The 65,566-nt window shown below is 53.1% G+C and overlaps 4 protein-coding genes and 1 long non-coding RNA gene across 6 annotated transcripts in view; 2 read left to right on the top strand and 3 right to left on the bottom strand.

Moving 5' to 3' along the window:
- The first annotated feature begins 20,128 nt into the window (after positions 1-20,128).
- On the top strand, positions 20,129-29,512 carry CALM3 (calmodulin 3). 2 transcript variants are annotated; one of them, XM_077847746.1, is made up of 6 exons: positions 20,129-20,286; positions 24,676-24,706; positions 26,923-27,066; positions 27,235-27,341; positions 27,560-27,695; positions 27,812-29,512. In XM_077847746.1, the coding sequence occupies exons 1-6, from the start codon at positions 20,284-20,286 to the stop codon at positions 27,838-27,840; spliced, it is 450 nt and encodes a 149-aa protein (XP_077703872.1). In that variant the 5' UTR covers positions 20,129-20,283; the 3' UTR covers positions 27,841-29,512. The 2 variants fall into 2 exon arrangements, with proteins under 2 accessions (XP_077703872.1, XP_077703880.1); XM_077847754.1 differs by lacking the exon at positions 20,129-20,286 and adding an exon at positions 20,431-20,511.
- A 5,316-nt stretch (positions 29,513-34,828) lies between these two features.
- PTGIR (prostaglandin I2 receptor) lies at positions 34,829-39,124 on the bottom strand. Its single transcript, XM_077847733.1, has 2 exons — positions 38,081-39,124; positions 34,829-37,080 (listed from the first exon to the last, which is right to left on the bottom strand). The coding sequence occupies exons 1-2, from the start codon at positions 38,846-38,848 to the stop codon at positions 36,694-36,696; spliced, it is 1,155 nt and encodes a 384-aa protein (XP_077703859.1). The 5' UTR covers positions 38,849-39,124; the 3' UTR covers positions 34,829-36,693.
- Positions 39,125-41,344: 2,220 nt separating this feature from the next.
- LOC144292510 (uncharacterized) lies at positions 41,345-44,768 on the top strand. The gene is made up of 3 exons (XR_013359897.1): positions 41,345-41,741; positions 43,516-44,087; positions 44,326-44,768. It is a non-coding gene; the product is annotated as an uncharacterized LOC144292510 (long non-coding RNA).
- Positions 44,769-45,829: 1,061 nt separating this feature from the next.
- Positions 45,830-47,489, bottom strand: GNG8 (G protein subunit gamma 8). Its single transcript, XM_077862818.1, has 3 exons — positions 47,406-47,489; positions 46,206-46,308; positions 45,830-46,020 (listed from the first exon to the last, which is right to left on the bottom strand). The coding sequence occupies exons 2-3, from the start codon at positions 46,287-46,289 to the stop codon at positions 45,892-45,894; spliced, it is 213 nt and encodes a 70-aa protein (XP_077718944.1). The 5' UTR covers positions 46,290-46,308; positions 47,406-47,489; the 3' UTR covers positions 45,830-45,891.
- An 8,541-nt stretch (positions 47,490-56,030) lies between these two features.
- The window catches only part of DACT3 (dishevelled binding antagonist of beta catenin 3), a 10,819-nt gene continuing 1,283 nt past the window's right edge, over positions 56,031-65,566 (bottom strand). Inside the window, exons 1-4 of the mRNA XM_077847651.1 lie at positions 65,249-65,566; positions 59,772-59,868; positions 59,469-59,621; positions 56,031-58,306 (exon numbers count right to left, since the gene is read on the bottom strand). The exon at positions 65,249-65,566 is cut by the window's right edge and continues 1,283 nt beyond it. Coding sequence (XP_077703777.1) covers positions 56,910-58,306; positions 59,469-59,621; positions 59,772-59,868; positions 65,249-65,566 — 1,965 coding nt within the window. The 3' untranslated portion in view covers positions 56,031-56,909. The remainder of the gene's footprint in view (positions 58,307-59,468; positions 59,622-59,771; positions 59,869-65,248) is intronic.

Here is a 65,566-nt window from a genome sequence, read left to right as displayed (position 1 = left end):
CCTGGCTTACAGACGGCTGCCTTCTCACCATGTGCTCATGGGGGCGGGGGGATGAACCGTGGTGTCTCTTTCTCCTCTTATAAGGACACCAATCCCATCTGGGGATCCCTGCCCTCGTGACCTTATCTATACCAAATTACCTCCCAAAGGCCTCACCTCCAAATACCATCATGTTGGGAGTTGGGGCTTCAACCTATGAATTTGGGTGGAGTGGGAGGTGGGACACAAAACTTCAATCCATAACATTCAGGCAAATAGAAAGCAGTAATAATGATAATTATTGTTCAGTATGCCCAGACAGTTCATGTATATGATCTCACTGATCACAGTCCTGAGTTGTATGTCAGCGATCTCTTGCTATGTTACAAATCAGCCCGAGACTTGGCGCTTCAGAGTAACAGCAGCAAGCATTTATTATATTTCTCAGAGTCTGTAGGCAGGAATTCAGAAGCAGCTCATTAAGGCAGATCCAGCTCAAGAGCTCTCACGAGGCTGCAGTCAGGTGGTGGCTCAGGCTAGGACTGTCTTGAAGCTTTCTTAATCCACCTGTCTGGTGCCAGAGGCTCCCTGGCGTCTCTCCTCTGTTCCCCATGAGGTGTCTCCAGTATAACAGGGCTCCCAAGGCATAAGTCCTGAGAGACAGAGAGAGAGAGAGAGAGACCCAGGTGTGACTGTGTCACCTTCTCTAACCTAGCCTCAGAAATAGAAGTCAGTTAGCAATCCTTTCCACTACATTCTTTTTTTTTTTTTTAGGATTTTATTTAAATGAGAGGGCGGGAGGGAGAGAGAGAGAGAAAATGAGGGGGGCAGGGGCAGAGGGAGAAGCAGAGTCCCCACTGAGCAGAGAGCCCAACACAGGGTTCGATCCCAGGAGCCCAGGATCACAACTTGAGCTGAAGGCAGCTGCTTAACTGACTGAACCACCCAGGCATGCTCCCCAACACTGCATTCTATTCATGACAAACAAGTGAGTAAGGCCACCCCATATTCAAGAGCATGGGGATCTTAGAGTCTGCCTTCTTATGAGAGGACTGTAAAGAATCTGTGAGCATGTTCTAAAATCCTCACAAAGGGGTACTATTTTATGTCCACTTTATAGATGAGCAAACTGAGGCCTAGAGAAGTTAAGTAACTTGCCCGACATCACACAGCCCAGGATTCACATCATGAATCACACTGTGGCTCCAGATCCCACATTCTGTGGCATCTCACGTTATCTGGCACCTCTGCCTGTGGCCACGCTGAGCAGAGCTCTTCTAAGGAACAGTGAAGACAGTGAGGAATGACTGCATGGATATCTATAAACTGTTCAAAGAAAATGCTCAAAGGTCTGCCAGTAAAAGTGAGCTCCCCAGGCCTGCCTTTTTGCCTGTGATGCTAACAAGGAAATTCAGAAGGAGCTCTTTAAAATGCAAGACTCCAACTGCTACTAAAGGGAGAGCTACAAAGTGACTAAAAGGGTTCTTTTTAACAAAAATAATTTTTTAAATGTACAAAAGAGAGGGCACTGGGTGGCTCAGTGGTTGAGCGTCTGCCTTCAGCTCAGGTCGAGATCCCAGGGCCCTGGGATCTAGTCCCGCATCCGGCTTCCCGAAGGGAGCCTGCTTCTCCCTCTGCCTGTGTCTCTGCCTCTCTCTGTGTGTCTCTCATGAATAAATAAATAAAATCTTTAAAAAAAAATAAAATAAAATGTAAAAGAGAAGTGAAGGTGTTCTGTGTTCCCTGCAGCTACACACGACATACTATTGTGCATAATCAAGCTCTTCAAAAAAAAAAAAAAAATCTGCCTCCTAAAGTAACAAACTGAGGACTTTCCCAGCAACACCCATCTTGTGTTCCCGTGCAGTCCTCGGGGCTCGCGTTCCTGGCACCAGCCTGGTCTGTTCATCTAAGACTGTCCTTTGAAAGGCCCATTTGAACAAGAGAGTCTGGGAGAGTCTCCTAGAAATTGTTGCTATCTCTTGAGAAAAATAACTCCCGGAGAAGCCCGCAATTCTGATTGGTTGTCTTCTTTGATCATTTGTTGCCATGGTGATAACATCATCTTTCTATTATTAAAAGGCATAGATGCTTGTCGGGCCTCCCCCCCAACCCCCTTTCTTTCTCTCTCTCAGTCGGAAGAGGATCGTTGCACGTTTCTCCCACAAACACAATGGAAATAAGAGCCTGCGATTCTGCTCGATTTCTTATTTTTAACAAAGAGGCTGAGAGCCCTGTGTCGTTTAAAGCAACCGAAGCCCTCAGTCCTGAGCAGTCAGATCCGCACAAAAGGTGCGAGGAGCTGCGATCTTACCGTCGCCAGAGCGCCCACTGGTGGGAGATGAGAGAACAACAGGGCTGGTCTCCCAGGACTGCGCATCCCTCCCTTCCTCTCTGGGCGACTCGCCGCCGCCACCCACCTGGCCCGGCTTGGGGTGGAAGGAAGCCGCCGGGGACAGAGATGCCTGGGAATTCTGCAGACCGTGGGGGAATATTCACTCCCTCTCCCAGCACACATTATGGACACGGACTGTATGGCGGGCACTGTGCTTTGCCCTCTACGCTGTTTGCATCCTCCAGAAACAGAGAGGTTAAGTCTCTTCTTGCCCAGGATCACACAGCCAGAAACTGGAGTTATTTAAACCCAGGTGTCTCTTGGGACGCCTTGGGTGGCTCAGCAGTTAAGCGTCTGCCTTCAGCTCAGAGTGTGATCCTGGAATCCCGGGATCGAATCCCACATCTGGCTCCCTGCTTCGCCCTCTGCCTATGTCTCTGCCTCTCTCTCTCTCTCTCTCTGTCTCTCATGAATAAATAAAATCTTTAAAAATAAAAAAATAAAAATAAATAAACCCAGGTGTCTCTAGGCAGAGAAATTTAGCATAAGCCAAGTGTGGGGGGACCCAGAAGTCTTCTAATCTTCTTTCAAGAGGGGACTATCCAGTACTGATTGGGTTTATCAGCAAGAGACTCTCAACATCCAGCTATATAACAGTCAGGGTAAATCACGGTGAATAGTTACCGAGCTCTTTCCCCGTGTTCGTGGCCAAGCACTTTAGATGTATATCTCACTAAATCCTCTGGACAAGTTTAGGGAGAAAAATATTATAAATGTGTCAGTTTCACAGAGGAGGAGACAGAGGGTCAGAGAGGCCCTTTACATTGCCGAAGGTCTCACCACCAGAAAGTGCTGGAACCAGGATTGTGAACTCCTGTCTTCCTGGCTGTAAAGTCTCTGCTTTTCTGCAAAATACTATTTAGGAAGAGAGGCAGGATATGAGGTTGGCCCTGACTCAGTGCAGAAAGTGTTTTCTGGGCCGAGGCAAGAGCTGTGCCATTTTCTGATGAAGCTACTTTGAGGGCTTTCTTCCCATCTGTTGCTGCATCACAAATCACCCCCAAAACCTGGTGGCTTATAACACCATTATTTATTTGACTCACAAATCTGCAATTTGGAGAAGTCAGTGATAGTTCTCTGCTCTGTGTGGTGTCAGCTGGAGAGCATCAGAATCCACTTCCCAGGTGTGCCTGGGTGGCTCAGTGGGTTAAGTGCCCTCAGCTCAGATCATGACCTCAGAGTCCTAGGATGGAGCCCTACAGTGAGCGCTCGGCTCAGCAGGGAGCCTCCTTCTCCCTCTGCCCCTCCCCCGCTTGTGCTTACTTTCTCGTGCTCACTCTCTCTCAAATAAATAAAATATTTTTTAAAAAATTTTAAAAATAGGGGATCCCTGGGTGGCGTAGCGGTTTGGCGCCTGCCTTTGTCCCAGGGCGCGATCCTGGAGACCCGGGATCGAGTCCCACGTCGGGCTCCCGGTGCATGGAGCCTGCTTCTCCCTCTGCCTGTGTCTCTGCCTCTCTCTCTCTCTCTCTCTCTCTCTCTCTCTGTGACTATCATAAATAAATAAAAATTTTTTAAAAATTAAAAATTTTAAAAATAGAGACACCTGGGTGGCTCAGCGGTTGAGCATCTGCCTTCCTCTCAGGGTGTGATCCCGAGTCCGGGGATCGAGTCCCACATCCGGCTCCCAGCAAGGAACCTGCTTCTCCCTCTGCCTGTGTCTCTGCCTCTCTCTGTGTGTCTCTCATGAATAAATAAATAAAATCTTTTTTTTAGGCTTTTAAAAAATAAAATCTTAGGGGTATCCCTGGGTGGCGCAGTGGTTTAGCGCCTGCCTTTGGCCCAGGGTGCAATCCTGGAGACCCGGGATCGAATCCCACATCGGGCTCCCGGTGCATGGAGCCTGCTTCTCCCTCTGCCTATGTCTCTACCTCTCTCTCTGTGCGTGTGACTATCATAAATAAATAAAAATTAAAAATAAATAAATAAATAAAATAAAATCTTAAAAATTAAAAATCAATAAAATATTTTAAAAAATAAATAAATGCAGCACTAGTTAGAAACTGACCACTCAGTTTCTCCTTACCCATTTTCTGGGAGGAGGATAGGAGGCTGAATCCCCTGCATAGCCTTGGCCTCAGAGCTCTAGGAATACAAAAATCTAAGAATTGTTTTGGGAACAAAAAGTGTCATTTGGGGAGAGAGTATCTCTTTGGGGGAGGTATTTAAGGATCCATAGGCTGGACCTGCCTTTTATTGGGTGACTTACCAAAGACCTTGTTAACTCAGTGGGTAATTCTGGAGGCAGAATGACACAAACCCAAGCTCTCAGCCTTTGGGGCCAAACAGTCCAGTATCCAAATCCCAGCTTTGTCACTATCTGTGTATCCTTGGTCCATTGCAATTGCAGATTCCTCATCTGTAAAGTGAGAATCAAAATAATATCCAGTGGGAGTCAGGTGATGCCTGTAGAGCCAGATGTATGGACCAGAGCAGGATCCGGAACAGGACACAGAATCAGTGTTGCTGGCAGGTGCTTCAGGCCCACTGTGGCTGGCATCTATTTCCACTGGTGCCAGAGCCGCTACCTGCCCCTGTGGGCACACGAGCTACTACAACTGGGTCACCCAGGCTCACAGTCCCTGTCCCCATCAGAACTGTCCACAAGCTGGGACTGACACACTGTGAATGGTATAAACTACATTAGTGTAACCCAGAACAGCACACGCCCCAAGGTGGAACACACACAGTGAGCTCACAGAATACAAAGCCGATCTCTCCAGAGAGCTGGCATCCGTGACACCCTTTCTAGAAAGGAATAGGCAGGTAGCGGAAATCTGCACCACAGCCTCCTGGTCACAGTCACCCATGGGGAGCCCTGGAGGCATCTTTGCTGACCACAGTCCCTGCCACCTGTGTACGGGGAGAGGGTCATAAGGGGGTTGAGATGAGGTCGTCCTACATTTCTGGATGAAAAAAGATATGATTGAGGGTTACAATTTATATAAAGTCAGAAAGGCACTAATGAGAGTCCTGACTTTGAAGAGCTCTGTATATTGGAGAACCCTGTGGTTTATTTTTTATTTATTTTTTTTAATTTTTTTTTATTTATTTATGATAGTTACAGAGAGACAGAGAGAGGCAGAGACACAGGCAGAGGGAGAAGCAGACTCCATGCACCGGGAGCCCGATGTGGGATTCGATCCCGGGTCTCCAGGATCGCGCCCTGGGCCAAAGGCGGGCGCCAAACCGCTGCGCCACCCAGGGATCCCAACCCTGTGGTTTAGACTGGCTGCTTCTGGAGTAGCAATCTGTACAAGAATGAAGTCATCTGAAGTTAGCAGATGAAGGTTTGGTGAGAACTGATATTTGCACAGGGTTGGAGCAACCTCACAGATGACTTATTAAGTACAAAAGGATAAAGAATAACTTTAAGCAGAGAAGCTCACCGTCATCAGTAACAGGACAAAGTGACGTCAACTGCCTGCTGATAAGATACAGTGAGGACTGAGTTATTTCTAGGATATTTCTTTTTTTAAAAATGTATCAGCTGAATCTGGTCCTGAGAAAACATCAGACAAACCCAAATTGATGGACATGCTACAAAGTAACTGGTATAAGATTTTCAAAACTGTCAATTTCATAAAACACAACAAAAGACTGAAGAACTGCTCCAAACTAAGGCAATATGACAGTTAAATGGAACAAGTGATCCTGACTGGAGAAGAAGAAGAGGAGGAAGAAGAAGAAGAAGAAGAAGAAGAAGAAGAAGAAGAAGAAGAAGAAGAAGAAAAGAAGGAGGAGGAGGAGGAAGAGGAAGAGGAGGGGAGGGGGAGGAGGAGGGGGGAGGAGAGGAAGAAGGAGAAGAAGAAGAAAGAAGAAGAAGAAGAAGAAGAAGGAGAAAGAAGAAGAAATAGAAGGAGGAGAAGGGGAAGGAGAAGGAGAAGGAGGAGTGCCTGAGTAGCTCAGTGGTTGAGCATCTGCCTTTAGCTCAGGTCGTATCCCAGGGTCCTGGGATCAAGTCTCGCATCAGGCTCCCTGCAGGGAACCTGCTTCTCCCTCTGCCTATGTCTCTGCCTCTCTCTGTGTGTCTCTCATGAATAAATAAACTAAATCTATGAAAGAAAGAAAGAGGGGCACCTGGATGGCTCAGCGGTTTGGTGCCTGCCTTCACCCCAGGTCGTGATCCTGGAGTCCCAGAATCGAGTCCCATATTGGGCTCCCTGCATGGAGCCTGCTTCTCCCTCTGCCTGTGTCTCTGCCTCTGTGTGTGTGTCTTTCATGAATAAATAAATTAATTTTTTTTTTAAAAAAAAGGAAGATAGAAAGAATTCCTTTTCCTGTAAAGGACAGGGTTGGCACAGCTAGCAGACTTTGAATAGGCCTGTATGTTAGATTGTTATATCAGTGTTAAATTTTATGATTGTGATTATTGTACTGCCATTTGATAGGTGAATGTATGTGTTCTCAAGAAATTCATGTATAAGTACCTAGAGGTAACGTGGCCATGAGGTCTGCAACTTATTCTCAAATGATTCAGAAAACCTGATACGTCATCATATATATGGTTGATAATGCCATATGTACTCAGTTCTCAGCTACTAGTTTTAGCATACCTGCTGGGGCAGAGATTATCCAACACTCATCAAATCTCACTCCCCCCCCCTTCTTTTTTTCTAAGATTTTATTTTTTTATTTGTCAGAGAGAGAGAGAGAGAGAGAGAGAGAGAGAACAAGCAGGGGGAGGGGCAGAAGGAAAGGGGAAAGTAGGCTCCCGGCTGAGCAAGTAGCCCCATGTGGGACTCTATCCCAGCACCCTGGGATCACAACCAGAGCCAAAGGCAGACACTTAACTGACTGAGCCACCCAAGTGTCCCTCATTTCCTCTTCTTGGACAAACAGCTAGTTACATTCCCCAGCCTCTCTCACAGTTATAACTGGCCATGGAGCTGGGTTCTGGCTTACAATCTGCAATTAAAATGCATGCTCAAAAAAAACAAAAAAAAAACAAAACAAAAAAAAAAACGCACGCTCTACATCCAGACAATTTACCCACATGGTCCTTGGATGTTCTTTCTTCCCCCAGGTTCTCACTAGACCATGGATCCAGAAGAGAATTCTGAGTATGCGGGGGACCTCAGAACCACAAGAGAAAAGGAAACTGGATCCCCGAAGGCCATCTGCATAAGAGGAACCACCAATAGACATTGTGTGAGTGAGATATGCACACTTTTTCGCTGTGGTAAGCCACTGAGATTGGGGAGCTTATTTGTTACAACAGCTCACATCACTTCTGTAAGTAGTGACAACAGTAAGTGTCCTTCTTCCATATTTTCTCTTTTTTTTTTTTCTTTTTTAAAGATTTTTCTTAGGATGCCTGGGTGGCTCAGCGGTTGAGCGTCTGCCTTCAGTTCGGGTTGTGATCCTGGAGTTCTGGGATTGAGTCCTACGTTGGGCTCCCTGCATGGAGCTTCTCCCTCTGCCTATGTCTGCCACTCTCTCTCTGTCTCTCATGAATAAATAAATAAAATATTTTTTTATTTTTTTAAGATTTTTATTTATTTATTCATGAGAGACACAGATTGGGAGAGAGAGAGGCAGAGACAGAGCCAGAGGGAGAAGCAGGCTCCATGCAGGAACCCGATGTGGGACTCGATCCTGGGTCTCCAGGATCAGGCCCTGGGCTGAAGGCAGCGCTAAACCACTGAGCCACCCGGGCGGCCCTAAAATATTTTTTTTTAAAGATTTTTCTTATTTATTTGAGAGAAAGCATGAGTGGGAGGGGTAAAAGGGGAGGGAGAGGGAGAAGCAGACTCTACACGGAGTGTGTAGCCTGACTTAAGACAATCCCAGGACCCTAACATAATGACTTGGACCCTGGGATCATGACCTGAGCAGAAACCAAGAGTCAAAAGCTCAACTATCTGAGCCACCCAGACACCCCTCGTGTTCGATCTGCCAGTGGGAAGTGGCAACAGCTGTAGCAGCTGCTTGGATCCGGACATGGAAGCCACATGTGGAAGATGGCAGGGCCAAGCCACCAGCCCCAGATGACCTCCCTGAGCAATGCTGGTGCAAGATCTGCTGCAGGAAACGACTAGAAATCATTATAGGAGAAAGGTGAGGTTTGAGGAAACTGCTTTTCAAGAAAAACTTGGGAGAAAGAATAGAAATGTATAAAGAGAAGGGGATTAAGAATGGTTTTCCAGGGATGCCTGGGTGGCTCAGCAGTTGAGCGTCTTCCTTTGGCTCAGATCATGATCCCGGGGTCCTGGGATCAAGTCCCACATCTGGCTCCCTGTGGGGAGCCTGCTTCTCCCTCTACCTATGTCTCTATCTCTCTCAGTGCTCTCATGAATAAATAAATAAATAAAATCTTGTTTAAAAAATAAATAAATATAAATGATCTAAACACTGATTAAAATACAGAGATTGTCAGACTGGATAAAAGAGCAAGACCCAACTACATGCTGTCCATAAGAAACACACTCTAAATATAGAGTCACATCAAAAATAAAAGGGTATGGGCAGCCCAGGTGGCTCAGCAGTTTAGTGCCACCTTCAGTCCAGGGCCTGATCCTGAAGACCTGGGATTGAGTCCCACGTCAGGCTCCCTTCATGGAACCTCCTTCTCCCTCTGCCTCTGTCTCTGCCTCTCTCTCTCTCTCTCTGTGTGTGTGTGTCTCTCATGAATGAATAAATAAAATCTTTTAAAAAAATAAAATAAAATGGTAAGGATGCCTGGGCACCCAATAAAAGCGGTTGAGCACCTGCCTTCGGCTCAGGTTGTGATCTCAGGATCTGGGATCAAGTCCCACATCGGGCTCCCTGCGAGGGGCCTGCTTCTCCCTCTGCTTGTGTCTCTGCTTCTCTCTCTCTCAGTCTGTGTCTCTCATGAATAAATAAATAAATCTTAAAAAAATAATAAAAATAAAAAAATAAAAGGGTAGAAAAAAATATACCATGCAAAGAGAAAATAAGAACCTGGGGTGTTTATATTGAGTCAGACCAAGCAGACTTCAGAACAAGGAATATTCCTCAAAATAAAGAGGGTCATTTCAATACTTATGAAATCATTTGTCAGGAAGACATAACAATCATAAATGTAGATGTACCAAATAACAGAATTTCAAAATACATGCAGCAAAATTTGACAAGTCTAGATAGGAAAATAGACAAACTCACTATTACAATTGGAAATGTTAACACTGCTCTCTCAGTAGTTGTTAGAATAAGTAGGCAAGAAAACAGTAAAGACATAGAAGACTTGAGCAACATTGTCACCCAATTTTACCTAATTGACATTTATAGACTACTCCACACAACCACATTCTTTTCAAGTGCTCATAGAATATTAACCAATATATGCCATATATTGGTGACCCATAAAACAAGCCTCAATAAAGTTCAAAGATTGAAGAGTATATTCTCTAATCATCATGGATTTTTTTTTTTAAGATTTTATTTATTTATTTGAGACAAGAGAGAGACAGAGAGCACAAGTAGTGGAAGGGGCAGAGAGAGAGGGAGAAACAGACTCCCCTGCTGAGCAGGGAGCCTGATGAAGGGCTTAATCCCAGGACCCTGGGATCACGATCTGAGCTGAAGGCAGACACTTAACCCACTGAGCCCCCAGGCGCCCGTCATCGTGGAATTAAATTAGAAATCAATAAAAGATGCATGGGAAAACCCCAAATATCTGAAAATTACATACAATAATAAATAATCTAGATATCAAAGAAGAAATCACAAGGGAAATTAGGAAGTGTCTTGGATTTGATAATACAACATGTATTAACATTTAAAATACAACATGCCAAAATTTGGAGGATGCAGCTAAAACAATGCTTAGAGGGAAATTTTATTTTATTTTATTTTATTTTATTTTATTTTATTTTATTTTATTTTATTTTATTTTTTAATTTTTATTTATTTACTCATGAGAGACACAGAGAGAGAGGCAGAGGGAGAAGCAGGCTCCATGCAGGGATCCTGATGCGGGACTCGATCCTGGGACTCCAGGATTATGCCCTGGGTGGAAGGCAGGCGCTAAACTGCTGAGCCATCCAGGGATCCTGAAATCTAATTTTAAATGCTTATCTTAAACAAAAACCTACCATGACTGGAAGTATAATGTAGTATTTATGAGCATGGAATCTGAAACCAAGCTCTCTGGTTCAAATGCTGTTTCTATTACTACCTAGCTATTTACCTTAGGCAAATAACTCCTCTGTGCCTCAGTTCCTTCTTCTTTGGAATGGAGATTATAATAGTACCTACCTCATAGGGTGAATATGTAGATTTAATTCATTTATATCTTCAGAGCAGTGCTAACAATGGAAATATAATGCAGCCACACATGTTGTATTAAGTTTTCTAGGAGTCACATTAAAAAAGTAAAACAAGAGCACCTGAGTGGCTCAGTGGTTGAGTCTGCCTTTGGTTCGGGTCATGATCCCAGGGTCCTGGGATCAAGTCTCATATCAGGCTCCCCATAGGGAAACTACTTCTCCCTCTGCCCCTCTCTCTGTGTCTCTCATGAATAAATAAAATCTTAAAAAAAAACAGTAAAACAAAATACATGAAAGTAAATATAACAATATATCTTATTTAACCTAATATGTACAAAATAATATATTTTCATTATGTAGCACTAGCGCCATTTCAAGAGATCAGTGACAAGGTGTGGTTAGTGGCTACCATATTGGACCCAGAGCTCTAAAGTACTTGAATAATCCTGGGCACATTGGAAATGCTTTGTGTTTGTTAAATAAATATCAAGAAAGATGGGGGCACCTGCCTGACTCAGTTGGAGAAGCATGGGACTCTTGTTCTTGGCGTTGTGAGTTCAAGCCCCATGTTGAGTGTTAGAGATTACTTAAAAATAAGACCTTTAAGGATGCCTGGGTGACTCAGTGGTTGAGCGTCTGCCTTTGGCTCAGGGCGTGATCCCAGGATCTGGGATCGGGTCCCGCATCGGGCTCCCTGCATGGAGTCTGCATCTCCCTCTGCCTGTGTCTCTGCTCTCTCTCTGTCTCTCATGAATGAATAAATAAAAAATCATTTAAAAAAATAAATAAGACCTTTAAAAAATAAATAAAAACTTGAGACGCCTGGTTGGCTCAGTGGTTGAGCATCTGCCTTCAGCTCACGTCATGATCCTGCGGTCTCAGGATTGAGTCCCATATCAGGTTCCCTGCAAGGAGTCTGCTTCTCCCTCTGCTTCTCTCTCTCTGTGTCTCTCATGAATAAATAAATAAAACCTTAAAAATAAGTAAATAAATAAATAAATACAAAAGTTCTCCTTCCTCTACATCTTAAAAAAAATTAAAAACAAAGAATGGGACACCTGGGTGGCTCAGCAGTTGAGCACCTTCGGCTCAGGGCATGATCCCAGGATCCAGGATTGAGTCCCACATGGGGCTCCCTGCAAGGGGCCTGTTCTCCCTCTGCCTGTTTCTCTGCTTCTCTCTCTCTCTCTCTCTCACATGAATAAATAAATAGATCTTTAAAAAAAAAAAGTGTAAGTTCTGCTTCTGAAATCTTTGTTTCACTATTTATATTTGTATGTAAAATGCATATATTAAGTATACATACATACATATTAATTATATGGTGGGTTATTATGCCAATGTAGTTCTTATTGTGAACCTCATTCAAAAAAAGCCTGAAAATGGGGATCCCTGGGTGGCTCAGCGGTTTAGCATCTGCCTTCGGCCCAGGGTGTGGTCCTGGAGTCCTGGGATCGAGTCCCACATCAGGCTCCCTGCATGGAGTCTGCATCTCCCTCTGCCTGTGTCTCTGCCTCTCTCTCTCTCTGTGTCTCTCATGAATAAATAAATAAAATCTTAAAAAAAAAAAGCCTGAAAGTGACTGATCAAGATACATTTAAGAGTAGAATTACTAGGTTTTAGCAAATGTACATGTTTGGCTTCCCTGGAGAAATTGCCAAATGGTTCTGTGACCAAGACCATGGTATGGTCATCAAATTCTATTTCCTGTGCCTTCTTCTGGGGCACATGAGAAAATATACTTTCCTATCCCCCAACAGTGACATAGGAACATGTAGCTGGTTCTGGACAATGACATGTGAGCTGAAATGAGAGGTGTCACTTCCAGACCAAATGCATGAAAACTCCCTGGGAAATTCTTTGATCCCTTTCTTCCCCAACTGTGGCAACCTCAGAAACCTTGGGATGAGACAAAAGAGCCCATTCTACTGAGTCACCACATGGAGGACCCACAGTAGAGTGGGTGAGTGAAAAAGAAACTTTAATTGTGTTAACTGAGATTTTTGCAGTTCTTGCTGCACTGTAACCTGGTTACACTGTAACCTAGTCTAACCTATAGGTTAGAATCACTAAAGTGATTCTATCAACCTATACTCCCACCAACAGTGTAGGAGAGTTTCCATCTCCTCCTTTTTTATTTATTCAAAACATATTTCTTGAGCATCTAATACTTCCTGGCTTTAGTTTGGACACTGCAGATAACAAGAGTGAACACAAAAGACAGCAAGAGGGCAGACTGGGTGGCTCCGTGGTTTAGCGCCACCTTCAGCCCAGGGCGTGATCCCAGGTCTCTGGGATCCAGTCCCATGTCGGGCTCCCTGCAGGGAGCCTGCTTCTCCCTCTGCCTGTGTCTCTACCTCTCTTTGTGTGTCTCTCAAGAATAAATAAATAAAATCTTAAAAAAAAAAAAAGACAGGAAGATCTAACCTCATGGAGCTTATATTCCAGTGGAAGATTCAAACTATAAAAATAATAACATTATATCATATTTGAGAAGGTGGTCCCTCCTGTGTGAAGGCCATAAAGCCAGGTAAAAGGGATTGGGAGCATTGGGTTACAGTATTAAATGGGACTACCAGGAACATGTCATTTGGAACACCTAGGTGGCTCAGTGGTTGAGTGTCTGCCTTGGCCTCGGGTCATGATCTCGGGGTCCTGGGATCTTGTCCCGCATTAGGCTTCCTGCACGGAGCCTGCTTCTCCCTCTGCCTATGTCTCTGCCTCTCTGTGTCATAAATAAATAAATAAATAAATAAATAAATAAATAAATAAATAAATAATAAATAAATAAATAAAATCTTTTTTAAAAAAGAACATGTCATTTACTAGAAAAAAAAAAATTTAAATAGTCTCCATGCCCGGGGCGTGGGGTTTGGACTCAAGATCCTGAGATTAAGTGTCACATGCTCTACTGATGGAGCCAGCCAGGAGCCCTGAGAATGTGTCAAAGACTTGAACAAAGGAAGACTTTGAACAAAGACTTGAAGCTAAGGAAGAGTTAATACCCTGTGGCTATTGTGAGATGAACAGCTGAAGAAGAGGAAATAATACAAAAGCCCTGAGGGAGAAGCCAGACACAAGTGTTCAAAGAACAGCAAAGAGGCTAGTGTGGCTAGAACTGAGAGAGTGAGGGGGAGAGCCCAGGGAGGTGAAGTCAAAGAAATCACAATCGCCAGCTTGTGGCGTGGGTCCACTGGACTCAGCGTGAAAATCATTTTTTTTTAAAGATTTTATTTATCCATTCATGGGAGACACAGAGAGAGATACAGAGAGAGAGAGAGAGAGGCAGAGACACAGGCAGAGGGAGAAGCAGGCTCCATGCAGGGATCCCGACGTGGGACTCCATCCCAGGTTTCCAGGATCAGGCCCCGGGCGGAAGGTGGCGCTAAATGGCTGAGCCACCCGGGCTGCCCCTCAGTGTGAAAATCATTAAAAGGAAACCACACTTGATAGGATGAGCACTGGGTGTAATGCTATATGTTGGCAAATTGAATTTAAATAAAATATTAAATAAATTAAAAATGAAATGAAATGAAATAAAAAATAAAATAAAATAAAATAATAAAATAAAATAAAATAAAATAAAATAAAATAAAATAAAATAAAATAAAATAAAATAAAATAAAATGAGGTCCAGAGGCCAGAAGGGGGGAGATCCTACTCCCTACCACTCGAATTGGGGACCTCATCAGGAAGTGAGTACTTTGCATTCCCAGCAGCCAGAAGCTTGTCTCACAACAGCAACCAGGAGAGGAAGAAAGATTCTCTCCTGCCCAGCAACAGCCCAGCCAATGAGAGTGCTCACACTCAGCTCATGAATAGCCTCTACACTTCAAACTCCCAGATTACTCCAATGGACTTTGAGGTTATAACAACCCCCCTCCCTCTGTAAAAGAGTAGTCCTCTCTTTTGTTCACAGGATGTGCCAAACCATTTTGCTGAAGCTCCTACCTGGTAGCAATGCTGTGTTATTCCCAAAGAAACCCATTTTTGCTGTTAAAATAGCTGACAGTTTTAAGGTTAACATGGCATTTGCCTAGATGATGGATGTGAACTGGTGTGTTTTGATTTTAATTTGACTTCCCCTGATAATAATGAGGTTGACCCTTGGTTTACTGATCATTACTTTTTTTTTTTTATCATTACTTTTTTAAAAGATTTTATCTGTTTGTTTATATGAGAGAGTGAGAGGTGAGAGAGCACAAGCAGGGGGAGGGGCAGAGGGAGACTGAGAGGCAGGCTCTTCGCAGAGCAGGGAGCCCAATGCAGGCTTGATCCCAGGACTCCAGGACCATGACCTAAGCCAAAGGCAGATGCTTAACCACCTGAGCCACCAGGCACCCCTACTGATCATTCCTAAAGCTCAGAAGATTTGAAGCCATGACCCAGACAGTGTCTAGCCTGGCTGTAGCATAAGACAACCTGAGGCCTGGAAGCCAGGAAAATTCACTAAGATCATTTACCAAGCCTGGAAAGGAGATGCTTTGAGACTAGGACCACCAAACTTATCAAACAGAAATACAGGATCCTTGGATGGATTTGAATTTCAAGTAAATAATAAAAAATATGCATTTTAGCCTAAGTATCTCTCATGCAACTTTTTTTTTAAAGATTTTGTTTATTTATTCATGAGAGACACACATGGAGAGAGACAGAGACACAGGCAGAGGGAGAAGCAGGCTCCATGCAGGGAGCCTGAAATGGGACTCCATTCCAGGTCTCCAGGATCACACCCTGGGCTGAAGGTGGTGCTAAACCGCTGAGCCACCCGGGCTGCCCTCCCATGCAACTTTTGCTCGAAAACATTGCATTGAGCAAAAGAAGCCCAAGATTAAATTTTTTTTTAAATTTTTATTTATTTGTGATAGTCACAGAGAGAGAGAGAATGAGGCAGAGACACAGGCAGAGGAGAAGCAGGCTCCATGCACCGGGAGCCCGACGTGGGATTCGATCCCGGGTCTCCAGGATCGTGCCCTGGGCCAAAGGCAGGCGCCAGACCGCTGCGCCACCCAGGGATCCCGAAGCCCAAGATTAAAAAAAAAAAAAATTACATGCTATATGATTCCATTTCTATAAAACTCTAGAAAAGGCAAAATTAATCTGTAATGACAGGAGCCAGAACAGTGGTTGCTTGAAGGGGACAGGGATTGACTGGGAAGGTCCACAAGGGAGCTAACTTCTGGGGTGATGGAAATGTTCTATAGTTTGTCTTGAGTAGTGGTTACTCATGTGTATGCAATTGTCAGAACTCATTGAACTAGTTCTTAAGATCTGTGGCATTTTATTGAACATAAATTATGCCATATATGAAAAAAAAAAGGTCACACAATCAGAGCTATCTGATTGGTTCAGAGGCAGGACAGTAGGACCCCCTGAGTGGCTTATGCCTGAATCACACTGTGGGCATAAGAGTCAGCTTCCACCAAAGCAAGGACAGTCACCTGGTGGGGGCGGAGGGGGCGCTGTAAGCAAGAGAGCATGGAGATGTGAGGCAACTGTGTGTTTGGCTGCTGTAACAAAGTGACCCAAAATAACAGTGGTTTAAGTGACACAGAAGCTTATTTCTGGGTTTTTTTTTTTAAGATTTATTTATTTATCTATTTTATGATAGACACAGAGAGAGAGAAAGAGGCAGAGACATAGGAGGAGGGAGAAGCAGGTTCCATGTCGGGACTCAGGATCGCGCCCTGGGCGGAAGGCAGGTGCCAAACTGCTGAGCCACCCAGGGATCCCCTTATTTCTGTTTTAAATAAAAGTCTGGCAGTGGGAAAGGAAGGATGAGCTCTGCTCCAGGAAATTATCAAGATCCCAGCTCACCATTGGTCTTGAGTTAAGGACAAAAGGGCTAGGTAGGGAGAGATAGGTAGGGGGCCAGGAAATCAGGCTCACAAAGATCCCAGAAATGCTGAGGTGTAAGGAAACCAGAGATAAGGGGTCAAGCCAGACCACCCTGCCCTAGGTGTGGGCGGGGAGGGTGTCTTTTTTATGATAGTCGTCTGTGACCAACAAAGAATAACCAGAATCCCAAAGAAGAAGTAAGCCATTGAAGGTGTTATCACTAGTCCTTACTCAATGGTGATATCAATAGATAATGTTAAAAGGATTTTGGTTCTCTGGCTAGCTTTCAATAAAAGACCAACCCTACAAGCCCCTAGTGGCAACCCTGTTCGGACCCCTCTACTCCTGAGAGCTTTCTCCGTATCTTTGCTTAATAAACTTCCATCACTTTACTCACTCTCCTTTGTCCCCGAGATTTTTTTTTTTAATTTTTTTTTATTATTCATTTATGATAGGCACACAGTGAGAGAGAGAGGCAGAGACACAGGCAGAGGGAGAAGCAGGCTCCATGCACCGGGAGCCCGACGTGGGACTCGATCCTGGGTCCCCAGGATCGCGCCCTGGGCCAAAGGCAGGCGCCAAACCACTGCGGCACCCAGGGATCCCTGTCCCCAAGATTCATTCTTCGACTCTGTGAGACAAGAACCAAGCTGTCCCTTATCAGTATCTCATCTAACACCCACAATGGCTGCTCCACCAGAAGGCAAGAGAGAAGGAGGGCATGTGCCCTCCCTTTAAGAGTATACTCCAAAGTTGCATGCCTCATTTCTGCTCACAATCCTTTTTGGTCTTAATTCAATCAGATGACCGCCCCTAAACGCAAGGAAGATTGGGAAATGCAGTTTTTATTTGGGGTGACAATGTGCCCAGCTAAGCTTCTATTACTCTGAAAGAGAGGAAGCATGGATAATCGAAGACAAATACAATCTCTCCCACTGGTAGTGTAATAGTGTTTAAGAGTGTGGGCTTTTCAGCCAAATTGCTTGGGTTCAAATCCTGATTCTACATCCTCCTATGTGGCCACGGGCAAGCTACTTTAGTTCTGTTCTTGGTCAAGCCTTCATATTTCTCTGGCTTCTCATTTAATTTCTGTGGTAATAAAACAGTTTCATCAAGTCAAAAAATGGAAGTAACAAATCCATAGAGAGGCTGAGAATTAAATGAGCTAATGCACACAAAGTGCTTGGAATGGTGCGTGGAACAGAGTTAAGTGCTCAAGGTGTTAGTAGTGGTTACTATATCATAACCCCAGGCAATTCAGGAGCTAAGATCTACCTGGTAGAAATCCAGCATCAAGAGAAAGAGAGTCAGAGAAAAGGAGGAGAGAGCATGAACCTGCTTTCATTTTGCTTATTTGTTCAGTAAATGTGGACTGAGGTCCTTGGCCTTCTGTTTCAGGGCCAGTGCTGATGACCAAGACAGAGTTTAGCCCAGCTCATATCCATCTGGAATTCTTTGGATGCGAGTGATAAAAATTGAATTCAAACTCATTTGGGATAAGGGGGAAATTTTAATAGCTCATGTACTCGAAATCCTGACATGATGGTGTGCAGCTGGCCTCAAGAGTACTGGAACCAGGGAAGTAAATGTCAGCAGGACTCTCACCCCATCCATCACTTATTTGCTTCTCCCTGGTGTCAGTTTTATTCTCTCCTCCAGGAATGGCAAAATAGCCACAGATAGCTCTGGACCTATTCCTTCAAAGCGTCACAACCTATAAAGAAAGACTTTTTTTTTTAAGATTTTATTTTTTTAAGATCTTATTTATTTGAGAGAGAGAATATGAACTGGGAGGAGGCGCAGAGGGAGAGGAAGCAGACTTCCTGCTGAGCAGGGAGCTCTACATTGGGCTGGATCCCAGGACCCCAGGATCATGACCTGAGCCGAAGGCAAATGCTTAATCAATTGAGCCACCCAGGCACCCCTAAGATTTTGTTTTTAAGATTTTATTTATTTATTCATGAGAGACACAGAGAGAGAGAGAGAGAGAGACAGAGAGAGAGGCAGAGACACAGGCAAAGGGAAAAGCAGGCGCCATGCAGGGAGCCGGAGGTGGGACTCGATCCAGGGTCTCCAGGATCACGCCCTGGGCAGAAGGCGGCCTAAAGCTGCCCTAAAATTTTAATTTTAAGTAATCTCTACACACAACGTGGGGCTTGAACTCACAATCCCAAGATCAAGAGTCACATGCTCTCCCAACTGAACTAGCCAGATGCCCCCATAAGGAAAAGACTTCTTGCCCCAGACTCCAGATCCAAAAAACCCAGGGAAAGACTCTCATTGATTCAACCTACATTCTGTTCCAGATGGGACATAAGGGCTGGCTCAGCTTGACTCACTTGCTCATTCCTCAGCGCACCGTAGCGGGATGAGGGGCCGGCACCTAAAGGAATGGCAGCTCCTATTCTTTTTATTTATTTATGATAGTCACACAGAGAGAGAGAGAGAGGCAGAGACATAGGCAGAGGGAGAAGCAGGCTCCATGCACCGGGAACCCGACGTGGGATTCAATCCCGGGTCTCCAGGATCGCGCCCTGGGCCAAAGGCAGGTGCTAAACCACTGCGCCACCCAGGGTTCCCAGCAGCTCCTATTCTAAACAAAAGAAGCTTGTTTCTGAGCTCCAGTAAACAATTTTCACCTAACCTTCCTATTCTTTTTCTTCCCATGACTGGAACCTGGGAACAAGAAGTGCAAGAATCAGGTGGGTCTAGGAGATACTAGGAGAATGGTTGGGAAGTATGGCCTCCGGAGCCCAGGCTAGTCCAGCCCAATACAGGTCCCTGCATACAGCAGGCGCCCCATTCATGCTTTTTGAATGAATGAGTGAATGAATGAATGAGTGCCCTGTTCCCAGAGGCTGTCCGGTGACGGCCACAATTGCACAGACTCTGAGCTGATCGAGAGTGAAGCGGGGACAGGGGTCCCGCACACCTGCGGAGTCTCTCAGGGCGCAGACACCCGCCTGGACAGGTGGAAACCTCCCTGGAGGAGCAGAACCTTGAAGACCCCGCCACCTCCTAGGGCCCAGTTGGGGGCGGGGTTTCCAGACCCCAGCATTTTGGATTGCACCATCTTCCATCTGTTAGAGGGGAGAGCCCGGATAGTCCTCCTGCATCTTCCGCCAGCCCTTTTACCACCCCCCGGCCGCCGAGACGATATATTTGCATCTCTAACAGCCACAAAGCGTCTCCCTTCGCCTCGTTACACCTCACGGCTTCTCGCAGCCACACACCTCGGACTTCCCCACCACCACCACGCAGTGGCTCGCCCCAGTTTGACGCATTGCAGGGAAGGCCGGACCAATCGGCGCCGCGCTCTCATTTCCTCCGCGGAGCGGACCCAATAGCGGCGCGGCTCACACAGGGACGCGTCACGAGGCCGCCGAGCGGTGCCCCTCCGCCGGGGAGGCGAGTGGAGGGGACGCAGGGGGCGGGGCGCGCGGCGACGGAAAGTAGTCCCGCGGCGGGGACGCGCGCGCGCGGGAGGGAGGGACGGAGTGGGGGAGGGAAGGGGGGGTGCGCGCGCGGCCGGAGGCAAAGCTCAGCCCCGCGTGGAGCGGGCGCGAGAGATCCGCGGGCCCGCCGGTGCGCAGCGGGGCGCGGAGGGATCCGCGGGACCGCAGTGCGGCGGCACGCGGGCAGGGCGGGGCGGGGCCGGGCGAGGCGGGGCGCGCGCGCGGCGGCCGTTGAAGGACCGTTGGGGCGGGCGGCGGCGGCGGCGGCGCGCGCTGCGGGCAGTGAGTGTGGAGGCGCGGACGCGCGGCGGAGCTCGAGCTGCTGCAGCTGCTGCCGCCGCCGGAGGAACCTTGATCCCCGCGCTCCGGACACCCCGGCCTCGCCATGGTGAGTGAGGCTGGGGGCCACCCAGGCTGGGGGCTCTGAGGCGGGCACGGCGGGGCAGGACTCCCGAGAGGGCGAGCGGACCCGGCGTGGGGGTGTCGCGGCCCCGGCGAGCGCCCCCGGACCCCTCGCGGCCCCCCAGTCGGAGGGCAAGGCGTTCGAACCCAGAGCGGGACGTTTGGATCCCAGAAGAGGGTTAGGGGCTTCAAAAGCGACTTTTACTACCAGGTGGGGTGTCCAGACCCCAAAATGGGCACGCGAGCTCTCAGAGGGGGCATCTGAAGCCAGGATGGGGCATCGGGACCCTCAGAAAGGGCTTTTGGACACAGGGTGGGGCGTTCGGTCTCTGAGGTGCGGTGTTTGCACCCCTTGAGAGGCGAGATTGGAAGCACTGGCCGGGGAAGGGGGTATTCGAGCCCTAATGAAGACTTTGGGTCCTAAAAGGATGCGGGGAATGGGGATCCGAGGGAGGCCAGGCTGCCGGGGAGCTCCCCAGAGGGCGCCGCGTGTAGCTGGACCTGGGTGGGGAGAGGGGCAGGGATGGGGGCGACTTCTGCAGATCAGACCCTGGAGAGGAGGGGGGGTGGTTCTCAGAAAGACCAGCATTGCAGAGGAAGGAGGAGGAGGGTGAGGTGCAAGCTCTGGGAGGAAAAGCCCGGGGTGGGTGGCAGTGGAGGTTAGAAGATGCTCTGGAAGCCTGCAGGGACTGAAAAGGATTGGGGTCGGGGAGGTGGTTAAGAGGGAAGGGCGAGACTGGTGTTCGCCAGTGGTGGGGGAACAGGAGGCCTCGTGGTTGATTTGGGGGGCAGCCAGAAAAGGTTCTGAGGTTACTAGTAGGGTTGAGGCTGTTGAACTAGGGAGGTTGGTTTTCGTGGGAGAGGGCTGGGACTGAGTGTGGTGTTGGGTCCTTGAGAAGGTAGGGGTAGGAGAGGACTCACTGGCTTGGGTGGTGGGAGGTGAAGTGGAAGGAGGGGGGGTGGTTGTTGGAGAAAATGAATGGCAGCCAAGGTGGGCCTACATTTGGAGGTGGATGTGGGCAGCTCCCTGGAAGTCTCCAGGGAAAGGCTAGGACAAAGACTGTTCAGTCTAGATGGGGAGTGGGCTGCAGAGGCCGAAGGGAGTGGCCATATGGTCCCCCTTCCCCAGGAAGAATGGGGCTGGGCAGGAGGCACCCCAGCAGTGGGAGCAGGTGGGCGGAGTTGTCGAGGCCCCTATTGCGCACTGAAGCCGCATGAAATGGGGGGTGGGGGGATCAAAGTTTGGGATGCATCAAATGAGCCAGCCTTTTAAGCCTTGAATCTCACTCCCTTGCTGCCCCTTTCAGACCAAGAGAGCGGCTTTTTCCAAACAGGAGTGCTGCTTTTCTTGTGGTTTCCAGCCCCGTGCAGTGTTCTGCATCTCCTCACTTGTGCCAAATGACAGTGCAGTACAGTGTGGCGTCGGTGACAATCGGACGCCTGTTCCTGTGGCCTCAGGGTGGGGGCTGCAGAGCTTGAACAGAGAGGACCTCCAAAGGTACCCCTTCATCTGCCTGAGGGCCACTTGTTCTGTTCAGGGCCCTCACTGAGTGCTTCTGTTAATTCACACAGCTGGAGCTTTGAGAAAAAACCAGCAGCCTAGTTCTTTCCTGCTCCCTGCCACCCACAACACCCACAGCCCCCCCAGGCTCAGCTTCGGAACCGTGCGCAGCCATCCTCCCTGGCAAGGCTGGGGAGAACAAGCAGCCGCTGCTGTGTATCAGATCTCATACTTGCTGACACAGACCTGGTGGCTCCTCTTGCCGCTACCCCATTTTCCCCCAGCAGAATCTCACTCAGGGGGCCCTGAAGTCCTGGCAGGGGCCAGGTGACCCCCCCTCCCCCACTTCACAAATAGGACCTGAGCTTTGGCCCCAGTTAGTTTCTCTTCCCATTTGTAATCAGCAAGGTATGGGTGGGACAAGTCACTGCGAACCGGACTTGGACTTTGGCCCTGAGCTCTGTGGCTCCTCCTTGGCCCGGGTGAGGGGCCCTGGCCTTGGTTTCTGATCTCATCTAACACTGCTCTCTGGCATTGGCTGGGGGCTGGGTCAGGGCCGAGAAATAATACCCTCTTCCCTCCCCCACCCCAGGGTTTTTTTTTCTTGTCCGGCCCCTTGCTGGAGCCTAAGATGAGGGATAAGGAAGCAGTAGCCCAGCTGGGTTATTTTGGAGACAATTTTTATGAAAGCTGAAAAATCTTCAGATTTGGAAAGAGAAGAAATCCTGAGAAGGGGTCCCCAGTGATGGTAGTTCCTGGGGTGATCAGTTCTGTGAGCAGCAGCCATGCCTTGAGATCTGTAGCTTGGAGCTGGGACCTTTCCTGCACCACGCCAGGGGAGAGGGTCTCCTAACCGGCAGGGAGAGTGTCTGACGGGCTCCCTAGGCAGAGCCACGCCTATTTGCAGCAGCCCTGTAACTCAGCGTGGCAGACCGCATCTGTGCCTGTCGGCGGGGAATGGCAGACACAGACCTTCAGAGCCACTCCTGGACATGTGGGCCGGCTTGTCCAGCCCCTAACGTGCTGCCCAGAGGTGGGAAGCAGTGGGCTTCTTTCGGAGTGGTGTGGTAGGGGTGGGCAGGCCCCTGATTGGGCTAGCCTCTTCCATTCTAGGCCAGGGGAAGAGAATGAGAAAGAAGCAGATGGAATGGCAGCCCTTCTCCCCAGACCGTTACTCTGGGTCTCTCTTCCCTCTCCCCTGGCATGATGGCCTGGCCTTGGTAACCAGAAGCCCATCCCATCTTCTCACTTTCCCCCCAGCAGCTTCCTCGGGTGTCAGGAGCAGGCCGCCCTGTCCATGGGAGCCAAGGGAAGTGGCCAGAGCAGGGGGCTCCCCGGCTGAAGCCGACGGATTGGCATTTAGAACCCAGCAGCCCCAAGTCTTTTTTGAAGGCAGTGCAGAAGTGTCTCCATTTGGCCTCCTCACCTTCCCTTTATACTTTGGACTTTTCCAGAATATGTGTGTGTGGTGTTTTTCCTTCTCTACTTTCCTTCTTCCCTCCTCCCTTATCCGTCTCTCTGTCATCATCACTGATTTCCCCTCCCATTCTGCCTTTCTGGGGCTTGGGCTCAAGTTCCTTTTTCCTTAGATTAAAAAAAGGGGGGGGTAAAGGACATTTTATATCAGTTTTTATGTGACCAGTTCTTAGTATTTGGGATGGAGTGGGGGTGGGAGGGTCATTGCTAGCTTCCATGGAAGCTCTGGAACCACTATGCAGATAGTTTGCACTAGTTATGAGGGCTCCCAGCCTCAAGGCAAGAGCCTTTCCCCTGACTGTAGAAGGAAGTAAAGGAGGAGGCGGTCATCTGGGCACCAGGCAGGGTGGTGCCTTCTTGGCAGCATCCACCAAAACCTAGGAAAATTCATGTACTTGCTGCCTAATGCTAAACGTTGGGACTCAGCCCCCCCACCCACCCACCCAGCTCCTCCAAAGGATCCCTATACCTGGCTGATTCCCAGCACACTGGTGCAGAAAAAGCTAGTCTTTGCCTCTCCTCTACCCCACCCCCAAACCCTGCATGCAGCAACGGCTGCCTGCCACCGACTGGCCAGTCCCCGGAGTGGCCAGGGCTGTACAGGGTTAAAAACTGCAGCGGCACCCAGGGAACCTCACTTCAGTCCTACAGCCTTTGCAGCCATTGGGCCATGGGCCATTGCTGCTGCCTGCTGCAGCCCTCTCCCCAACATTGGCCCTTCCAGCCCAAAAGAAACAGAAGAGTACCCCATGGCTGCCTCTGGCCTGACCAGGGTTCTTTGAATTGGAGCATTCAGAGCTGCTGGTTAGGAGAATTTTTGCCAGTTGCATCCACTGTTGCCTGGACCTGGTGCCTCCAAATAGATGACACAGAAACTAGCAAAGAGCCCCAGACATCTTCCCTCTGTCCTACCCAAGGACTGGCCTGTTTCAGTTTGGAGCCTTCTAGAGCTGCTCGATTAGGCCTCTAGGGCAACTGCTCCCTTCACTCAGCCTCTGGGGCTCCTGGTGGCAGCGTTGACACTGAGACACGAACCCGTGCTGTGCCAGCACAGCTGGTTTGGGACTGGAGCAGGATGTCTCCCCACCCACTGTGGCTCCAAAGTACTGGGTTGGGATTGGAAGCCCTTGGGTCTGGGCAACTGAATCACCCTCGTGTCAGGCAAGCCTGGGTTGCCAGCCCATTTTAGTTCCCAAGCTTCCTGAATCACCAGACTTTATCCCAGAACCTGGCTCTCCTTCAGACCCTGACTCTGGCCTGCACCTCCTTTGCCCAGGTGCGTGGGATGCTATGTGAAACTGGCCTTACCAGCAGGGGGGCTGGGCTGAGCCTGCAGGATGTACTGACCACGGCTGGCTAGCCCAGTAGTGACTGACTCTCTCCTTCTTGCTTTTCCAGGCTGACCAGCTGACTGAGGAGCAGATTGCAGGTGAGCCTGCCTATCCTACTCCTCTCCGCCCTGCTTGGGAAGGCCTCTGCATCCCCAGGCAAATCTTAACTCCGGCCGGGAGTAGCAGCTGACAGATGAGCACGTGTGCCCCCTCCACCACTTAATGCTGTGCCCTGTGCTTAGAATGTTGGGAACTGTGGATAAGAACACATTGCACCCCACTCACACCAAAAACCCCCATGGTCCTAAGACAGGCATTTCCCAGATGCCAGAACTCTGTTCCTCTCCTGGCCGTGGGTTATCTGGGGGCCTTTTATGAATCAGTGGCTGCAGGGTGAACGCAGCTCTGTCCCAGCTTCTGCCAGCTGGGCTCTGAAGGTGAGCCTCCCTGTGGGGCTGCTGAGCTCCTGTCCCACTTTCAGAGCCACCCAGGAGATGGCTTGTCACTACCACCTCTGCACTTGCCTGTGCTTTGCACTCCCCTTTGCACGTGCTTACAGTCACTTTTCTCTGCCAGCAGTGACTCTCCCCAGCTCCTCCTCATCCTCTGGGCCTCCAGTCAGATGTCACCTTGAAGAGGCCTTTCCTGACTCCCAGGCTCTGTCCCGTCACTCTGTATCTCCTTTGTAGCCTTTCTCACTCTCTGGAATGATTTTGTGTCTTCACATGCTGTCTTGAGCTCCTTGAGTCAGGGCTTGGTTTTTGCTGGTCCCTGCTGTATCTTCAGTGCCCAGAATGTATAGTAGGCACCCTGTAAATTTTTGTTGGTCAAACACAGGAATTGTTCTGTATCCCCCAGTAAACTAAAAAAATCCTGAACTTGCACCTAGGTCATTTTTGTAGCCACCTGGCCCCTTAGCCCCAGAAAGGCCAACTGTGTGACTGAATGGGCTTTCTCGGTATTCCTCTCTCAAGATTTGGAGCTGCTGAGGATAGAACCCAGATCTTGGGGTATCTCCAGATCCACGGGCCAGCATAAAACAAACAGGAGAGAGGACTCGCAGATGGGGCCCTGGATCCTAGCAGCTACCCCAACCCCAGCTTTGCTGTCAGGTCTGACAGGCTCCACGATGAGTATCAAATGCCCCGTATCAGGGAGGAGGCAGGAGGGGACTTGCCTTCTCTCCTTTCCTCCACCGCCCCCCGCCCCCCCCCCCCCCAGTCACACTTTAAATTTCTAAACTTTGGCCCCCAGTGACTGTGGAAACCCACCAAGGAAAGCGGAGAACTGCCTCATTTTCAGTGATCATGAGCTCGGTATCCCTGTGACCCATGCCCTGCCCGCCACGAGAACAACAGGGCCTCAGCCCAGGGAGTTGCTAGCATCCCCAAGGAGACTTGTCTCCCCATCTCCCCATGGCCCAGAGGCTCGGGGACATAGCTTCTCGGCTGTGTGTGTGTCTCCTGCTGCACCTGCCACCCACGCCCCAACTCTGCCCTTATGTGACACAAACACACACTACGCTCTCCACCCCGTCCCCATTAGCAAACTGTCCACCACCTCACCCCCAGCCCACACTCTCTGGGAATAGGCTGCCAGGCATCTGTTCTCTGAGGGTTTTGGGGGGGAGGGAGCACCAGGTGCCAAAATGGGCCCAGTGGGAGGGCCACAGCCACGTGCTTCTCCTCCCCGCTCCTGATGCGTCCCCAGCTGTGGTCTGCCCACTCAGCGCCACTAGCTCTTCATCCTGGCCTGGCAGCCGTCCCCTCTCCCTCCATCCCCCCCACCTACCCCAGGCTCTGCTATCTCCCACCCCTACGCCCCACCACACACTGGCCGCTCAGCTCCTCTCTTCTGGAAGCCAGTGGCTTGGGCTCTCAGGGAACTGGGCTAGTAGTAGCAGCCAGGAGGGACATGGCCCCCGCCGAAGGCATTGTGCAGCCTCCTCTTAACCCTTCCCAGCCAGTTGACCTGGGCTAGCATACTGCAGGTAGAGATTTCTCTTGGCTGTTGTCCACATCGTGACATAAATGCCAGGGATCAACAAAAAATGTAGAATTATCTGAGGACAGCTGTCAGCCTGCTTCCCCCCGGTCCTCACCGAGCAAGGTTGGCTGAACAGGTAGCTTTACTTGACACAAAGTAGGTGCTTAATAAGTGTTGACAGAAGAAGGAGTCTGTCCCGAGCACCGATGTGAGGGGCTAGGACTGGGGAGTCTTGTTCTGGCTTCTTCAGGAAGGACTCTGTCTGCCTTCTTGCACAGGGCTTTCCCTGTGGCCCTTGACCTCTGCATCATTTTCTCTCTTACTCCAGAGTTCAAGGAGGCCTTCTCCCTCTTTGACAAGGACGGAGATGGCACTATCACCACCAAGGAGTTGGGGACAGTGATGAGATCCCTGGGACAGAACCCCACTGAAGCAGAGCTCCAGGACATGATCAATGAGGTGGATGCAGATGGTGAGCCCCACGGAGTGGGTGGGCAACCTCATTCTCCGTCGCTCCTCGCGGCCACTGGGAGCCCCCCTTGGGGCGATGGATGAGCCCAGATCTCCTGTGCCAGGGCTCCAGGGTGATCTCCCAGGGCCCAGGCCTCAAGCATTCCCAACTCCCTTCCCCGCCTTCTAGGAAATGGGACCATTGACTTCCCAGAGTTCCTGACCATGATGGCCAGAAAGATGAAGGATACAGACAGTGAGGAGGAGATCCGAGAGGCCTTCCGTGTCTTCGACAAGGTAAGCAGTCCTTTGCCAGACTGGCTCTGAGGCTCCAGCGAGGGATGGGACAGCTGCGGTCCCAGGTGCCCAGCATGACCAGAGCCGCTGAGTCACCACTTCCCACGAGGCCCAGGTCCCTGTGCCAGCTCCACTGCCAACTTGCCCCACAACCTCAGGAGGTCCCCTCCTCCGGACAGAGCCTCAGGCTCAGAGTCTTCCTCTGTCCCCGCACCCAGGATGGCAACGGCTACATCAGCGCTGCTGAACTGCGTCATGTAATGACGAACCTGGGTGAGAAGCTGACCGATGAGGAGGTGGATGAGATGATCAGAGAGGCTGACATCGATGGAGACGGCCAGGTCAATTATGAAGGTGAGCAGCCCCCAGGCCCCGTCTCCGGTGAGAGCCCCAGGTCCCTCGTGTCAGGGGCGCTGCTGGCTCGGCCTGCCTGCCCCGCTGACCTGCTCTTCTCTCGTTTCGCTTCACAGAGTTTGTACAGATGATGACTGCCAAGTGAAGGCCCCTGGGCAGCTGGTGATGCCCATTCTCGTGATCTCTCTTCTCGCGCGCGCGCTCTCTCTTCAACACTCCCCTGCGTTCCCCGGTTCTAGCAAACACCAGTTGATTGACTGAGAATCTGATAAAGCAACAAAAGATTTGTCCCAAGCTGCATGATTGCTCTTTCTCCCTCCTAAGTCTCCTCCCATGCCCCTCATCTCTTCCTTTTGCCCTCGCCCCTTCCATTCACATCTTCCAAGGCCTGATGCATTCATAAGATGAAGCCCCATTCCCCTTAGGGGAGCCTCTGCCCTCCTCCAGCCCGGGTGGCTCTCCTGTTTTGATTTGTTTCCTTTCGTGTGTCATCTTATTTTGGGTGCTGGGGTGGCTGCCAGCCCTGTCCCAGGACCTGCTAGGGAGGGGATGAGGCCTCGCCCAGGCAGAAGAGCATGCCTTCTGCTGTTGCATGCAACCAGCCCTGTGATTCTGTGTGCATATCCCAGCAGCCTCTTGGGGCAAGGGTGCCGAGAGAGGCATTCCAGAAGGACTGGGGGGTGGGGGGGGATTGAGGAGTTGTGGTGTTGACTGGATATGGTCCAGGACTGGGTCGAGGGGCAAGGGAGTCTTAGAAGTTGGCATTCTTTCTACCACTTGAGGGGGCTGACTCACAGAAGGGGACAGATAGAGTGAACAACACTCCTATCCCATTGGCTGCTATTCTGAAACCATTCGATTGACTTCCTGAGGTTGGGCTGGGTGGGGGCTGCTCATCTGGCCACTGCAAATTATACCTGCCCATGTTTCTAAAAGCGATTTCCAGCTGTTCTGTAAATACCTGGTGCTAACGTCCCATGCCGCTCCGCCGTGATGCACCTGCCCACCCGCACGAAGGTCCCCTGTTGGAACAGATGTGGGGATGTTGCTTTGTCATGTACAGGTTACCCTTTGGTTATTTTTTTCTTTATGCCCCTTGAAACTAATCCTGTCAAGAAACCATACCGGGCTAGCTGAAGGGTGGGGAGAGGGCAGATGAGCCCCACCATGCTCTGGAGAGAACATAACCTGCAATAAAACAGTCTAGAGGGCTAGCTGCCCGGGGGGTGGCGGCCAAGGACAGCTCTGCTCCCTGGTCAGCTGGCCCCTCCTGCTTCTCCGTGGTGATTTGGTTGGCTCCTTAACACCTGTGCTGTCTCTGTGCCCTCTCTCCCCGCGCCCACCTGCCTGCCCCCCACACTCCCCCAGCGGAGAGCATGATCCGTGACCTTGCTTCTGGTTTTCGCCTCTGGGACAAGTAAGTCAATGTGGGCAGTTCGGTCGTCTGGATTTTTCTTTTCCTTTTTCTGTTCATTTCATCTTGCCCTCCCCACCCCCGAACCCAGGTTGTGCAAGTGGCTTTTCCTGAGACTTGCCCAGCTTTGAGAATCTCCTCATCCGCCCTCTGGCACCCAGCCTATGGGGGAAGGGAGGGGAGGGACGGGCGTAGTGGGAGACCTAGCTAAGAGCTGAGGGTAAGGGCAGGTAGGTGTGAGGCTGTGGACATTATCGGAGTGTTTCGGTTTTGGTTTTGGTTTTTTGGTTTTTTGGTTTGTTTTCTTTTTTTTTTTTTTTAAACCGGGCAATATTGTGTTCAGTTCAAGCTGTGAAGAAAAATATATATCAATGTTTTCCAATAAAATACAGTGACTACCTGACATGGATCTTCCCTCTTGTCTCTGTTTCTGGGCCTGCTCCCTGCATGGGCCCTTCAGCCCTGCCCTGGATGAGCCTGTCCTCCATGCTCACTCAAGAGCCTTTTCCTTGCCATGGCAGCCGAGAGGACTTGTGACCCCAGCCAGGTTTCATGGTCACTGAGGGCATGGTACTGATTGGCGATGCAGCCAATCAGTTTTGGCGCTTGCCGTAGTTAAGAGGGGGTGCCCCTGGAAGACCAGTCCCAGCCCAGGTGCCAGTCACTTGAATGAGTGCATGATGAGGACTGGCCAGGCCTGGGGCCAGTCCAGGGCCACGAGAGCAGCCCATTGTGCCAAGACCTGAAGGCCGAGCACTCCTATAGTTGAGGGGAGGAGGAGTCACCCAAGGGAACAGCAAAGAAGCAGCTCCTGGGGGTGAGACCAGGTGGGGGATTCTCAGGGTGCTCTGGGGAAGGGGTGACATTCACTGAATGAGTCAGTGTCAGTCAAGCGGCCCACACGCCAGACGGTCCCAAGCTCACAGAGCTTTAGTCAACTCCCTATGAGGGCACGAGACAAGGAGATTTGAAACAAAAAGCCCCTTAACTTTCTTGCCACAAGTGAGGTGGTGAAGAAGAAAGACCTGGGGTCCAGTGGTTCTGTAGTGGAGGCATTAAACAGAATCCTTAGGGGCTTTCCCCAAAATATAGGCGCCCTGCCCCCAACTGCACATCCCACCTGCTTGCTGTTCAGGGGTGCAGTGAACGAACTGTTAACGGACACCATCTAACTTGTGACCTGTACCCCGACCACCACAGGGGCTAGGCAGGAGGGAATCAGAGCCCAAATCCAGTGGAATAAAAATAACAACCTTGCTTTGACTCATCTTCACCTGGCCTTAGAAGGGCTGAGAAGCCCATCCCCAGGGCTCTTCCTTGAGGTGGAGACCTAGGCCCAGGCTGGATCTTCCTGGTGTGGGCCAGTTGCTGAGTCCAGTTCTGTGGGTGGGGAAGTCCGGAGCAGCAGACCATTTTTCCGGAACCCCAGCTCCTCTGTCCCCTTTTTCTGCCAGCTGATTGTGGCTCACCTCTCAGTTGGTATAGCAGAAGTAGAGCGTAGGGACGAGAGCTGTGGGCCTGGCATGCCTGGCTGCCTCCGTGACCTCAGGCAGATGACCCTGTCCATAAAATGGGAGTGGTAGCACCGGGGCTAGCTGAGGCCTGAGGGAGCCCACAGGAACTAGGCCTGGGGTCCAGCAAGTGCCGGCTATTTACTCCGCAGACTCTCTTCTCAGCTCTGCCTCCATCTGGGGGAATCCTGCAGGAAACCATTTGGGCTGGAGGCGTGAATCCAGACTAGGAAACAGAGGCCTGGAAGAGTGAAGAGATTATTCCAAGGCTATTGAGGCAAGCCTCAAATGGCAGAGCTGGAGTTTGAACCCAAGTCAACCCATGCTCTCAGCTTCCTGCCTTCAGAGTAGTTGTATTTTTTTTTTTAAGATTTTATTTATTCATGAGAGACACGGAGAGAGAGGCGGAGACATAGGCAGAGAGAGAAGCAGGCTCCATGCAGGGAGTTTGATGCGGTACTCGATCCCAGAACCCTGGGATTATGACCTGAGCCAAAGGCAGACGCTCAACCACTGAGCCCCCCAGGTGCTCCTAAATAGTCCTTTTATTTTTTTATTTTATTTTATTTTTTAAATAGTAATTTTAAAACTGACTTCAGGCAAGCCAGAGCCAGCAGGAAGCCTAGGCTGAGTCTGGGGTCACAGTGGTAAAGTATAAGATGGGAGCTGCCCTCCTGGCTGCCAGGACACCTGTGGAAAATTCTAGTCTCACAGTTGAGAGAAACAAGTCTCGGTGACCCACAGAATTGGGCTCCAAGCCCAATGTGAGCACTTGCTCCAGCGAGTCTGTGCACTCCCTAAACTTCAAGGTCTGCTTCTGCCACTTCCTACTTTGACCTTGGGGTGGTGACTTTACTTCTTTGGGCCTCAGTTTGCCCGTCTGCAAAATGGGGAATAATAATGACACTGTTAGAGGAAGATCATAAAAATACCCACTTTGGAGGCTTGTGCCAACCACTTTCTAGACCTACTGCATTTGACTGGCATGCAGGCCAGATTGAATCCTAACAGGATGCAACCCCCATGGAGGGTGCTCATAGGCATGGAGTAATGATCAAGATCTGACACTAAAGAACTGGAAGCCCCGGGCAAATAAAGCCTCTTGCACCACACTTCTTGGAAGTGGCTGAGCTGAGTCTCAAAACCCCAGATCATTTGGATCCCAAACACCCATGCTTTCAACTGCTGCCTCACATTGCCTGCACTGCTCTACCGCCTATCATTATTTCCCCCCCTTGGGCCCTATGTTTTGAAAGACTTTTACTCCCAGATAGGCTGCTTTATTAAATAATCATGACTTCTCTTTCCCGTTCTTTATTAATCAAAGATGCATAGATGGCACTCTGAGCTTTTAATGGACATGGGGCAGGCCCTGAGAGGGCTGACTCCAGCCCAGGGCAGGAGGCTGAGAGTGGGAATCACATCCAGTTCTGGCTCTCGGGTCCAATAGACCAGCTCACACCTCTCCTTAGCGGGTGACTAGCCCAGGGGCACAGCGGGAGGTGCACACCCAGGGCCCCTCACTTTCCCCAGAGTAGGGACCACTTCTAAATGCCACTCCCAGTGTGGCCAGCAGGTGGGGCAATGAGTACAGAAGGCCCGGAGAGCTGCCACTCCTGGGAATGCGCCAGAGACACAGAGAGAGAGAGAGAGTGTGTGTGTGTGTGTGTGTGTGTGTGCCCGTGCTGGAGTCCCATCTGTGGGCCAGGCCCAGTTCTAGGAAGTCCAAAATGAATAGAATGAAGTTATGAATGAACAGGGGCTTCCTGATGCTCCGCCACACCGGGCAGGCCCCCTGGGCTATGCTCTCTCAGCGCTCATCCTGGCTCACAAATCTGTCTTTTTTTCTGCTTACTGGAATATTTAGTTCTGTGATTATTAAGTTGTCATCCCGTTGGAATGTGAGTGAGATAGGGCCAAGGCAGTGTCAATCACCGCTGTATCCCCAGCAGGCACAGAGCAGCCCAGGGCCCCGAGCAGATTCCAGGGACTCTGTGGAGTTAATGAAATGAACAAGAGGCTAAGAGGCCGGAGGCAGAACTGTGAGCACACGGGAGCACCCCTCCGTCCTCAGGTCCAGCTCAGCCATCCCCTTCTCCAAGAAGCTCTCCCCTTTCAGGTGTCCCCTCTCAGCTCTGCCCATTCTGGACTGTGAAACCCAGGAGAGCAGGGCCAGGGCTGTGTGTGTCACCGCCATGTCCCCAGCGTCAATAAGAGCCTGCTGAGTGAGCAAATGTCTGTGCCAGGGCAGGCTGCAGGGAGCACCACCATGGAGCTCCAAAGTGCCTGAGATAAGTGAATAAGTCTTTAAGGAGAAGGAATAGGGGCACCCAGCTGGCTCAATCAGTGGGTCAGGCGCCTTGATCTCAGGGTTGTGAGTTCGAGCCCCACGTTGGGCATAGCAATTACCTAAAAATATAATCTTTAAAGGAAAACTAGGGATCCCTGGGTGGCGCAGCGGTTTGGCGCCTGCCTTTGGCCCGGGGCGCGGTCCTGGAGACCCGGGATCGAATCCCACGTCGGGCTCCCGGTGCATGGAGCCTGCTTCTCCCTCTGCCTACTATCATAAATAACAAATAAATAAATAAATTTAAAAAAAGGAAAACTAAAGGAGAAGGAATAGTTTAAGTGGGACCTGAAAAGCTAGGGCACGCTTTTGACAAAAGAAGGGGAAACACTGCTCCAAGAGGGATGGGCTCAATGACCAAAGAGGTGGAAGCCCGACAGGTCATGCACAGGCCCTGAGAGAGCCCTCGGCTGTCTGCTGTGGCTGAGCAGAGAGCGAGGGAGCTGGCCTCGGCCTCCAGGCGGTGGGGCAGCTCCCAGTTTGGCAAGCAGGGGAGTGACCACTTGGATCAGGCTCCGGAAGCGAGCAGGGAAGACAGTCAGGGGTCAGGACACCAGCTAGGAGAGGAGTTTCTAAATCCTCCCGGAGGGGCTGCAGGCAGATAGATGGGGCAGGAAACGCTTGAGAGCCTCTGACCTGGAAGATAGTGTACACATCCAGGCCAGAGGTGGTGAGAGTCTGCGATGATACAGCGGGATGCAGAGGGTGGACGGATTCTTGAGATGTCAGGCCTGGTGGGTCACAGCCAGCGGAAAACCAGCTTGTGGGGCGCCTCTGAGTGGCTCAGTGGGTTAAGCATCTGCCTTCGACCCAGGTCATGATCCCAGGGTCCTGGGATCCAGCCCCACATCGGGCTCCCTGCTCAGTGGAGAGTCAGCTTCTTCCTCTCCCTCTGTACTTGCTTGCTCTCTCTCCCTCAAATAAATAAATAAAAATCTTGAAGGAAGGAAAGAAAAAGAAGAAAGAAAGAAGAAAGAAAGAAGAAAGAAAGAAAGAAAGAAAGAAAGAAAGAAAGAAAGAAAGAAAAGAAAGAAAGAAAGAAAGAAAGAAAGAAAGAAAGAAAGAAAGAAAGAAAGAAAGAAGGAAAGAAAGAAAAGAAAGAAAGAAAGAAAAAAGAAAAAGGGCAGCCCCAGTGGCGCAGCGGTTTAGCACCTCCTTCAGCCCAGGGCGTGATCCTGGAGGCCCTGGATCGAGTCCCACATCAGGCTCCCTGCATGGAGCCTGCTTCTCCCTCTGCCTGTGTCTCTGCCTCTCCCTCCCTCTCTCTCTCTCTCTCTGTCTGTCTCTATGAATAAATAAAATAAAAATTTTAAAAAGAAAGAAAGAAAGAAGGAAAGAAAAGAAAGAAAGGAAGAAAGAGCAAGCTTCCATACTGAATCCTCACTTCCCCTTCATCCAAATCTGCAAAATGGGAATGATAATAGCACCCACCCCAGGCTTGGATGGGGTGGGCTGGAATGCCCAGCCCTGTGCTGCCATAATTTAGCGAGCCCTAAGAGGCAAGATAGACAGACTGACCCACTTGCTGGGATAGCACAAATGGCGGAGGAGAGCGCCCCCTTGGGGGTCCTGCCTGGACAGGCAGGCAGGCTCCCTTTCTCATGCCTCCCACCCAAAAGGTCCCTCTGGGATCCCTCCGCCCACCCATCCTTTTCCACTACCCTTGGGGCTGGGGGAGAGTCCCTCTGGATGGATTCCCACTGAGGCCGGGCCAGGTTTGCTGACAAAGGCCAGACTCCACTTGCCCTGTTTGTTTTTTGTACAGGTCAGCTTATTTTTTATTACTAAATTCAACCAATATGTCACCCTGGCAAGAGTCATAAATGTCAAAAATGTCAAAAAAATTCTAAACACCCTTAAATTTTTTTAGGGTTACATATTTTTTTATTGTGGCAAAATACCCATAACATAAAATTAACCATTTAAACGTGTATAATTCAGAGATATTTAGTATATCCATAATGTGATACAACACTGAGCACTATCGAGTTCCAGAACATTTGTATTACCCCAAAAGGAAACCAGTACCAACTAACTCAATCATCTTGACTATTTTTGACTCTCCCAGACACCCTCTTGTGCTGTAATATGATTTGATCATAGTGGTTGAAAAAACAAGGTAGCAAAATGTCGCTTTTTTTTCTCCAGCCCACCTTCGCCCAGCTAGCCACAGATAACAATAGCAAAGACAGGATGGCAGTAACAGTAACATTTCTTGTGATATTTATTCCAGGCAGGCCCTCTACTCAGCTGCTTATCAGAGGGAATCAGTTAATAACCCCACACAACCCTATAAACTGAATTCTAGATTATGATCGCCACTCTGCACAAAAGGAAGCCAAGGCACAAAGAGCCAAAGCCACTAGCCAAACAAGTGAGCAGGCTTCTGGAGACAGAACGTTCAGCTTCACCTACAGACTGCTGTGTGACTGAGGGCTGGCGATTACCCTCTCTGGACCTTGATTCTAGTTTCTGTGGAAAGTCTCCATACGAGCAGGGCGGAGGACTCACTGATGTTAGCTGCTGTCATCTCTACAGAGGCCTCCCTACCCTGCCTGTTCCAGGGTGTACATTTACCCTTTTAACACTGGATCCCGTGCTTTTAACCCTAGAGCAAGTGTGAAGGGGAACTAGGTGGGGCTGGGGGTGGAGAGGATGGGCTTTCCCGTATCCCCTAAACACCACTTCCTTTCCTGCCAGTCAGCTCACTCTCAGAGCACTGCTAATCCTAGGCCTCTCTGAGGGCAGAGGATGGCACCCAGAGTCCCCAAGGCTGGAAATCACCTCTGCGGAGTCCAGGAGGGTGGGGCAGAGACTGGTCTGTGTCTCCAGCACCTGCAGAGTCAGTGCCTACCAGCTGTTGAATAAATAAATGAAATTTTTGTGAGGGCTCGGACAACATAGGTGGTTGAGGTCAGGCTTTGTAACCAAGCGACAGCTACTCATCCAGGGACAGGCTCAGGACTTAGGGCTGTGTTCCCAGGTGGTCCCTGGGATCCGTAACTTCCATGCCTTTGGGAGGCCTGGACGCGGCCACTCCATCTCCCCCCACACCTGGGTCCCCACGGTCCACATCTTGCCGCCCACCGAGCTATGCAGATTCCCCGGCACATGTCCAGCAGTGCCACCTACAACGTAGCAGTCTCTCCTTCATCTGCCCTCCCCCTGGGGGGCCAGGGCTTCCAAGTCTGATGGGAAATCAGAAGTGAAGGGAGTCAGGGAGCTTGTCCAAGAATCTCTGGCTCCCAGGAGGCCACTTTCGGAGTGGCCTGGGAGAGGTCAGGGCTGTCCCCTGGGGGCTTGGGGTAGGCAGCCAGGCACCCTGAATGAGTGCGGGTCAGAGCCAGAACCCGGACTAGAGCAGACCTGAGTGCACAGAAGCTTCTGGGAACTTTTCTGCCTTCTAAATATTTAGACAGTGAGATGGATGGGCAAGCGAGGGCCAGACTGGGCCGGCCGGGGCCCTGGTTATTTTGAGAGAACCGTTCTTTTTGGGATCCAGGATAAACGTTCCCTCTGTCCCGCCCTCTTCTCCCAGAGCCTGTCCTGAAAGAGGAGAAATAAGGAAATAGCAGCTGATCGCCCCCTGGCCCCTCATTCAGGGGGTAAAGATCCTGGCAGGCAAGGACTCCGGGACTCATCTCCGTTCGTCCTCCACCAGCCATGCCCCTGAGCATCTGGCTCCTGCACCCAGAAGACAGGACAGGAGATGATGGGCAGCCGATGTCAGCAGAGGGAGCAGGCTGCTGCAGACCCCACCTTGGATGATGCTCCCACAGTGCTGACCGATCGCTGTGCCTGGGGCAAGGGTGCCCCCTGCCCCTCGCCCCAGACTGACAAAGGTACCCAGCTCCCCTCCGTCCCCCCGAGAGCAGCGGGAGGCCTTGAGTCCTTCCTGCCCGAGGCAAGCCTGGAGAGGGTTGTCTGCGAGTCACCGAGGGTAGGCCTGGGGCCCGGGCAGCAGAGCCAGAGCCGGAGCTTCTGGAAGACAGCCTTGCGGAAGAGGATGAAGACCCAGGGGTCCAGGATGGGGTTGAAGGCGTTGAATCGGAAGGCAAGGAGGTCCCCCATCTCACTGCTGTCCGGGGAGATGGCCTGCGTGAAGCCTCGGATCTGGGGGCAGGGTGGGCATATCCAGGGGTTCCCTTGAGTCCTCTGCCCCCACCCCACATACACCCCAACCCTCGCTCCCCTCCTTGCACTTGACTACTGGCAGGAATGAGGGAGGGTCCCGTTCAAAAGGGGAAGGAAATAAAGATGAGATGAAAAGTAAGAGATGCGTCCGGGGAGCAGAGGGAGAGAAAGCCCCAGGAAACCACCAGCCTGGAGGGATGGAGCAGAGGTCATGTGGGTAAGTCCTGGGGCTACGGCTGGGTGTCTCTCCACATTTCCAGTCTGTGAGTCATCTCTAATGCCCCCCAAAGCTTTGAGGAGCAGCCCTTGCATTTTACAAAAAGAGAAGCTGAGGCCCAAAATACAGGGCGGGGGTTGGGGGTGGGGATGACCAGGTAGGTGCCACAGTACCGGGGACCAGGCGACCAACCCACTCCAGTTCCTGGGAGGCAGGCAGGAGCTCTGCAGGCAAGGGGCAAGGCCAGGCGAGTCCCAGGCAGAGGCGGGGTGGGGCTGGGGTGGGAAGTGATGGGGAAATCAGACTCCAGAGCCAGAGAAGCCTTTGGACCAGACCTGGCTCAGTAAGACCCATCACCCTTCATCTGTGAAAATAGCGACAGGACAGGAACTTCGTTCCATTCCTTGCTGGTGCTTGCAGAATGGGTGCCTAAGGTCATTTAAAGATCACGTGAGAGAGAATTTGTAAAACCGCAGGGCAGAGGGTGGACACACAACAAGCGCTCAATGAATGGTGGATCTTATCATGGTTACAGGGGTAGGGGAAGGCTGGGGCGTGTCGCTGGGGTAGCGAGAGGTAGAAAAGGTGGGGAGACCCAGGGGTCAGGAGGAGTCAAATGGTCCAGAAGCAAATGGGGAGAGACTTGCCCAGAAAGTCGGGGACTGTCTGATGGTGGACAGAGCCTCTGACCTCTTCAGGCCTCGACGTCCCCATCCGGGACATAGGCGCGGCCCCCACCCGCCGCAGCCGCAGGGGACTCACCGTGAGCGGCAGGGAGCACACGGCCATGATGCCCGTCATGAGGGCCAGCAGGATCAGATGGTCCACCTCGTCCTCTCCTGCCCGGGGGCCCGGGACCAGCGAACCCTGGTGGCGCCTCTGCTGGCGGTACATGCGGCAGAGGCTCAGGGTGACGGAGCTGTTGCACAGGACGATGGCGGCCACCAGCAGGGCCACGAGGCTGGCGTAGGCCAGCGAGAAGGCGCAGGCGGCCGGCTCGGCGGCGCGCATGCGGATGAAGCACCAGCTGCCCGGGCAGTACTGCTGGTGCTGGCCCAGGCCCAGCAGGGGCAGCGAGCAGAAGAGGGTGCAGAAGGCGTAGACGGCAGGCAGGGCCAGGCGGGCGCAGCGCGGCCCGTCCAGCTGGGCGTACAGGTAGGGGTGGCTGAGCGCCAGGCAGCGCTCCACGGCCATGGCAAAGAGGATGAGCGTGGAGGCCAGGCCGAAGAAGGTCATGGCGAAGGCGAAGGCGTCGCACAAGGCGGGCCGGCCCCGGGCCAGGCCCAGCAGCGAGCTGTTGCGGGCGTAGGCCACGAACACGGCCGGGCTCAGGAAGCAAGTGCCCAGCAGGTCGGTGACCGCCAGCCCGGTGACCAGCACGGCGAAGGCCGAGGGGCGTGACCGGCGCCGCGCCCCCAGGATGCCCAGTGCCAGCCCGTTGCCCACCACGCCCGCCACGAACATCAGGGTGCTGGTGGCCGGGCCTACCGAGTCCCGCACGTAGGTCAGGTTCCTGCAAGAGTCCGCCATCCGCACCCCCTGCCTCCGGGTGGGGTGCCTGCTGGACTAGAGGGGCCCCGGGGGGGGGGGGGCGAGCGGGGGGTGGGAGCCGGGCTGCCCCTGAGGCCCACTCAGACGCCCACCGCCCTCCCCATGGTCACACCCCCTCCAGTTCTCCGGCCTGCTGTCCGGCTGTCTGTCTCCTCTCTCTCCCTCTCTCCCTCTCTCCTTCGTCCTTCCCTCGCCCTAGTTCCCTAGTTCTGCACTTCTCCCCTCCTTGTCCACCCCGTCTCCCCCTCTGCCTTGCCCTCTCACTCCCCAGCACCCCTCCACCCCCTCCTCACCGCACCTCTGCCTTCTGTCCCGTCCCCTGCTCTGTCCCCTGCTCTCCGCTCTGCTGGCCAAGCTGCTCTCCGCGCTGTGTCAGCCTCTCAGCCTCCTTCCCTCCCCCGCCCTCCCTCCTTCTCATCTAGCCTGCTCGCCCCGGCTTTTTCATTTCCTCCGGCTGCCCCGCCTTCCCTCCCCCTGCCAGCTCCAGAGCTGCCCCCCTCCCCCGGGGCTCCCTCCCCACTTCCCTGGCCTGCTCACTCCCTCCAGCTCCCCAGCCCAGTGCAGCCCAGTCTCGCCTCTGCCTCCCCTCCCTGCTTCCTCTCACAGTCCCATCCCTGAGCCACCTGCCACTTCCCCACATGTAGGTCTCTCCCAGTGGCCCCACATGGGGATCACTGAGTCATCCCGCTCTGGAGCACACCAGGATGAGACCTGAGGGGCACGGCTGACCAGTCCGAGAAGCTGTCTGGGGATGGCCTGTGAGATCTATTCCGGGCTCCAGGCCCCGGGGTTAGGACATTGCCCAGGGATTGAGAAATGACCAGGAAATTCCTCCCGGATGGAGTGTTTTACAAGCACTACTGAGATTTCTGTTCCCCCCAACACAATTCAGTCCTTCCAGAAGGCTGGGGCAGGAGGTGGCCAAGCTAGAGGGAAAAAATGCCTGTCCTTGTGTGCAAGCCCATCCACCCAGTGGGAGCGTTGGGAGGAGAGATTCCAGGGAGGATGGACTTGGTGTCCAAGAGTCTGTTGTGGACAGGCCCCAGGACTTCCAAGAGCATCAAAGGGGACTGCCCTCCCACCCTCCTGCTTCTCACTCCGACAGTCCCAGGCCCCAGGCCAAGCTCTGAAGACCTTGACTTCCAGGAATAATATTTTGGCCACGGACAGCAGTTCAAGACTCTAAGATCGCTGTCACATCCATCTCTCCCACACCTCCCCAGACACACCCCCGGCCACCACCCTGGGGGCCAGTGCGGTCAGCCCACACGTCCCAGCTGCCGGCACAGCGGTCACCAGCCCTGGTTCCCACTGAGTCAGTGGCTTTCCATACAGCCTCCCTTCACCCATAAGGGCCAGATGCCCTCTCAGCCACCTCTTATTTTTGAGGGAGGCAGTTTAAGCAGAGAAATTACAAACTCCGGGGCTCACTCATTTGACTCGAGTCCCCGTGCCCCCCCATCTTTGTGGCACGACAACCTGGGTGAGAATGAGAAGCTAGTGTGCCTCAGTTTCTTCCTCTGTACAATGGGGTACTCCCGGCCTCCTGGGTGAGAATGAGAAGCTAGTGTGCCTCAGTTTCTTCATCTGTACAATGGGGTACTCCCGGCCTCCTGGGCCATCCATGGCCACATGTTGTATCATGTTCCCTGTCCCAAGGGCTGGACAACACTGGGTAGCTGCAGACTTCCCCTCTCTGGACCCATGCCCCTCGGTGACCACAACTCCCTCACCCCTTCCCCCCTCTCCCTATCACCCAAGCTCAGCTGGCATCCCCAGCTTCCGGCCTCAGCTCCAGCCATCCCGGGAGCTTAGAGAGGTGCCTGCAGCCGCGTGGGTCTCAGGCCTCCTGGCTGAGTGGTTCCCCCACCGCCCTGCTCTGCAGTCCCCAGGCTGCAGAGGGAACTCAGGCCAGAGGGAACTCAGGAAGTTATATCATATTAATGAAGGATGATGCCTGGCGGGCTTATGTCCTGTGGCAGCATCAGGGGAGTTGTAGGGTGGGGTGGGTGGGTGGGATAGCTCTGGTTCCTGGAGCCTCCTTCCTCTTGCTAGCCCCCCCACTCAGGCTTCCTGTCCCCACCAGGGACTGACTGTTGAGCATTCAGGAAGTCCACTCTGCTCCCAGGCCCAGTGTGGCCTTAGGCATCCTGCCCCCCTTCCAGGCCTCAGTTTGCCCACCTATGCCACTGGGAGCCGGGAGCCCTTGCAACCCTGGCTTCAGCTGTAGGCTCCGCAGAAGGCACAATAATGGGAGGTCCCTGGGGCTGGGTCAGTGACCCACACCCTTCACCCCACTTTCTGAGAACCCTGTCATCCTGCCCAGCTGTGGCCACACCCACAGCCAGGGCCAGAAAGGGTTCCTCTTCCTTCAGGTGCCTTGGGTTGAGAGGTTGCCCCAGCTGGCCTATGAGGGGGTGGCCTCCAGGGTGGCAGAAGTTGGGAGAGGAATTGTTCCGGGTGGGGGCATCAGTCTTCCTCCTTTCCCACTGCTTGGACAGGACTCAGGTGTCCTCAGAAGGACCAGGGACTGGGGCAGAAGAGGGAGGACAGCTCAGAGATGATAGAAGCAGCCAGCCCATACCTGGGAGGAGAGGGACATGGGCTCCTGGGGGACTGGTGCGCAAGGCGCTGTGCTGACGTATGAACTTCATGTGTGGGTCTCTGTGATATTGTGGGACCTGTGTCACCGAAGAGAGCATTGTTTTTTATTTTTATTTATGTATTTGTTTATTCGAGGCAGGGGAGGCGCAGAGGGAGAGGAACAAGCAGACTCCCTGCTGAGGCTGAGTGAAAACCCGGGATCGTGACCCGAGTGAGCCAAAACCAAGATCAGATGCCCAACAGACTGAGCCACCCAGGCGCCCCAGAAGTAAGCGTGTTACCGTGAGGGGGTGCGTGCGCACTGTGGCAGCAGGTGGGCATTATTTGCTCTCCAGCCTGTTTGTACATCTGTGTCTATTCACGCATCTTGTGTGTCTGTGCATGTCTGTTTATTGTGGGCTCATGTGCTTCTTTATGGCTGTGTCTACCCGTGGGTGTCCACTCGCGGACAGGCTGCCCAGCGCCGTGGGAAGAGAGCGGAACCTCCCCTCCAGCCCCCTGCCAGTCGCTCACCCACTGTGTGACCCTAGAAAATGACTTCTCCTAGCTCAGCCTTGATGTCCTTCATCAAGTGGCTGCCATGCCCGTACTGGGGTGTGGTGTGCGGATCAGACACAGAAGCCCCCCTGCCTGCCCTCCAGGAAGCCCTCAAATACTGTTGGCGTTATTATTCGTTCAACAAACTGTCACCCCCTTACTGTGTGCCGGGGGCGAGGGGCACAGAGGGGCTCGGAGGGCACCATCCGATGGAGACATGTCCCCAAGTGGCATGTCACAGCGATGGGAGAGGAAGGTCAGGGCGGGAGCCTGGGCAGCCAGGTCGTCGGCTGAGTCATCCGCAGCGCTGGGTCTGTCCCACGCCCGCCGGCTGGCCTGCGTCTCCAGCTGCCTGCCCGGGCCTGCATCTGACATCTGACGTGCTGCTGAGCGAAGGCCTCACTTTGCCCGGGTCCCGACCCTCTCCTGACTCCCTGCTGTCCATCCTCCTGACCCTGCCCTGGGAAGAGGCTGGCCCCACCTTGTACACACACACTGGCCCCTCCCCATACACACACACACACACACACACACACACAGGCACACACCCCATCAGCAGCTCATACCCGCTGAGCCTATCTGTCCACCCATGCCCTCCTGCTGCTGCAAGAAGTTGCCGTGTATCCATCCTGACCTGTCCCTCATTGGCAGGTGCCAACGCCTTCAATCAGGGGCCATTTTTGTGGTGCCTACCGCCCTTTCTTGAACCCCAAATGGGCTCTTGCCTACCTCCCTTTCTGCTTCTCTTCCCTGCTCACAAGGGCTTGGCCCTGCCATCCCTCCCCTGCCTTTGGGCCTGTGCTTGTCACCTAGGATACCCTCACTTCTGTCCTTCCAGCCCCCCCAACACCTCCAGCCCCCCACAACACTCATCCATTGGCCCACTCCAACCTCAAGCCCCAGCTGGCCAGGTGATGTCATTTCCCTGTACCTGATTCTTTTTTTTTTTTTTCCTGTACCTGATTCTATGTCTGTAAAATGGGGATAAACAGAGTCCTTTTGGGGGTTATCTGAAAATTAAGCGAGGTGGGGCTTCAGAAAGACTCCAATAAGTGATAGTCATAGCTGTGGCTCGGGGGGGGGGGGGGGGGGCTGCCCCTCCCCCAGGCCCCCTGGGCAGAGCCAAGCACTGCTAGGAGCAGGTGGGGTCCAGAGGGAAGACAGAATGGGAGGGCCAGCTAACGGGCCCTCAGCATTTGGGGATGCTGCGAGGGGACTGCTAGCAGCAAACACTTCCTCAGGCGGTCACCCCTTTGCCTCTTGGCCTGGCTCTGACCCCAGAGCTGACCTCACAGCTGAGGCTGGCCGGAAGGAATAGCAGGTAGCCAGAAGCTGGTGCACTACAGAGTCATACCCACTAACAAGATTATCCAGGTTTGCATGCATGGATGCTGGCCACCCAGGACCTGCCCTGTCTAGCTCATCTAGCACTGCCCTTCCCCACCTCCCTGCCCAACCTCCTCCAGGTGGACCTCCTTCCTGCCCACCCTCCCTTCCCCACACAGGGTCAGCCAGTCCCCTTCCTTCTCCTGACTTCCATCCCCCAAGACCAGGAATGTGAAGGAAGTTGGATCTACACTACACAGCCCAAAGATTTCAGGGCTAAAAGGACATCCCAACAATTGAGGCTCAAGAAATCCTTACACTCTCGAAGTGCAGAGCTCTGGATCCTCACCGGACAAAAAGAACAGGATTCTGGCCCCACAAAGCTGAAAGACTCCAGAATTCCAGCCTTCTGAGGTCCTGCAATTCTAGATTGATGCCTATGCATTTCAGGTTCTAAGATGCAAGGATGCTGGGTCTGAGAATTCCAGAATCCTCTGGCAACTTCCCTCCCAGCATCCATCCTCCCCAGCCCCCCCAGCTCATCCTTGGCTCTCTCTGTCCCCAGTCTCCCCCGGGGCTCCCACAGACATGATGCAACTAGGCTGGAGCCGGCTGAGAGGGGTGGGAGGCAGGAGGGAGATGTAATTACAGCTGCTCCTGCCTCAACCCAACAGGAAGCTCAGAGTTGGGGCCCAGGGGACCCTAATCCAATGTGAATAATGGAGCACTCGCCAGAAGCACACATGGCCCAGTGAGCCGGCTCCATCCAGATCCAGGGGTCCAGCCCCTGCTAGCCCCAAGCTGGGGAGCACAGGTTTTAGTTTGGAGGAAAGAGGAATTTGGGGTGAGGAGATGGGAGGGGGGTCTCTAACTTGGTGGCCCTCCAGCCAACCAGGTAAGATGATTGACCAAACCCACAGCTCACCCAGTCTGCATCTCTCTCTCTCTCATTCCCTCTCTCTCTCTCTCTTTTTTTTTTTTTTTTTTAGATTCTATTCATTCATTTATGAGAGACACAGCGAGGCAGAGATGTAGGCAGAGGGAGAAGCAGGCTCCATGCAGGGAGCCCGATGCGGGATTCGATCTCAGGACCCTGGGATCACGACACAAGCCAAAGGCAGACGCTCAACCACATAGCCACCCAGGCGTCCCTGCATCTCATTTTCAACAAACATTCAAGAACATTACACGTTCCACTGTAAGAAGCCCCTGACACAACCTCCATGATAAATAACAACTGGCACCCAGTCTTCTTAGCCAGGAGACAATAGGGCACGGTGGAGACTTTAGTGAGCTAGAAAGCCCAGATCCCATCTCCCAGCCTATGGTCACCCAGAGGGATAGATGGGCTTGAGGTCACCCAAACTTCCAATTTGGGAGAAGCTGCAAATAAAGACTTTTAAATGAAGTACTCCTGTTTTTCCATTTGGGAGCCAAGTCAAGAATATTTTTAAACATTATGTAGGCCAAAAGTAGAGAACCCAAAAAAATAAATAAATAAAAGACAAAATAAAATAAATAGAACTGCAGGCTATAAATGTCCTGCGGGGCACCAATGTGTGAAGTGAGAAACATAGGGCAGGAGCCAGAGCTGTCACAGTCACCCCTGTGTCCCCAGAACAAAGAAATTACTATTGAAGGAAAGAACGGTGCACATTAATCTGTCTCCTCTCTCTAGCCACATTTCTCTCTCCTCCTGGTCCCCAAATTTTATTACCATTCTGTCCCAGCTCAGATGTACCCTCCTCCAGGAAGCCCTCCCTGACCCCCTAGGCTGAGTCAAGAGCATCCTCTGAACTCCCACACCCCAGCCCAGCCCACTCTGTGTCATCATTATCTGGGGATAGGTCTGTCTCTCCTACTGGATACTGAGCCCCAAGAGGGCAAGGTCAGGGCTGTCTCCGTGACAATTATGTGCCCAGCTTCACTCAGCAGGGGGCTGGTCAAGAGCAACCAGAACAACAGAGATCAGTGCTAAGGACAGAGGTAAGCAAGCCTGTGGCAGGGCGTGGAGTCATTCAGGGGGTGAGAAAGGCGGGATGAGCACAGAGGCTCCTAAAAATCGACAACCCAAGGGAGGAGAGAGGCTAGTTCAGGGGTTTCGGGGTTCCAGTGCTGGATGCCAGTCTTCACCCCATTCCCTCCTAGCTGTGTGGCTTGGAGTAAGGGAACTCCTTTGGCTGTTTCCTCATTTGCAAAATGGATACTATACTAGCAGCCCAGCTGCGGAGCTACTGGAATAATTAAACAAATTCAAGATCGTGGAGGGCTCAGTGGAGGTCGGAGCCCAGAGGGCTCATTTCCCCTCCCTCGCCCCCTCCGCATCCACACCGCACACCCTACACACTCCTGCACACCCTCACCTCCCAGCACGCTCCACACACACACACACACACACACACACACTCAGAAGGGATGAGAAAGGACACAGGTTCCCCCACGATGCCCCAAGCTCCGGGCGTGCCTCAGTTTCCCAGAAAGCACAGGCACTACCACAGTCACCACGTTTATTGGATTCATACTTTGGCCCCGGGAGGGTAAGCTGTCGGGAAGACTCAGAGCAGGACGCAAAAGAGGCGCTTGTCGCGGAAGGGGTTCTCTGCGGCCGGCACCGGCGTCACCAGCGGGTCGTCTTTGGCGTGCGTCTCGCAGAAGGCCAGGAGCTCGGCCGCCGCCTGCGACACCTGCGGGCGCCCGCGCGGAGTCCGTCCTCGCCCGAGGCCCCGCCCCGACCACGCCCCCACCGAGCCCCGCCCCCGGGTCCACCCCAGCTGGGAAAGGAATCATCCCGCGGGCCCCACCCCCAGCAGCGCGGGGTGCGGTCCCCCGCCCCGGAGCCCCCGCCTTCCACCCCAGCGCGTCCCCGCACCTTCATGCGGTCGAGGTTCACCTCCAGCTTCAGCTGTTCCACCGTCTTGCGGGCCTCCGCGATCTTGGCCATGTTGTTGGACATGGCTAAGGGTGGGAAGAGCCTAGAGGCCGGCGGGAGTGGGGGGCTGAGAGCGTTAGGCTCGGGCAAGCCTGGGGCCCCAGGTGAGGGGGGCTGCGGTAGTGGGGCCCGCGACGGGGTTGGGGATGCCAGAGCGTACGGAGGGGGTGCCCAGAGGTGGAGGGAGGGACAGGAAAACAGGGGGGGGGAGGAGGAATGAAGAGACACGCACAGACGGGGGTGGGGGGGCAGAGGCAGGCCAAAGCAGGACGTGTGGGAGGAGAGGGGTAAGAGCGGAGGGTGGAGGGTGCCTAGGATGGGGTACCCAGGGCCAGGTGCAGGGAGGGACAGGAGGGGCCAGGGGAGGCAGGAGGGAAGCACGGATGCGAGGCCGCCCCGCAGGTGGAGGGAGGGACCCAACGAGGCCACAGGTGCTGGATCAGGATCCAGGTGTCCTGGGCCCCCCGGGGACCGAGCAGGAGCCAGGAGGGGGGCCTCCCCAGGCCAATTAGCGGTGGCTCCGAGGAGAACAAGGAATTAAGATCGCGGCGGGAAAGGCGCAGAGGGGGCCTCATTAGGGCCTTGGCAGCAGCTGCCCCCTCCGGCCCCCTCGGGGCGCTCCCCCACCCCAGCCCTGGCCACCTCAAAGGCTCCTCTGCTCATTAGCAGCCGGAGAGAGGGCTGGGGGGTGGGGGGCGGGTAACCCAGCCAGGACCGGGGACACCGGCAGGGAGGATGGAGGGATGAAGCAATGGAAGGAGTAGAGGGAGGGGAGGACAAATTGAGGCATAAAGAAAGGGATGGAGTGATCCAGGGGGACGGAGGCACAGAGGGGACGGTGGGGGGACAGAGAAGGGGAGGTGGGGGGTCCGGGAGGGATGGAGTGAGGGGGTGGGAAAGGAGAGAGGGACGATCGGAGCGGCAGAGAGAGGCACCGCGGGGATAGGGGACAGAGGAGAGGAGGGCTGGGGGGACAGGGAGAGGGAGGTGGAGGGGCGGGGGCAGAGACTGGCTGATGGAGACGCGAAGTAGAAAGTCATTCATTCGCTCACTCATTCATTCATTCCCAGGCGGACAGACCATGGCTGCAATCTGGGGCAGAGGGATTAACTGCGCGGTGGGGAGACCCGAGCCTCCTACCTGTTGCAGCTCCGGCCGGGCTGGCGGGCAGGTGGCGGCTGGGAGACCGCGTCTGGGTGTCCCCCGCTCCCAGGCCCGCCCCGCCCCCTCCCCCGGGGCGCAGCCCCTGAGGCCCGCCTCCTCCCGCTGCCACCGCGCCGGCCCGCACCCTGGCCCCCTCCCGATGTCCTTCCCCTTTGTCTTTCTGTGTCTCTGTCTCTCCCTTTCTCTCTTTGTCTCTGTCCCTCCGGAACACGCACGCACACTCACTCACAGGTGTGCCCCACACCCCACACTTACGCCAGGTCACACACACCCCTCCTGTGAGGCCCGTGCAGCTTGTCCCCCCATCACACGTGCTCTCCCACCCTGTCACAGCTGCCCCCCGGGGTCACCCCACCACAGACGGCCCCCCTCACATGCAGGTGCCCGCCACCTCACTGTCTCACAACACCCTGGTGTTCCCCACAGAGTGTCCTACAGTGCCACAGTCACGCGGCCCCTCAAAATGTCACGCAATGTCTCACAATGTGTCAGATGTCACGTCATCCCCAGTGCCACCTGGCACAAGCACAGATACACTATCTTAGAGTATCAAAGGTGCAAACGGAGGTTCGCCCCGTGTCACACACAGTCTCTCAATGTGTGTCCATCACACACATTCACTGTGTCAGGGTCTCATACTGGGACATGGAATTACTCACACGACATCTTTGTTGAGCACTGTCACTCAACAGCACATGGTGTTACACGGTGACACGCAGTCCCACTTCCAGGGATCCCCACATACACACTCATGCTCACTTTTGCACAGTCTACTGGTGTCACACACAATCTTACACCATCCCTCACAGAGTGTCCCCCCCACACACACCCCATCATGCAAACGAGCTCCTGCTGAGCCCCTCACAGTCCCCATTACCCTCAGCTGTCACCGCCCTCACCCAGCAGTCTAGTGTATTGCACACTTACACGGGCACAAGGTCTCTCACTCATGTTCTCATCTGCTTGTGCCCTGCACAGTCACACAACCCCTGGAGGGCTGTCACAACGCTGTGAGTGTCTCACTATCCCACATGATCTGTGTCACACAGAGTCACATGGCTTCTCACAGTTCACCAGTGCGGTTGACATATGCTGTCACACTCACACGGTCCCTCTGTCACACCTATTCCCCCTGGGGCCTGTCACACCGACTTCCCACGCCCCTTCTGGGTGTGTCATACTCATTCTGTCTCACCCTCTGTCACACACGTTTGCCCGCATGACACACACAGGCCCTCATGTCTCCCCACGTTGCACACTGTGCCACACAATCTCTCGTTCCTTCATAGTCTCAATGTCACCACCAGCCCCACGAATAGTGTCTCAGGCAGAGCCAGCCTCTCAGGGTCCCACGCAGTCACCTGCATGTGATCTTTCCCATCTCACAGGCACAGCCGCACACAACCTTTCGGCGTAACACGTGGTTTCACAGTCACACCCTGTGTCTGGTGGTCACAAAATCTCCCCAGGTCACACAGCCACACAACAACCTCTAGCGTCACGCACAATCCCAAGGTAGTACACGCTCATACTATCTCTCGGCGTCTCACGCCATTCCCCGGTGTCACCCAGGGACACTCAGTGTCTCTCCTTGCCCTCGCACACCCCTGTGGGCGCCCACACTCAACCCTCCGGGCCTTCTTGCGACAGCCCCCGGATGACCACACGGGGGCGCTCGCGGCCCGCCGCGCCAGAGCCGTAGGCGGAGGGATATTAGGGCGGGCGGGAGAAGCACCCCCGGGAGGGAGACCCGGACGCTGCAGGGCGCAGGGGCTGGAGGCCAGCGCGAGAGACTGAAGCTGGGCTGGGACAAGAGAAATTCAGAGAGAGGTGGGGAGAGGCAGAGAGAGTGGCAGAGAGAGACGCAGAGACAGAAATGTGGAGAGATTGAGACCTAGGGACTAGGTGAGAAAGAGACAGGGGGTTGCAGAGACAGAGACGTGCCGGGTATAGGAGAGACACACAGGAACGTAGAGAGCCAGAGACAGCCAGAGACACAGAGGCGGACAGTCCGGCTCGCACACCGAGCAGCCCACAGGGGCTGGTGGCGGAGGCGGGGCCTCGGGGAGGGGGCGGGGCCTCGGGGCGGGGGCGGGGCGGCCGGGGCGGGGCCTCGGGGGGCCGGGGCCGGGGCTGGGGGCCGGGTTCCGAAGGGGCGCGTCCCGGGCGTACCATTGGGGGCGTGGGCCGGAGGAGGCGTGCCCCGAGGGGCGGGGTTGGGGAGAGCCGGAGGTGCTGCAAGGAGCGTCTCCACGCAGTCAGCGGGTCCCAATTCGCTTTTTATCGCCTAGACGGGGAAGCGAGAGGGGCGGGGAGGGGACAGCGGGCCGGGTGCCTGGTGGCGATTCCATCTGAGAGTATCGGACCCTGACTCCCCCGCCGCCAACCCCGCAGGAGACACGGGGCCAGGTGGGGGAAGGGAACCGGGCTCACATCTGGAAAGCATCAGGCGCGCCGGACGTGCCAGGGCCCCGGGCCCGGCTGCGGAAGGGGGGGAGGGGAGCTGGGGCGCCCTCGTCCCCCCCCTTAGCGGGGTCTGCCGGCGCCGGGGAGGGGCCTGGGCTTGCGCCGAGCCTCTGCGCCTCCCGCAGCTGGTTTCCATCAGCAGTTTTTTGGCCCGGGCCGCCCCCAAGGAGGAAACCCAGCTTAGAGTGGGGGAAGACAGGGTGACGACCCAGGCTCCTATTCCCCTCCCAGACGGCAGCCAGACGCTGGGGGACGGGGGAGACGGACCGACGGACGCTGCTTGAAGCGTACACAACCTGCATTTCTCGCCCGAGCTGCAGACCCCAGCCGTCTCTCCACCCCACGCATGACTTTAGTTTCCAGGTGTGCAGTGTGGTGTTGTGCTGCAAAGGAATCGCCCCAGCCTCGTGACAGCCTAGGATCAGTGGTATTATTGTGACCATTTTTTGGAGGGGGAGACTGGGACCCTGGATTCGGCTTCAGTTCTGGCTTGAATTATTCAAGAAATGTGCAGTGAACTCCAACAGTAGGGTCAACTACCCAATCGCCTGCTGTATATTCCCAACTGGAGGTCTGGTGGGTCTCACACGGCACTGACACTGAGCTCCATCGGTTGCACCCGCCAAACCCTCTTCTGCAGCCTCAGCCATCTGAGAGTAAATCTTTGGGGTCATTCTTGACTTCCCTCCCTCCCTGGCACCCCAACTGACATAGTAACAAATGCCATTAACTCCAGCTTGGGACTGTCCTGGGTGCCCAGTCACTTCTCACCTCCTCTGCTGCTCGCACTCTGGTCCAGCCACATTCCTCACTGGCTTCCCTCATCCTGGTCCCCACAAAGCAACCAGAGGGACCCTGCTTGAAATAATCTCCCCAGATAATAGCAAGTGTTAGCAAGGAGGTGAAGTTGGAACCCTCACATACCGGTGGTGGGAAGTAAAATGGTGCAGCCACTGTGGCAAGCTGCCTGGTAGTTCCTCAAAAGGTTAAGCTCACCATGTGGCCCAGCAATTCCTTCCCAAGGTATCTACCTAAAAGAAACGAAAACATACGTCCACCCAAAAACTTGTACGTGAACGTTCATAGCAGCATTATTCATAACAGCTCCCAAGAGGAAAAAGCCCAAATATCTATCAACTAATGAGTGGAAAGATTAAATGTGGTCTGTCCAGACCATGGGATAGCTTTGGCAATAAAAAGAAATGAAGCACTGAGACGTGCTGCCTCAGAATAAACTTGGAAAACATCATGCTAAGTGAAAGAAGGCGGTCACAAAAGGCCACATATTGCATGATTCCATTGATATGAAATGTCCAGAATGGGCCAATATATAAGGACAGGGAGTCAGACTAGTGGTTTCCAGGGCCAGGGGATAGTGGAGGATTCATCATGGTGAGAGTTGCACAACTCTGTGAATCTACTAAAAGCCACTGAACTCTATATTTTTTTTAAAAAGATTTCATTTATTTATTCATGAAAGACAGAAAGAGAGGCAGAGACATAGGCAGAGGGAGAAGCAGGCTCCCTGTGGGGAGCCCAATGTGGGACTGGATCCCAGGACCCTGGGATCACCCCCTGAGCCAAAAGCAGATGCTCAATCACTGAGTCACCTGAAGCGTCCCCGAACTCTATATGGGTGAAGTCTATGGTAGATGAATTATATTTCAGTAGAGCTGTTAACCTTTTCACCTCCCTCCCTGCCCACCCCCCAAACCTAAGTCCCTCTTGTGCTCAGCATTCTCCCTCAAAGTAAAAACCGAAATCCTCGCCAAGGCCCATGCGGCCCCACACAATGTGATGGACCCTACTATTCTCGGGCCCCCACTCTAGCTATTCCCACCACTGTTGTCCGACCCCCAAGACCTTCACAAGCTTCGTTCCCCACATCCTTCAGATCTCTTTTCAAATGACACTTTCTTAATTAGACCATCCCAATCACTCTATGTAAAATCACAGACTCCTCTGCTCCCCCATCCCACCCAATTCCCTCATATCTCTGCTCAGTATTTCCCCATAGTCCTTACCACCTTCAATAAATCATAGAATTTATGTATTTATGTCAACACCCCTACCCCCCTCCCCAGCTCCCATCCCTGTAAGCAGTTCCTTTTGCACCCTTCTAGGGATAATCCGTGTAGTGAATAGGCTATGCAGGTCAGTGCTTAAGAACATGGATGGACTCTTAGGCAGCCTGAACTTAAATCTGGCTTTGCTACTTACTGATTTACTTCAGGCAAGTTACCTACCACCTCTGTGCCTCAGTTTCTCCATCTGTAAAATGGGTATAATAGTATCTATATATCTATCTAATATGCTGTCCACGTTGTGAGGATTAAATGAGTCACTGAGATTAGACTCTGGCATGCAATAAATGCTCAATTTATTGGGACGCCAGGGTGGCTCAGTGGCTGAACATCTGCCTCTGGCTCAGGTTGTGATCCTGGGGTCCTGGGATGGAATCCCACATCGGGCTTCCTTCAGGGAGCCTGCTCCTCCCTCTGCCTCTGTCTCTACCTCTCTCTCTCTGTCTCTCATGAATAAATAAATAAAACCTTTTTTTTTTAAATGCTCAGCTCAATTTATTGTTAGCTTTTTTGTTTTATTTATTTATTTATTTTTAAAGATTTATTTATTTATGATAGACACAGAGAGAGAGAGAGAGAGGCAGAGACACAGGCAGAGGGAGAAGCAGGCTCCAGGCAAGGAGCCCGATGCGGGACTCGATCCCTGGACCCCAGGATCATGCCCTGGGCCAAAGGGAGGCACTCAACTGCTGAGGCACTCAGTCGTCCCTGTTTTATTATTTATTTTTTTAATTTATTTTAAGATTTTATTTATTTATTCAAGACAGACACAGAGAGAAAGAGAGACAGAGACACAGGCAGAGGGAGAAGCAGGCTCCATGCAGGGAGCCTAATGTAGGACTCGATCCCGGGTCTCCAGGATCACACCCTGGGTCGAAGGTGGCACCAAACCGCTGGGCCATCGTTGCTGCCCCAACTGTTTTATTTTGTTTTGTTTTGTTTTATTTTTAAAAGTAGGCTCCATGTCCAACGTAGGACTTGAACTCCCCACCCTGAGATTGAGTCACATGCTTTACCGACTGAGCCAGCCAGGTGTCCCGCTGCTACCTTTTTTTTTTTTTTTTTTTTTAATGAGTAAGCACTAAAATCTTAAAAGAGAAGGAAGATCATCCTTTTGTACTTCAACTATTTTGGCTACTGAGTGGTCCAGTAGCCTTACACAAGTCCCTCCCCCTTTCTGAGTACAGTTGCCTCCCTTATGGAACGGAGATGGGGCAAATATTCCCAAAGGCCTGACAAGCAATCACTTTTCCTGGCAAACGTTCAAAACTGACTTCTATTGATTGGTACTCTACAGGAACTTTTTTTTTTTTTTTCTGTTTTGTTCCTTGCTATTTCCCCACTGCCTCCGTGGGCACTAGACATGCAGGTGAGCATAGCAGGTCTGCTCTCTGCTCTCTGAGTTCAAAGCTACAGAGAGGTGGACCCACCCGTGTAGACACAAAGGTCAAAGAAGCACAAATACCATTCTTCAGACTGTAGTGTCAGGAGGAGTTTGGGTCCTAGCCTTAGCTCCCTCCTCCTTGCTGTATGATCAGGGTTCTAATGGACCCTCCCCAAACTTCTACTTACCCATCCATGAAATCGGCATGATTACTGAACTTATCCAATAGAAATATGGGCAAAGGGTGTGAACAGGCAATTCATAGAATTAAAAGTGGTTCAATAAACATACAAAAGTATGTGTTGCCTCAAGAAAACGGGGAGTGAAGGGCACCTGGGCGGCTCAGTGTTAAGTGTCTGTCTTTGGCTCAGGTCGGATCCTGGGATCGAGTCCCACATAGGGCTCCCCTCAAGGAGCCCACTTCTCCTTCTGCCTGTGTCTCTGCCTCTGTGTGTCTCTCATGAATAAATAAATAAAATCTTAAAAAAAAAACAGAGGAGACATGCTAATTAAAACAACACAGTTTTCCCCCATAAGATTGGCACAAATGTTTGGTAAACAGGTGGGAAAATGGGCATCACAGGGGCGCCTGGGTGGTTCAGTCTGATTAAGCGTCTGCCTTCAACTCAGGTCCTGATCTCAGGGTCCTGGGATTAAGCCCCACATTGGGCTCCCTGTTCAGTTGGGAGCCTGCTTCTCCTTCTCCCTTTCCTGCTCCCCCTGCTTATCCTTGTACTCTGTCAAATAAATAAAATCTTCAAAAGAAGAAAGAAAGAAAGAAAGAAAGAAAGAAAGAAAGAAAGAAAGAAAGAAAGAAAGAAAGAAAAAAAAAAGAAAGAAGGAAGGAAAGAAAGAAAGAAAAGAAAGAAAGAAAGAAAGAAGAAAGAAAGAAAGAAAGAAAGAAAGAAAGAAAGAAAGAAAGAAAGAAAGAAAGAAAGAAAGAAGAAAGAAAGAAAATGGGCATTTCAGAAATTGCTGTTGTAAATGTCAATTGAGGGCAGTCTTAGTGGAAGGAAGTGTGGCAGTGTCAATTAAATGTTCTTAAATAGGGGCACCTGGGTGGCTCAGTCAATTAAGCATCTGCCTTCAGCTCAGGTCATGATCCCAGGGTCCTAGGATCGAGTCCCACATCAAGCTGCCTGCTTCTTCCCCTCCCTCTGTTGCTCTTCTTGCTTGTGCTCTCTCTCTCTCTGTCAAATAAATAAACAAGATATTTTTAAAAAATAAAAGTTTTTAGGGGATCCCTGGGTGGCGCAGCGGTTTAGCGCCTGCCTTTGGCCCAGGACGCGATCCTGGAGACCCAGGATCGAATCCCACGTCGGGCTCCCGGTGCATGGAGCCTGTTTCTCCCTCTGCCTGTGTCTCTGCCTCTCTCTCTCTCTCTCTCTCTCTCTGGGCTCCCGGTGCATGGAGCCTGTTTCTCCCTCTGCCTGTGTCTCTGCCTCTCTCTCTCTCTCTCTCTCTCTCTGTGTGTGTGTGTGTGTGACTATCATAAATAAATAAAAAATTAAAAATTTAAAAAATAAATAAATAAAAGTTTTTAAATGAGCATACTCTAATGACCAAGCAATTCTATTTCTAGGAGTGGAGCCTCTGGAAATGCATACATGTATACACAGAAGTATGTACAAGGACATTATTGCAGCAAAATCCTTAACAGCAAAAGAATTGGGAGAGCTGACATTCTCACAGTGGATTCCTATGGAGCTATTGATAATACAGTGATGGGAGCACCTGGCTGGCTCTATTGGTAGAGTACACGACTCTTAATCTCAGAGTCATGAGTTTAGGCCCCACGATGGGGGCAGAGATTACTTAAAAATAAAATTTTTTAAAAAGTGGCAGGAAAATATGTCATCTAAATTTAGATGAAATGGACAAATTCCTAGACGAATATAACTTAGTAAAAACTGACACAGGAAGAAACAGAAAAGCTAAATAGTGCTATAACCATCAAAGAACTCCATTTTTTTTTTTCTTTTGAGAGAGAGAGAGATAGAACAGGAGTGGGGGTGGAGGGGAGGCAGAGGGAGAGAGAGAGAGAGAGAGAGAGAGAATCTTAAGCAGGCTCCATGCCCAGTGTGGAGCCCAACTCCAGGCTCAATCTCACAACACTGAGACCATGATCTGAGCTGAAATCAAGAGTCAGACAGTTAACCAACTGAGCCACCTAGGTGCCCCTAAAAAATCCAATTCTTAATCAAAATCCTTCCCATTAAGAAATCTCTGGACACAGATGACTTAATCCCACCAAAAACAGTGATAAACAATGTAAATATATAACTCAATTTATATAAATATATATGGTAGAACTATACGCATAAGTATTTAATGGTTAAATATTCATAGAGTTATTCAGATTCATATATGTAGGCAAACAGATAAACATAATCAACCTGATGATGAGGACTTTGAGAGGAGTTTGGGGTTGTCCCTTCACCTATATTTTTATGAAACCATGTTTATACTCAAACACAACTGAATCAAAGGTCAGATTCATTGTAGTAAAATAGCCGGTGGTAGGAAAATGAGGTTGAGACCCACCCTGAGATTTGCCGTCTGGTTTTGGACACTACTATATTCAAAGCAAACAGGAGTCACTCACTTAATGTTAGTCCAAAGGAAAACCACATCTCTCATTTTACCACAGAAGAAGAGCCCACCACATATGTAACACTGTGCATTTATTTACAAAGAGGTTAGAGAAACACACAGAGTCTGGCCCCCCTGTGCACTGGGGAGTCACCATCGTCATAATAAATACAGTAATTTTAAAAAAGAAAAAAAATACTGGATTGGAACAGCTGAGGGTCTTCCTGGGCTCCCCCACTCCCTCTCAGCAGGGGAGAAAGGGGGGGCACCTAGATAGAAGCCATCTTCCTTCCCCTCTCTTACCTCCTAATCCCCTACAACTGTCCAGGGATAGAGGTGAAAGAGTCTTTCTTTCCAGGTGTTACCACCTCCTAATTGACCCTCAAAACCCCAAAGTCAGTGCTCCTTCCTTTTCCAGGGCACTCTGCAGGCACCACCTGGGTCAGACACGGAGTCTCTGACCATGGTGCCAAGGGGATATCCCAAGAATCCAGGGACGTGGACGGGGGCACTTTGTGAATGGGGGGTTGGGGGGAGACACCGCATCTGGGCATGGAAAGGAGGAATAAGAGGGTTCAGTGACAGAAGTGAACGGGAACAAACGGACTAAGCGTCTAAACTAAAACGGGGAAATTCAAACTGAATTGCCCCTTCTGCATACCATAGTACACCCATTGTACAGATGAGGAAAGTGAGGCCCAGACAAAGGGAACTTTCTTGCCCAAGGGCTGCAGAGCCAGCAGCTGACTGTGTCAAACAGGGCTCCTCCCCCATTCCTCCCTATGGTGGAGGGGGAGCCTTTTCAACCAAGACTGCAGTGGATGGGGGGCAGTGAGGAAGGGTCTTTGGAAGCAGAGAAGATGGTGGTCTTTGGAAGGGAGGTATGGAAGGGCCAGTGACTGGGAGCGTGGTGGTGCAGAGGCCATGAAGGGGGAGCCCAAGCAACTCCCAAACTCACACCGTAGTCATGACCTTGAGAGAACCCGAACGGAAACGCAGTATCTTTTTCTTGAGTGCGTGAGAAGCCTTGATCTTCACGAAGACTTTGGCGGGGCCCGCGGGCGCCCCTCCACCTGCGCCACCCCCGGGCCCGGAGGCGGCGGTGGCCGCCACCAGCTGCTGCGGCCACACCAGGCCACCGCTGCCGTCCGAGTCGCTGGACGCGGAGCTGAAGGCCGGCGACTCCCCCTCGCTGGCGCTCGACTCGCTCTCCCCGTAGCCGCCGCCAACGCCGCCCGCGGGCCCCCGGCGTCCCAGGGGCCCCAGGCGCCCCGCGGAGCACTCGGAGTCGCTGCCCGCGCAGCCGTAGAGGAGGCGGCGCGGAGGGGCTGACGGCGACGGGCCGGGCCCCGGGCCGCGGGCCGCGGGGGCTCGGGGCCGGCCGCGGCGCCCGTCCGCCGCGTCGATCTCGGCCGTGGAGCGCCAGCGGCGGCAGGACCCCGCGGCCTGAGCCGCGAGCGTGGGCGCGGGGCCGCGGCGGGGCCTCGGCGGCCGGGGCTCTTCCCGTTCGGCCGTGGGGTACTTGGGGGGCCCCGGGGGCGCCGCGGCCGCGCGGCCCAGCAGACTGGTCTCGGACTGAGAGCGCGCGGCCTTGCGCGCCCTGGGCGAGCCCCTGCGGCCGGAGGCCTCCGTCACGCGTCCGCGGCGGCCGGCGGCCCGGGGACGCTCCCGGGGCGGGGACTGCTCCACGCTGCGGCCGCGGGTCAGTGGCGGCGCTTTGCGGCGCGCCGCGCGCCCGGGGAGGCCGCGGGTGGCGGCCTGCGCGCCCGGGATGTACTGCGCCTTCACCAGGCGACCCTCGGCCGGGCTGTCGGGGGGCGACGGAGCGGCGGGCGGCGCGGCGGGCTCGGGCGCCGGCTCCGACTCCCACGGCGGGGCCCAGCCGCGGCCCAGGGCGGCCGGGCTGGCGGGGCGGCCCCCCGCGCGCTCCACCGGGGGCTCGGGCGCGGGCCGCGCGCCTCCGGGGGGCGGGGACACGTCGGGCGGCCTCTGGCGCACGCTGTTCTGGCGCCGCGGGCCCCCGTCCGCGCCCCCGGGACTGGTCCGGGGCTGGCCCGCCCCCCGGCGGCGGCGCCTGCGCAGGAGCGCCGAGATGTAGCCGTCCAGGGGCCGCCCCGCGCCCGACGGGTCCGGAGAGTCCGCCGGGGGCCGGGCGCAGGGCCGCGGGCTGCGCAGCGCCACGGCGTGCAGGGGGCTGGGCGTCAGGAAGGGCCCCGCGCGGGCCCGCCGCTCCGCGGAGGAGCAGGCCTCGGGGCCCGCGGAGCCCGCTGCCGTATTGTAGGGCGCCGAGTACGATCGCGGCACGGCGGCCCGAGCGCTCACCGCCTCCGGAGCGCTGGGGCTGGCGTCTCCTGGGGAAGGAGGCAAAAAAAAAAAAAAAAAGAAGGAAGAGAGTGGAGGGACTCGAAGCCCTTGCTCCATGAGCCTAGGAGGGTCAAGTGGCCAACCCCCGTCCTCTTCTGCTGTCAACCAAACCTCTGCTCTCCCCCCGCCCCCTTATACCAGGTTCATGACAGAATCTTCCCGAGGCCCTGAGTGGTGTGTCCTGCCTCTGCCGCTTGCCCTCCATCTCTAACCCCTCTTTTCCATAATTATGGGCCTTCAGCTCCACTGACCTCCTGGAAGCACCTGCCAGTCACGTTCCAGCCTCACGGACCTTTGCACTTGCTGTGTCCGCTCCCTGAACACTCTTCCCCGAGGGTATCTGTTTGGCCCCCTCCCTCACGTACTTTAGGGCGCCACTCAGGTGTCACACTCTCAGTGACGCCCTCGCTAGCCATGTCTCCTAAAATTGCATCTTCGTCCCCAGCTCAAAAGGGGACCCCCAGTTGCCTGGGAGGCTCAGCGGTTGAGCGTCTGCCTTCGGCTCAGGTCGTGATCCCAGGGTCCTGGGATCGAGTCCTCCATCAGGCTCCCCATGGGGAACCTGCTTCTCCCTTTGCCTGTGTCTGTATCTCTCATGAATAAATAAAATCTTTTTTTTTTAATGAGGGGTGTCCTCCCTAGCCCCCTTCCCTAACTTTCTTCTCATCCTACACATCTATATCTTATTTATCTTGTAGATTATCTGTTTCTCCCACTGGGAAGTCAGGTTTATGAGGACAAGGGTGTTTTTTTTTTTGTTTGTTTGTTTGTTTGTTTTCCTTTTCCACTGTGGTATCCCTCACGGTGCTAAGCTGGCACAGAGTGGGAACTCAGAAACTTACTTGCACACATGAACAACAGCAGTTTCTGCTTACCGAGGGGCTACCATGTGCCAAGTCCAATGGCAATAAGGGCTGAGGCTCCCTGAATATGTAAAACTTCCCTCTGAGGTAGGTGCTGTTATTAATCCCATTTTAACAGATGGAGAAATAGAGGCCCAGAAAGATGCAACATGCTCAAAATCACACGGAGAGGGAATGTCACAGCCAGAATTTGAATCCAGGTCAGCCTGACTCAGAAGCGTGTGCTCAGAACCATTCTCTTACTGTCCATTCCCTGGCTCTCGGGGCCCAACCCCACCCACCTTACCTAGGGACTTGGGCCTCTCGCTGGCATAGATGCCCCGGGGTTCAGAGGGACCCAGGCGTCCATAGGAGCCAGATCCAGAGAAGCCACTGTCCCCACAGAAGGTTGAGGGTGGTGAGTCTGGACCTCCTGTGGAGCTGGGGTCTTCATAGAAGCCTGGATTTCAAGGAGAGGAGGAGAGAGAATCAGGGGCCTGGGTAGGGAAGCCAGTGGTGTAGAAAGAGACAGAGACAGGAGCCTAGGTCGGGGACAGTAGGAAGGGTGGGGGTGTCCCAGGCAGACCCTGCTCCCTCTGCACCTGCTCACCTGAGCTGCGCCCGCTCTCCTGTTCCAGTCCCCCAGACTCCAGGCTCAGGTCTCCAAGCTGCTGGCCCAGGTCCCAGATGAGCCCGGGCAAGGCCTCCTGAGGGCACGAGGAGAGCAGGATGATCACAATGCCCCCCATCCTCTGCCGACTGGTCCCCCACATCTCCCCACCTATGGGCAGAGCTTCACTTTGACAAATGAGGCTCTGATTTCCAAAGTGTAAAAGGAACACTACCCGAGTCCCAGGACCCCCTCAAGATCTCTGTCCCTTCATCCCGTAAGAAGTCCTTCTGACTGTCTAACTCGAGCCCTTCGTGCTGCAGCAGCTACATCCTCCTTTCTTAGGCGTGATAAGCTTCCGAAGGCCCCACCCCTTGCCCCCTCTCTGTCAGGTGTTCCCTCTATGGCCCCTTAACTCCTATGAGCCTAAGTTCCAAAGGTCTTGCAGTAAGGGCAGTTTGCTGCTAAAAGTCGGTATCCAGGACCTAGCAGATCCCTTAGCCATTGGCCTGCGTCCTCCCAGTCCTTGGCCTTCTCCTCTCAGATGTTCCCATCTTCTCCCACTGCCCCTTATCATCAGCAAGTCCTTCTGCAAGTCTTCCTTGAGTCCTTCCTGCTGCAGACCGATCCTTTCCCTCACGAGGATATAGTAGGCTGACCACGACTCATATTAACTCTTTGCTCCTGCCCTCAGGAAGAAACCACTGCCCCCTCCCATGCCTATTGGAAAGTCCTACTGCGAGTCTAGCCTGTCTTGGTACTACACCAACGAGCACAGCAGGTTGTTTTGCCCCAGGAACCACATCTTCCTCTTGCCTTTGCTTCTTTCCCACCCCGAGGCCCCCAGCGTCTGCCCTCTGCATCCCCATGAGAAATTTCTATTGAGTCTATCCTGGATCCTTCTTGCTGCAGGGAATGACCATTTCTTATCAAGTGAGAATAAATGAAGGTGAAAACCCTTTGAGGGGAGCAGCAGTGACTAGGGATGGGGGGTGGTGTGGCTAGGAGCTAGAATAACACCGGTGGGGCCTCCCAGACCCTAGGATTTGGAAAACCCCGTTTTGGAAAACAGGGCCAGATCCAGGAAGAGTCTCACATGGGTCTGGGTGAGGCCAGAGGTGGCAGCAGCCACAGGCTGACGGTTGACCCTCAGACAAAAGCGGTTTGTCTGGACGGCAGGAGGGAGGAGGGAGGGAGGGAGGAGGGGCTGAGGGGCCAGGCGCCCAGCCCTGCCTATTTAGGGCAGAAAGACTGGCCGGCTCCCCCGCAGACGCCCCCCCTCCCCCGGCTTCCTACTCTGTGGCTGCTCTGCCCATGCTCACCCCTCCCCCCCAGAACAGAAGCCCCCATCTGGGCTTGTTTATGGGAGGAAAGTCAACAAATCATTCCACTTTGGGCTCCTGCCCTGGGTGTGCAGAGATGCTCAGGGTCGCGTCATCTTTGAGCAGAACCCAGGAAAGCTGGAGAAATGTGCAGTCTCGGGGTGGCCAAAAAAATTCACAGACCGCCCATATGCCCCGTGTCAGGTTCCCCACTAATCGCCCCCTGGCCCACTCTGCTCTAGCCCCGCTGGGCTCCGTGCTGTTCCCCGGAACACTGCCTGGCCTGCTCCTGGCCCAGTCTGGACGCGCCGCCCCTGCATTTCTTCCTGGCTCACTCCCTGGCTTCATTCAGATCTTTGCTTACCCGAGCCCTCCTCTGACCAGACTTTCCAAAATAGCTCCCCTGTCACTTGGCACCCGTTGACCTGCTTTGTCTCCGCCTCTGCCACACAGCGGTAATGACCTCCCAGCTCAAAACGATGCATCAGGTTGTCATTTGGTTATGGTCTGTCTCACTAAATGTCATCCCTGGAAGGCTGAGATTTTTGTCTGCTTTGTTCACTGCAGTTTCCTTCTCTCAACCCCACCCCACCCCACTCCCAGGGTGCATAGCACAGTGCCTGGCACAAGGCAGGTGCTCATGCAAAGTTTGATGAAAATGAATGTAGACGGCAGAATACTATACAGTTGTCAAAAAGGAAGGAGGCAATTTCTATCATCACTAAGAGGGACGCCTGGGTGGCTCAGTGGTTGAGCATCTGCCTTTGGTTCAGGTGTGATCCTGGGATCCTGGGATCGAGTCCCGCATCAGGTTCCCTGTAGGGAGCCTGCTTCTCCCTCTGCCTACGTCTCTCCCTCTCTGTGTGTCTCTCATGAATAAATAAATAAATAAAAATCTTAAAAAAAAAAAGAATCATCACTAAGATACAGCATTGAGCAGAAAAAGAAAAAAGTGCATAGTTCGAGCAGGAGTCAGAATTACCTGAAGGGCCTGGGGTCCACCTCCAGAGCTTCCGATTCCTGTCTGAAGCTCATGTTTTATAAATTCTCATGTGATGCTGCTTAGTCCAGCAGCTGCATTTGGAGAAACCACTGGCATTATCGCTGAGATCTCACCCAAGCAACTGGAATTTGCAAAAAGCAAAGCCAAACTCTACATTTCTTGGTATGTAAACTGCATTGGTAGAGGTAGATGCATCGGTAGAGGTCTGGAAGGATTTACACCAAGGTGACGGCGGCGGTGATCTCTGACGAGACCCCTGTCCCTGTGTGACCTTGAGCAGGTTACCCCAGCTCTCTGGGCCCTGGTTTCCTCATCTGTAACATGGCATCATTCAACTCTCTCTCTTACAGGGCGTTGTGAGGATTCTATGATTTAAAACAGCAGATCCTTTTAAGCTCTTAATAAATGCTAGGTTCTATCATTACATGAAAACTATGACTTTCTAACAAGGAAAATATAAAGTCATGTTTCACTTGTGTAAATAAAAATAAATATAAAAGGATAGATGGGGGTTCCGGTGTCTCAGCGGTTAGGGTCTCCCTCTGGCTCAAGGCCTGACTGATCCTGATCAGTCCCCGGATCGATTCTCACATCAGGCTTCCTGCATGGAGCCTGCTTCTCCCTCTGCCTGTGTCTCTGCCTCTCTCTCTCTGTGTCTCTCATGAATAAATAAATAAATAAAATCTTTAAAAAAGGGGAGGGGATAGATTGTGGGGGGTAAGTTCTGCAGGTCTAATTTCAGTCCTTGTTCTGTAAGGGAAGAGCAAGGGTGAAAGGAACAAACAGAAGAGGCCTCCTCTTCCCCCATGCCTGGACCATCCAACACGGCCCCAATCTACACACTCCCATTGTGTGTAAGTTTGACCCCGTCCCTTCCAGGTGCAAAGCAATGATTCTTCAAAAGACCAGAAGGACCTTGGCCTGAATCTGGCTCCCTGTGTACCCACAATGCCCCTCATCCCTTTCTTTTCTTTCCTTTCCTTTTCTTTTTTCTTTTCTTTTCTCTCTTTCTCTCTCTTTCTTTCGCAAGCCCTTCTGCTGGTGGCCACCCAGTTCAGGCAGGTTTAACATCCATGTGGTCAGGACCCCTGGAGACCCCTTTGCCCAAACTTTTCCAGACCTCTCTTCCTCCCATGCTCACATGCCCCTAGTCTGTGTCCAATTCCCTTTATCTCTATTAGGAAGTCCTTCTGCCAGTCTAACTGAAGTCCTTCTTGCTGGAAGGGGACTCTTTTCCTTGGTGAGAGAGAAAAGAACTCCTACCCCTAACCAGGATTCTTACCTCATTTCTCTGAGATATCCCTGGTCTTTCCCTGCCTCTCCACCATTCCTATTAGAAACTAATCAAGTCTGGCTTCAATCTTTCTTGCTTCAAAGGGAGTGTATTCCTGGGCAGGGTCTTTGGGGTGGGAGGGGTAAGCACCGTAAGACAGAGGCTCAGGGATCCAAGGAGGTGCCCGCACCCTCTTCAGAAGGACCCAGGAACCCCCCAACAGCAGTGGAGTTTATATTTAGCGCTTCTCTATTCCTCCTTCGGTATCGCTGTCTCCCTCCCGCTGCCTGCCACCGCCTCCTCCCTGACGCTGGGACGGAGCTTTGCCTGGAGAGTGTGGGGGGAAGAGGCCTCTCCACTACCACCTCCTGGGGGGTGGGGTAGACAGAGGGGCATATATGGGGGGGAGACTCAGCAGCAGGGATGAGGAAGCTGAAGGGCAGAGAGGGGAAACTGAGGCAGACAGAGGGAGAGCCTGAGGGACAGAAGGAAGGACACAGCTCGCCCATCCCCATGCTCTCTCCCTCTCCTCGTGCGTAGGGTGGGAGGTGCCTTCCCAAGCCCAGCAAGCCTGGGGTGGGGTGGGGTGGGGTGGGGGAGCTGGTGAAGGCCCCCACATCGCGTCTCTAACTTTGGGAGGGGGTGGGGCCTCCCACAGCTGTTTCTGTTTCCCGAGAAGAATGTGCAGGGTCCCACTCCCGGTCGGGGGAGGGGCTGTGCGTGCAGCCCCGGAGTCTGGCGGCAGCCCCCCCTCCCCATTCCCCATGTGGGGAGGGGGCAGTGGAGGTCAGCAGCAGGGAGAGCCCCCTCCCCCGCCGCCCGGGGTCAGGTTTCCCCAAACGGGAAGCTCTGACCACACACAGGCTTGGGGATGGGATCTGCAAGGGGAGCCAGGGTCTGGGGCCTGGCAGGCTGGGGGGAGGGGAAGAGAGAGATAGGGACAGGGACGTGGGGCGGGAAGAGGGAGAGAGATGCCGAAATGCCAAAGGAGGCCAGGGAGACCGAGATGGAGAGACAGAGAGAGAGATTAAGAAAGAAACAGGCACTGAAAGTCACAGAGATGTGGCAGTAGGGAGAGAGTGAGAGAAATCCAGGAAGAGCCGGGGAGAAGCAGAGAATGACAGAGGAGAGAGGGGTGGTGCTCTTGAAGTCGTTCTGGAGACCTCTGCCTCCTTCTCTACCATTAGAGCACTCGGGGAGTTGAGAAGCCAGCCCCCCACGCCGCCTCGACCTGCCTCATCTTGGGTTAACCGAGGCCGGGACCCGCTAGGGAAGGAGGGAAAGTGTCACCGGGGAGTAAAGATCACCGCGGGGTCCTCAAGGACTGCAAGCTTCCTCTCAGCAGGGATCCCTCCCTCCGGAGGCCCGAGGATCCCCTCCCCCCACCCCGCCCCCTCCAGAGATCTCCAAGCACACCGGGACTTAGGGAAGATGGAGCCCTGCTGGCGGGGCCGGAGGGGGGCATGTTTGGATCCCGGCTGTGTGACCTTGGGTGAGTCGCTTGCCGTCTCTGAGCCTCAGCTTCTTTCTCTGTAAAATGGGGACTATCACCCCCCCCTTTCCTCCAGGCTGCAATAAGACAACGCATGCCGAATCCTCGGCCCAGGCTTGACACACACTTAGCACCCAGAGGAATTTTCTTTGGGGAAGGGGCCTGTGCATTTCACGAGGCTCCGGCGGAGGCGATGCAGTCCCCCTTCCCCAGTTTGGGGGCGAGGAGGCCAGATCCCGCCCGCCCGCCGCCCGTACTCCTGGGTCTCCAGCCCCACCCCCTGTCCTCTCCCCCTCCCCCACCGGAACGGGTGTCTGAGCATCCGACCGAGACAGACAGACAGATAGACACAGACGGGGGCGGAGGGATGGACGGACAGCCCCTCACCAGCTGCTCCTCCAGGGCCGCTGCGGCCCGGCGCGCCGCCGCCGCATCTTCGTCCTCCTCGGCGTCCTCCTCGTCCTCGGCCTCGGCGCCCCCCATTCCGGGCTGGGCCAGCCGCAGCGCCTGCTGCACGCGGTACTCCTGCCTCTCCCGGAGCCAGTGCAACTCGCAGAGCCCGGCCAGGCTGCCCTCCAGCCAGCCCCGCAGCCGGCCCCGCTCGGGGCTCACCGGGAACGAGAAGGCCCGGATCATGGCTGCGGCCCCCCACCCCAGCCCGGCCGGGCCCCACGGCCACCCCTCTCCGGGTCCCACCTCCCCGCC

The sequence above is a fragment of the Canis aureus genome, chromosome 1 (assembly GCF_053574225.1).
Source record: "Canis aureus isolate CA01 chromosome 1, VMU_Caureus_v.1.0, whole genome shotgun sequence".
Lineage (NCBI taxonomy): Eukaryota > Metazoa > Chordata > Mammalia > Carnivora > Canidae > Canis > Canis aureus.
Note: the sequence above shows the minus strand (reverse complement) of the source record. Positions and strands in the feature narration are given on the sequence as shown.

Bases quoted from the DNA above. Each gene is read 5' to 3' on its own strand.
- GNG8 (XM_077862818.1), bottom strand. From the start codon at position 46,289: ATGTCCAACAACATGGCCAAGATCGCGGAGGCCCGCAAGACGGTGGAA. The intron at 46,021-46,205 runs GTGCGGGGACGC...GGGCGCCCGCAG, and splicing joins TGAACCTCGACCGCATGAAG to GTGTCGCAGGCGGCGGCCGA.
- PTGIR (XM_077847733.1), bottom strand. From the start codon at position 38,848: ATGGCGGACTCTTGCAGGAACCTGACCTACGTGCGGGACTCGGTAGGC. The intron at 37,081-38,080 runs GTGAGTCCCCTG...CCCTGCCCCCAG, and splicing joins TGTGCTCCCTGCCGCTCACG to ATCCGAGGCTTCACGCAGGC.
- CALM3 (XM_077847746.1), top strand. The intron at 27,067-27,234 runs GTGAGCCCCACG...CCCGCCTTCTAG, and splicing joins CAATGAGGTGGATGCAGATG to GAAATGGGACCATTGACTTC. The intron at 27,696-27,811 runs GTGAGCAGCCCC...TTCGCTTCACAG, and splicing joins CGGCCAGGTCAATTATGAAG to AGTTTGTACAGATGATGACT.